This window comes from Canis aureus, chromosome 7 (genome assembly GCF_053574225.1).
Source record: "Canis aureus isolate CA01 chromosome 7, VMU_Caureus_v.1.0, whole genome shotgun sequence".
In the NCBI taxonomy this organism is placed as follows: domain Eukaryota; kingdom Metazoa; phylum Chordata; class Mammalia; order Carnivora; family Canidae; genus Canis; species Canis aureus.
Window position 1 is genome coordinate 77,190,707 of NC_135617.1, and position 72,089 is coordinate 77,262,795.

A 72,089-nucleotide genomic window follows, 5' to 3' on the forward strand; every position below is an offset into this window, starting at 1 on the left:
CATTGAGGAACTGGAAGGACCTCGTTTCAGCTCACCTCCGAGAGGGAAGTTCCCCAGAGAGAGAACTTTCAGCTAGGTAATCGGGTTTGGAAATTAGTATGTAGCTCTCATCTGAGGGAGGAATTCCTCAGAAGTTGTGGATTGAACTAAGACACATTTGACTCTCACAAAACTTGCGTCCCGTATTGAAAGAAATCGTTTGGAAGCAAAGCGTACAGGCGGTCAGCATTTGGAGGTTCAAGTCCTAAGCTCAATCCATGGGAGTGTTCATGCCTTGGAGGCAGCTGTCCTCTAGGCACGAAATTGACAAGGCAGACACTTGGTTCTCACTCCACTACTCTACCGCATACAACGAAATGCTGTAGAAGCGAAACGTACAGGCAGTCAGGATGGAGGAGGTACAGGCCATAAGCTCAACTCTCAGAAGTGTATGCTTTGCAGGTCGATGTCTGCCAGACACTTATGGAGGCGAGGTATACCCGAGTTGCACTCTAATTGAACAAGGACGTTGGCAATCCCTGTATTGAACTCAGAACACGTGAGTACAGTCCTGACACTTTCATTTTCATTTCTCCAACCTCTCCCAGCGCCTCACTTAAGGATGTTAGTAGCTATGACTATGGGCAGGCAGGATGCGGGAGGGTCCTGCCCTGAGCTCAGCTCTCACAAGAGAGCATGCCTAGAAGCCAGCTTTCAACTAGCTGCGTTCTAATGGCCGTGAGACCAAAGCAGTCTTCTAACTCAGGAGGTTCGAAGAACACTCTACTGCACCTGGAGACACCTCCTGGGCCTGCATTATTCCACTTTTGTCTGACAAGCTTCTGACAAACGTCTCTGGTGAAGATGTTCAAAACTCATTCTGCAGGCAGTGTGGAACTGTGAGGGACTGGGTGTGAGCTCAACTCTCGGAAGAGAGATGCTTTTGGACTCGGTGTTCAGCTAGCTTCTCATGTATGTAACTAAGTAGGTAGCACCTTTCTAAGACAGGAATTACTAGGAAATCTATGGATTGAGCTTGGAGGCACTAGTCTTGTGTGCCGGGACTTTCCACTTACTTCTCACATCCCTTCAGTCACGCCTTGAGCCTAGGCCTGTTAGCAGCGAAATGTAGGATGTGAGAAGTACAGGCCATAAGTTCAACTCTCAAAAGTGTGTACGCCTGGGAGGCAGATGTCTGCTACCCACTCATACATGTTAGAAACTAGCTACACTCTTTGAAGAAGGCCGTTTGAAATCGCTGTATTCAACTCAGATGATCGTGAGTACAGGCCTGAGACTTCCACATGCATTTGGCCACCCTCTCCCAGCACCTAACATAAGCATATTAGCAGTTACGTCTACGGGCAGGCAGGATGAGGGAGGGTCCTGCCCTGAGCTTAGCTCTCAAAAGGAAGCATGCCTAGAAGCCACCTATCTACTAGCTCGTTCTTATGGCCTTGTGAACGTAGCAGCATTGTAAGGCTGTACACTTACAATGAATACCGCTCTAATGCACCTGGAGACACAACCATTGAAGCCTGCAGCTGGCCCTTGCGACCCATGAGCTTCCGAAAACATGTCTAGTGAGTACGTTCGTAACTGCATCTGCAGGCAGTGTTGAACTGGGAAGGACCACGTGTCAGCTCATCTCACAGAAGGAAATTCCCCAGAGAGAGAGATATCAGCTAGGTACTCAGGTTTGGAAGTTAGTATGTAGCTCCCATCTGAGGGAGGAATTCCTAGGAAGTCACTGGATTGAACTAAGAGACACTTGCCTCTCGCAAAACTTGCATCCCGTATCGAATGAAATCCTTTGGAAGTGAAGCATACAGCCGGTCAGCATGTGGGAGGTACAGGCCATAAGCTCAACTCTGAGAAGCGTGTATGCTTTGCAGGCAGCTGTCTGCTAGCCACTCTTTTATGGGAGTTAGAACCTAGCTACACTTTAATTGAACAAAGCTGTTGGAAATCGCTAGATTAAACTCAGTTACACGTGACTACAAGCCTGAAACGTCTACATGCTTTTCACAACCTCTTCCAGCACCTAACATAAAGATGTTAGGACTTATGTCTACAGGCAGTCAGGTTGCGGGAGGGTCCTGCCCTCACCTCAACTCTCACAAGGAAGCATGTCTAGAAGCCAGCATTCAACTAGCTGCATTCTTCTGGCCCTGAGAACGCAGCAGTATTCTAACTCAGGAGGTTCCAAGAATACCACTCTATTCCACCTGAAGACACCTTCCAGGCCTGCATTATTCCACTTGCGTCTCACAAGCTTCTGACAAGCATCTCTGGTGAAGACGTTGGAAGGACATTCTGCAGGCAGTGTGGAACTGTGAAGGACTGGGTGTGAGCCCAACTCTCTAATGTAAGTTGCTGTTGGATGCAGGGTTCTATTAGCTAGTATGGAACTTATTAAGTAGCACCAGTCTAAGACAGGAACTACTAGGAAATCGAGGGATTGAGCTTGGAGGCACTACACTTGTGGGCCTCACCTGAACGAGGTGACTGGTTCCCACCTGGGACTCACCTGGACCTGATAACTTTGCTCCACACTTTGGCCTCACCTGGCCCTGATGACTCTGGGCCCCCCACCTAGGCCTCAATCTGGACCTGGTGACTGTGGTCCCCACCTGGATCTCACCTGGACCTGGTGACTCTCGTTCCCACATGAACCACACCTGGACCTGGTGACTGTGGTGTCCTTCTAGCCTCACATTTAGCTGGGGACTCCGGTCCCCACCAGGGCCTCCCCTGAATCTGGTGACTCTGGCCTGAAGGTTGGCCTCACCTGGACCTGGTGAGTGGGGTTGCCACCTGCCCCTCACCCATGCCTGGTGACTCAAGTCCCCACGTGGGCCTCACATGCACCTGGTGAATCTGGTCCTTACCTGGTCCTCGCCCGGACCTGGTGATTTTGGTCACCACCTGGGCCTCACCTGAACCTGGTGAATCTGGTCCCCATCTTAGCCTCACCCAGTCCTGGTGACTTTGTTCTCCACCTGTACATGATTGCTGTGGACTCCTTCTTGGCCTCAACTGGAAGTGGTGACTCTGATCGTATCTGGGCCTCACCCAGATCTGGTGACTCTGGACCTCACCTGGGCATTATTGGGACCTGGTTACTCTGTTCCACACCTGAGCCTCACCTGGACATGATGATCTGGAACCTCTCTGGGCCTCACCCTGACCTGATGACTCTGGTCCCCATGTGGATGTCACCTAACCAGGTGATTCTGGTACCCCCCTAGGCCTCAACCAGTCCTGGAAACTCTGGTACTCAACTGGGCCTCACCTGGATGTAGTGATCATGCTCCCCACCTGGGACTCATATGGACCTGGTGATTCTGGTCTACACCTGAGTCTACTCTGGATCCGGTGAGTGTGGTCCCCACCTGGGCTTCACTTGGATCTGGTTATTCTGATCCCCATCTGGGCCTCACCTGGCCCTGTTGACCATGGTCCTCCACTGGGCATAATTGGGACCCGGTTACTGTGTTCCACAACTGGACCTCACCTGGACCAGGTGACTCTGGTCCCCCTCTGGGTCTCACCCTTCCCTAGTGACTGTGAACCCCACTTTGGCCTGACTTGGACCTGCTGACTCTGGTTGCCATTGTGCCTCACCTCGAACTGTTGACTCTGGTTCTTTCAAGGGCCTCCCCTGTACCTGGTGATCCTGGATCCCATCTGGGTCTCACCTGGAGCTGGTGACTGTTGTCACCACCTGGGACTCACCTGGACCTGGTTACTGTGTTCCACAACTGGGCCTTACATAGAACTGTTGACCATGGTCCCCAGCAGGCCTCACATGGACCTGTTGCCTCTGTTCCCCACCTGGACCTCACGTGTACCTGGTAACTCTGGTCCTCACCTGGGCCTCATCTGGACCTGGTGACTCTGGTCCCCTCCTGGGCTCCACCTGGATCTGGTGACTCTGGCACCCACCTGGACCTCTCCTGGACCTGGTGACTCTCTTTCCAACATGGACCTCACCTGGATCTGGTAACTGGTCCTCAGATTGGCCTCACTGGACTTGGTGACTATCGTCCCCACTTTGACCTAACTCAGACCTGGTGAATCTTGTCCCCACCTAGGCCTCACCCAGACCTGGTGACTCTTGTCCCCCGCTATGCCTCAATTCGACCTGATGAATCTGGTCCTCACGTGGGCCTCACATGGACCTGGGACTCAGCTGGATACACTTGCTCTGGTTCCCACATGGGGCTCACCTGATTCTGGTGACTGTGGTCTCCTTCTATGCCTCACCAGGACCTGGTGATTCTGATCCCCTCTGGGCCTTGCTTGGCCCTAGTGACTCTGGTCCCCACCTAGGCATCATTGCGACATGGATACTCTATTCCACACCTGGGCCTCACTTTGACCGGGGACCTCTGGTCCCACTCTGGGCCTCAATCTAAACTGGTTACTCTGGTTCCCCCTCTGGGCCTCACCCTTACCTGGTGACTCTGGTCCCCCCATGGGCTTCACTTGGACCTGGTGAATCTGGTCCTTACCTGGTCCTCACCTGGACCTGGTGACTCTGGTCACCACCTGGGTCTCACCTGGACTTGGTGAATCTTGTTGCCACCTGGGCCTCACCTGGACCTTGTGACTGTGGTCCCCACCTGGACCTCACCTGGATTTGGTGGCCTTGGTTCCCATATGGGGCTCTCCTGGACCTGGTTCCTGTGGTCTCCTTCTGGCCTCACCTTTAATAATATGACTATGATCCATATTTGGGCCTCACCTGGACCTGGTGACACTCGTCCTTACCTGGGCATCACTGGGACCTGGTTTCTCTCTTCTATACCTGGGCCTCACCTGGACCTGGTGACTCTCGTACCGCTCTGGGCCTCATCCTGACGTGGTGACCCTGGTTCCCACCTGTATATCACCTGGACGGAGAGAGTCTGGTCCCCATCTGGGCCTCACCCGGAGCTGGGGACTCTGGTCCTCAACTGGGCCTCAACAGGACCTGGTGAATCTACTCCTCACTTAGGCCTCGTCTGGACCTTGTGACTCTGGTCCCACCTGGGCATCAATGGGACATGGTTACTCTGTTCCCCACCTGGGACTCACCTGGACCCAATAACTTTGCTCCACACTTTGGCCTCACCTGGCCCTGATGACTCTGGGCCCCCCACTTAGGCCTCAATCTGGACCTGGTGACTGTGGTCCCCACCTGGGTCTCACCTGGACCTGGTGACTCTCGTTCCCACATGAACCACACCTGGACCTGGTGTCTGTGGTGTCCTTCTAGCCTCATATTTACCTGGTGACTCCGGTCCCCACCAGGGCCTCACCTGGATCTGGTGTCCTGGCCTGCAGGTTGGCCTCACCTGGACCTGGTGAGTGGGGTTGCCACCTGCGCCTCACCCATACCTGGTGACTCAGGTCCCCACGTGGGACTCACTTGGACCTGGTGAATCTGGTCCTTACCTGGTCCTCACCCAGACCTGGTACTCTAGTCACCACATAGGCCTCTCGGACCTGGTGAATCTGGTCCCCATCTGGGCCTCACCCAGTCCTGGTGACTTTGTTCCCCACCTGGACCTAATTGCTGTGGACTCCTTCTTGGCCTCACCTGCAACTGGTGACTCTGATCCTACCTGGGCCTCACCCAGATCTGGTGACTCTGGTCCTCACCTGGGCATCATTGGGACCTGGTTACTCTGTCCACACCTAAGCCTCACCTGGACATGATGACTCTTGAACCTGGGCCTCACCCTGACCTGGTGAATCTGGTCCCCATCTGGTTGTCACCTGGACCAGGTGATTCTGGTACCCCTCTAGGCCTCAACCAGACCTGGTGACTCTGGTCCTCAACTGGGCCTCCGCTGGAACTAGTGAATATTCTCCCCAACTGGGCCTTATCTGGACCTAGTGACTCTGGTCCCTACCTGGGCATCATCAGGACATGGTTACTCTATTCCCCACTGGGACTCACCTGGACCTGGTGATTCTGGTCTACACCTGAGTCTACCCTGGATCTGGTGACTGTGGTCCCCACCTGGGCCTCACTTGGACCTGGTGACTCTGATCCCCATCTGGGCCTCACCTGGCCCTGTTGACCATGGTCCTCCACTGGGCATAATTGGGACCCAGTTACTGTGTTCCACAACTGGACCTCACCTGGACCAGGTGACTCTGGTCCCCCTCTGGGTCTCACCCTGACCTGGTGACTGTGAACCCCACTTTGGCCTGACGTGGTCCTCCTGACTCTGGTTGCCACCTGCGCCTCACCTCGAACTGTTGACTCTGGTTCTTTCAAGGGCCTCCCCTGTACCTGGTGATCCTGGTCCCCACCTGGGCCTCACCTGGATGTGGTGACTGTTGTTACCACCTGGGATTCACCTGGACCTGGTTACTGTGTTCCACACCTGCGCCTCATGTACACCTGTTGACCATGGTCCCCAGCTGGCCTCACATGGACCTGTTGCCTCTGCTCCCCACCTGGGCCTCATCTGGACCTGGTGACTCTGGTCCCCACCTGGGCTTCACCTGGATATGGTGACTCTGGTCCCCACCTGGACCTCTCCTGGACCTGGTGACACTCTTTCCAACATGGACCTCACCTGGACCTGGTGACTCTCATCCCCACTTTGACCTAACTCAGACCTGGTGAATCTTGTCCCCACCTAGGCTTCACCCAGACCTGGTGACTCTTGTCCCCAGCTATGCCTCAATTCGACCTGATGAATCTGGTCGTCACGTGGGCCTCACATGGACCTGGGACTCAGCTGGATACACTTGCTCTGGTTCCCACATGGGGCTAAGCTGATACTGGTGACTGTGGTCTCCTTCTAGGCCTTACCAGGACGTGGTGATTCTGATCCCCATCTGGGCCTTGCATGGCCCTAGTGACTCTGGTCCCCACCTAGGCATCATTGGGACCTGGATACTCTATTCCACACCTGGGCCTCACTTTGACCGGGGACCTCTGGTCCCACTCTGGGCCTCAAACTAAACTGGTTACTCTGGTTCCCCCTCTGGGCCTCACCCTTACCTGGTGACTCTGGTCCCCCCGAGGGCTTCACTTGGACCTGGTGAATCTGGTCCTTACCTGGTCCTCACCTGGACCTGGTGACTCTGGTCACCACCTGGGTCTCAACTGGACTTGGTGAATCTTGTTGCCACCTGGGCCTCACCTGAACCTTGTGACTGTGGTCCCCCCCCGGGACCTCACATGGATCTGGTGGCTCTGGTTCCGACATGGGCTCTCTAGGACCTGGTTCCTGTGGTCTCCTTCTGGCCTCACCTGGAACAAAACGACTCTGATCCATATTTGGGCCTCACCTGGACCTGGTGACTCTGATATTTACCTGGGTGTCATTGGGACCTGGTTACTGTCTTCTATACCTGGGCCTCACCTGGACCTGGTGACTCTGGTCACCCTCTGGACCTCACCCTGACCTGGTGACTGTGCTCCCACCTGGGCCTCACCTCAGCAAGGTGACTGGTTCCCACAGGGACCTCACCTGGACCTGGTGAATCTGGTCCACACATGGGCATCATGGGACCTGGTTACTCACTTCCACTTCGGGGCCTCACCTGGACCTAGTGACTCTCGTCCCCTTCCGGGCCTCACCCTTACCTGGTGACTCTGGTCCCTCCCTATGTTTCACTTGGACCTGGTGAATCTGGTCATTACCTGGACCTCACCTGGACCTGGTGACTCTGGTCACCACCTGGGTCTCACTTGGACATGTTGAATCTTTTTTTTTAATAAAATAATTTTTATTGGTGTTCAATTTACCAACATATAGAATAACACCCAGTTCTCATCCCGTCAAGTATCCCCCTCAGTGCCCGTCACCCACTCACCCACACCCCCCGCCCTCCTCCCCTTCCACCACCCCTAGTTTGTTTCCCCGGATTAAGAGTCTTTATGTTCTGTCTCCCTTTCTGATATTTCCCACACATTTCTTCTCCCTTCCCTTATATTCCCTTTCACTTTTATTTATATTCCCCAAATCAGTGAGAACATACACTGTTTGTCCTTCTCCGATTGACTTACTTCACTCAGCATAATACCCTCCAGTTCCATCCACGTTGAAGCAAATGGTGGGTATTTGTCGTTTCTAATGGCTGAGTAATATTCCATTGTATATATAAACCACATCTTCTTTATCCATTCATCTTTCAATGGACACCAAGGCTCCTTCCACAGTTTGGCTATTGTGGACATTGCTGCTATAAACAGCGGGGTGCAGGTGTCCCATGTTCATTGCATCTGAATCGTTGGGGTAAATCTCCAAAAGTGCAATTACTGGGTCGTAGGACAGGACTATTTTTAACTCTTTGAGGAACCTCCACACAGTTTTCCAGAGTGGCTGCACCAGTTCACATTCCCACCAACAGTGTAAGAGGGTTCCCTTTTCTCCGCAGTCTCTCCAACACTTGTGGTTTCCTTCCTTGTTAATTTTCCCCATTCTCACTGGTGTGAGGTGGTATCTCATTGTGGTTTTGATTTGTATTTCGCTGACGGCAAGTGATGCAGAACATTTTCTCATGTGCATGTTGGCCATGTCTATGTCTTCCTCTGTGAGATTTCTGTTCATGTCTTTTGCCCATTTCATGATTGGATTGTTTGTTTCTTTGGTGTTGAGTTTAAGAAGTTCTTTATATATCTTGGAAACTAGCCCTTTATCTAATACGTCATTTGCAAATATCTTCTCCCATTCTGTAGGTTGTCTTTTAGTTTTTTGACTGTATCCTTTGCTGTGCAATAGCTTCTTATCTTGATGAAGTCCCAATAGTTCATTTTTCCTTTTGTTTCTTTTGCCTTCGTGGATGTATCTTGCAAGAAGTTACTGTGGCCAAGTTCATAAAGGGTGTTGCCTGTGTTCTCCTCTAGGATTTTGATGGAATCTTGTCTCACATTTAGATCTTTCATCCATTTTGAGTTTATCTTTGTGTATGGTGAAAGAGAGTGGTCTAGATTCAATCTTCTGCATATGGATGTCCAATTTTCCCAGCACCATTTATTGAAGAGACTGTCTTTCTTCCAAAGGATAGTCTTTCCTCCTTTATCGAATATTAGTTGACCATAAAGTTCAGGGTCCACTTCTGGGTTCTCTATTCTGTTCCATTGATCTATGTGTGTTTTTGTGCCAGTACCACACTGTCTTGATGACCACAGCTTTGTAGTACAAGCTGAAATCTGGCATTGTGATGCCCCCAGATATGGTTTTCTTTTTTAAAATTCAACTGGCTATTCGGGGTCTTTTCTGATTCCACACAAATCTTAAAATAATTTGTTGTAACTCTCTGAAGAAAGTCCATGGTATTTTGATAGAGATTGCATTAAACGTGTATATTGCCCTGGGTAACATTGACATTTTCACAATATTAATTCTGCCAATCCATGAGCATAGAATATTTTTCCATCTCTTTGTGTCTTCCTCAATTTCTTTCAGAAGTGTTCTATAGTTTTTAGGGTATAGATCTTTTACCTCTTTGGTGAGATTTATTCCTAGGTATCTTATGCTTTTGGGTGCAATTGTAAATGGGATTGACTCCTTAATTTCTCTTTCTTCAGCCTCATTGTTAGTGTATAGAAATGCCATTGATTTCTGGGCATTGATTTTGTATCCTGTCATGCTACCAAATTGCTGTATGAGTTCTAGCAATCTTGGGGTGGAGGCTTTTGGGTTTTCTTTTTTTGGGGGGGGGGTTCTATGTAGAGTATCATGTCATCGGCGAAGAGGGAGAGTTTGACTTCTTCTTTGCCAATTTGAATGCCTTTAATGTCTTTCTGTTGTCTGATTGCTGAGGCTAGGACTTACAATACTATGTTGAATAACAGTGGTGAGAGTGGATATCCCTGTCTTGTTCCTGATCTTAGGGGAAAGGCTCCCAGTGCTTCCCCATTGAGAATGATATTTGCTGTGGGCTTTTCGTAGATGGCTTTTAAGATGTCAAGGAAAGTTCCCTCTATCCCTACACTCTGAAGAGTTTTGATCAGGAATGGATGCTCTATTTTGTCAAATGCTTTCTCTGCATCTAATGAAAGGATCATATGGTTCTTGGTTTTTCTCTTGCTGATATGATGAATCACATTGATTGTTTTATGAGTGTTGAACCAGCCTTGTGTCCCGGGGATAAATCCTACTTGGTCGTGGTGAATAATTTTCTTAATGTGCTGTTGGATACTATTGGCTAGTATCTTGTTGAGAATTTTTGCATCCATGTTCATCAGGGATATTGGTCTGTAATTCTCCTTTTTGGTGGGGTCTTTGTCTGGTTTTGGAATTTAGGTGATGCTGGCATCATAAAACGAATTTGGAAGTACTCCATCTCTTTCTATCTTTCCAAACATCTTTAGTAGAATAGGTATGATTTCTTCTTTAAATGTTTGATAGAATTCCCCTGGGAAGCCATCTGGCCCTGGACTCCTGTGTCTTGGGAGGTTTTTGATGACTGCTTCAATTTCCTCCGTGGTTATTGGCCTGTTCAGGTTCTATTGCTTCCTGTTCCAGTTTTGGTAGTTTGTGGCTCTCCAGGAATGCGTCCATTTCTTCTAGATTGCCTAATTTATTGGCATATAGCTGTTCATAATATGTTTTTAAAATCGTTTGTATTTCCTTGGTAGTGATCTCTCCTTTCTCACTTATGATTTTATTAATTTGAGTCTTCTCTCTCTTCTATTTAATAAGGTTGGCTAATGGTTTATTTACCTTATTAATTCTTTCAAAGAACCAACTCCTACTTCTGTTGATCTATTCCACAGTTCTTCTGGTCTCGATTTGCTTGAGTTCTGCTCAAATCTTTATTAACTCCCTTCTTCTCTTGGGTGTCGGATATATTTGCTGTTTTTTCTCTAGCTCCTTTATGTGTAAGGTTAGCTTTTGTACTTGAGTTCTTTCCTGTTTTTGAATGGATGCTTGTATTGCGATGTATTTCCCCCTTAGGACTGCTTTTGCTGCATCCCAAAGATTTTGGATGGTTGTATCTTCATTCTCATTAGTTTCCATGAATCTTTTTAATTCTTCCTTAATTTTCTGGTTGACCCTTTCATCTTTTAGCAGGATGGTCCTTAACCTCCACATGTTTGAGGTCTTTCCATACTTCTTGTGATTTAGTTCTAATTTCAAGGCATTATGTTCTGAGAATATGCAAGGGACGATCCCAATCTTTTGGTATCGATTCAGACCCGATTTGTGACCCAGTATGTGGTCTATTTTGGAGAAAGTTCCATGTGCACTTGAGAAGAATGTGTATTCAGTTGAGTTTGGATGTAAAGTTCTGTAGATATCTGTGAAATCCATCTGGTCCAGTGTATCATTTAAAGCTCTTGTTTCTTTGGAGATGTTGTGCTTAGAAGACCTATCGAGGGTAGATAGAGCTAGATTGAAGTCACCAAGTATGAGTGTATTATTATCTAAGTATTTCTTCACTTTGGTTATTAATTGGTTTAAATATTTGGCAGCTCCCACATTAGGGGCATATATATTCAGGATTGTTAAGTCCTCTTGTTGGATAGATACTTTAAGTATGAGATAGTGTCCCTTTTCATCTCTCACTACAGTCTTCGGGGTAAATTTTAGTTTATCTGATATAAGGATGGCTACCCCTGCTTTCTTTTGAGGACCATTTGAATGGTAAATGGTTCTCCAACCTTTTATTTTCAGGCTGTAGGTGTCCTTCTGTCTAAAATGAGTCTCTTGTAGACAGCAAATAGATGGGTCCTGATTTTTTATCCAGTCTGAACCTGCGCCTTTTGATGGGGTCATTAAGCCCATTCACGTTCAGAGTTACTATCCACAGATATGAGTTTAGTGTCATCATGATATCTATTCAGCCCTTGTTTTTGTGGATTGTTCCACGGAATTTCTTCTTAAAGGGGAATTTTAAGAGTCCCCCTTAAAATTTCTTGCAGAGCTGGTTTGGAGGTCACATATTCTTTCAGTTCCTGCCTGTCTTGGAAGCTCTTTATCTCTCCTTCTATTTTGAATGAGAGCCTTGCTGGATAAAGTATTCTTGGTTGCATGTTCTTCTCATTGAGGACCCTAAATATATCCTGCCAGCCCTTTCTGGCCTGCCAGCTCTCTGTGGAGAGGTCTGCTGTTACCCTAATACTCCTCCCCATAAAAGTCAGGGATTTCTTGTCTCTTGCTGCTTTAAGGATCTTCTCTTTATCTTTGGCATTCGCAAGCTTCACTATTACATGTCGAGGTGTTGAACGGTTTTTATTGATTTTTGGGGGGGATCTCTCTATTTTCTGGATCTGAATGCCTGTTTCCCTTTCCAGATTAGGAAAGTTTTCAGCTATGATTTGTTCAAATACATATTCTGGCCCTCTGTCCATTTTGGCGCCCTCGAGAACCCCAATTACACGTAGGTTTTTCTTCCTCAGGCTGTCGTTTATTTCCCTTAATCTGTCTTCCTGGTCTTTTAATTGTGTGTTTCCTTTTTCCTCAGTTTCCCTCTTTACCATCAACTTGTCTTCTATGTCACTCACTCGTTCTTCTACCTCGTTAACCCTCATCATTAGGACTTCTCTTTTGGATTTAATCTCATTCAATTGATTTTTAATTTCGGCCTGATTGGATCAAAATTCTGCAGTCATGACGTCTCTTGAGTCCTTTATGCTTTTTTCTAGAGCCACCAGTAGCTGTATAATAGTGCTTCTGAATTTGCTTTCTGACATTAAATTGTTATCCAGATTTTGTAACTCTGTGGGAGAGACGACTGTTTCTGATTCTTTCTTTTGAGGTGAGGTTTTCCTTCTAGTCATTTTCCTGAGTGCAGAGTGGCCAAAAAGAAATTGTATTGGGAAAAGGAGAAAAAGAGAGGAGAGAAAGAAGGAAAGAAAAGAGAAAAATGAAAAAGAATAGAGGAAGAAAGAAGGAAATAGAGAATAAAAAGAGAAAGAAAGAGGGATCCCTGGGTGGCGCAGTGGTTTAGCGCCTGCCTTTGGCCCAGGACGCGATTCTGGAGACCCTGGATCGAATCCCACGTCGGGCTTCTGGTGCATGGAGCCTGCTTCTCCCTCTGCCTGTGTCTCTGCCTCTCTCTCTCTCTCTGTGTGTGTGTGACTATCATAGATAAATAAAAAATTTTTTAAAAAAAGAGAAAGAAAAAGAAAGGGGGAATAGGGGAGGGCGAAGCAATCAGAAATAAAAAAAACATGGAGGAGTATCTTCTGATTCTGTATACTTTAAGTCCCTTGACTTCCCCTGGAACTTGTCCTTCTAGCAGTACTTCTGGGGAAGGGGCCTGTTGTGATTTTCAGGTGTTAGCACTTGGGGGAGCTGCTCTGCCCCCTGCCTGGTGCAGGGCTCAGTGGGGGTTGTTTACCCCGTGAGGCCCCTGGAGGAACAACCCCAGTGGCGAGGCCAGTTCTGGAAACCTGGATTCAGCCCCCACAGGAACTCTGAAGCACTCCGCCTGCAGGGCCTGGAGAGCTGCTCAGCTCGGGGCAGGAGCATCCTTCCTGTCCAGGGCCCTCCCGGACTCTGCCTGTAGCGGGGAGGCTGGATCCTGGGCTGTGTCCGCTGCCTGAGCCCCTCCGAGCTGCTCCGGGTCCCGCTGTGTGCGCTGCAGCCCTTAGGGAGCTTGGCACACTCTCCTGTGGGGGCAGGTGTCTGTTAATGTCCCAGGGAGCCCGAGGGCATCCCCGACCTCCTGGGGTCCTGCTCTAATTCCCTGCGGGCGCCTTTCTAACCAGGAAGGTTGGTGCAGCTCCTGCTCCTCCGGGACGGGGCTCTCCTGTCCTGGGGACACTCGCCCGGCCTCAGCCCGGCTCCTCGCGGCCCCTCCCCCTCAGAGGCCTTTTGTTTCTTTATTTCTTTTTCCCCGTCTTCCTACCTTGATAGAAGCATGAACTCTTCTCACTGTAGCGTTCCAGCTGGTCTCTCTTTAAATCTCAGGCCGAATTCGTAGATTTTCATGATGATTTGAAGGTTTTCTAGGTAATTTGGTGGAGACAGGTGATTTGGGGACCCTACTCTTCAGCCATCTTGCCCCTCCTCAGACTTGGTGAATATTGTTGCTACCTGGGCCTCACATGGACCTTGTGACTGTGGTCCCCACCTGGACCTCACGTGGATCTGGAGACTCTGGTTCCCATATGGGGCTCTCCTGGACCTGGTTACTGTGGTCGCCTTCTGGCCTCACCTGGAACAAAACGACTTTGATCCATATTTGGGCCTCACCTGGACCTAGTGACTCTGGTCCTTACCTGGGCATCACTGGGACCTGGTTACTCTCTTCTATACCTGGGCCTTACCTGGACCTGGTGACTCTGGTCCTAACCTGGGCATCATTGGGATCTGGTTACTCTCTTCTATACCGGGGCCTCACCTGGACCTGGTGACTCTGGTTACTCTCTGGAACTCACCCTGACCCGGTGACTGCGGTCCCACCTGGGCCTCACCTCGATGAGATGACAGGTTCCCACAGGGACTTCACCTGGACCTGGTGAATCTGGTCCTCACATGGGCATCATGGGACCTGGTTACTCAGTTCCACATCAGGGCCTCACCTGGATCTAGTGACTCTTGTCCCCCTCTGGGCCTCACCCTGACGTGGTGACTCTGGTCCCCACCTGGATATCACCTGGACCGGGTGACTCTGGTCCCCCTCTGGAACTCACCAGGAGCTGGGGACTCTGGTCCTCAACTGGGCCTCAACAGGACCTGGTGAATCTACTCCTCACTTAGGCCTCATCTAGACTTTGTGACTCTATTCCCACCTGGGCATCAATGGGACATGGTTACTCTGTTCCCCACCAGGGACTCACCTGGACCCGATAACTTTGATCCACACATTGGCCTCACCTGGCCCTGATGACACTGTGCCCCCCACATAGGCCTCAATCAGGACCTGGTGACTGTGGTCTCCACCTGGATCTCAACTGGACCTGGTGACTCTCGTTCCCACATGAACCACACCTGGACCTGGTGACTGTGGTGTCCTTCTAGCCTCATATTTACCTGGTGACTCAGGTCCCCACCAGGGCCTCACCTGGATCTGGTGTCTCTGGCCTGCAGGTTGGCCTCACCTGGACCTGGTGAGTGGGGTTGACACCTGTGCCTCACCCATACCTGGTGACTCAGGTCCCCACATGGGCCTCACCTGGACCTGGTGAATCTGGTCCCCATCTGGGCCTCACCCAGTCCTAGTGACTTTGTTCCCCACCTGGACCTGATTGCTGTGGACTCCTTCTTGGCCTCACCTGAAACTGGTGACTCTGATCCTATCTGCGCCTCACCCAGATCTGGTGACTCTGGTCCTCACCTGGGCATCATTGGTACCCGGTTACTCTGTTCCACACCTGAGCCTCACCTGGACATGATGACTGGAACCCCTATGGGCCTCACCCTGACCTGATGACTCTGGTCCCCATCTGGATGTCACCTGGACCAGGTGATTCTGGTACCCCTCTAGGCCTAAACCAGACCTGATGACTGGCCTTCAACTGGGGCTCACCTGGACCTAGTGAATATGCTCCCCACGTGGGCCTCATCTGGACCTGGTGAATCTGGTCACTACCTGGGAATCATCAGGACAAGGTTACTCTATTCCCCACTGGGACTCACCTGGACCTGGTAACTCTGGTCCTCACTTTGGCCTCTTCTGTACCAGGTGACTCTGGCCCCACCTAGGCCTCACCTGGAACTGGTGATTCTGATCCTCAGCATGGCTTCACCTGACCTGGTGACTGTGGTTCCCACCGGGACCTCACCTGGACCTCATGTCACTGGTCCCCAGCTGGGCCTCATCTGGACCTGGTGTCTCTGGTACCCACCTGGGTAGCATCAGGACATGGTTACACTGTTCTCTACAGGGACCCACCTGGACCTGTTAACTCTGGTCTTCACCTGGGCCACACCTGGATGGTGACTCTGGTTCCCACCTGGGTCTCACCTGGACCGGGTGAGTCTGATCCCCACCTCGGCCTCACCTGTAACTGGTGACTCTCATTACCACATGGACCTCATGTGGACCAGGTGGCTGCAGTGTTTCTAGCTTCTAATGTCCCTGGTGACTCTGGTCCCCACCAGGGCCTCACAGGGACATGGTGAGTGTGGTTGCCACCTGCACCTCATCTGGACCTGGTGATTCTGCTCTGCACCTGAGACTACCCTGGATCTGGTGACTGTGGTCCCCACCTGGGCCTCACTTGGACCTGGTGACTCTGGTCCCCATCTCGGCCTCACCTGGCCCTGTTGACCATGATCCTCCACTGGGCATAATTGGGACCCGGTTACTGTGTTCCACAACTGGACCTCACCTGGACCGGGTGACTCTGGTCCCCCTCTGGGTCTCACCCTGACCTGGTGACTGTGAACCCCACTTTGGCCTGACTTGGACCTGCTGACTCTGGTTGCCACCTGCGCCTCACCTCGAACTGTTGACTCTGGTTCTTTCAAGGGCCTCCCCTGTACCTGGTGATCCTGGTCCCCACCTGGGCCTCACCTGGACCTGGCGACTGTTGTCACCACCTGGGACTCACCTGGACCTGGTTACTGTGTTCCACACCTGGGCCTCACGTACACCTGTTGACCATGTTCCCCAGCCGGTCTCACATGGACCTGTTGCCTCTGATCCCCACCTGGGCCTCACATATACCTGATAGATCTGGTCCTCACCAGGCCCTCATCTCTATCTGGTGACTCTGGTCCCCACCTGGACCTCTCCTGGACCTGGTGACTCTCTTTCCAACATGGACCTCACCTGGATCTGGTAACTCGGGTCCTCAGTTTGGCCTCACCTGGACCTGGTGACTCTCGTCCCCACTGTGACCTAACTCACACCTGGTGAATCTTTCCCCACCTAGGCCTCACCCAGACCTGGTGACCCTTGTCCCCAGTTATGCCTCAATTCGACCTCATGAATCTGGTCCTCACGTGGGACTCACATGGACCTGGGACTCAGCTGGATAGAGTGGCTCTGGTTCCCACATGGGACCCACCTGATACTGGTGACTGTGGTCTCCATCTATGCTTCACCAGGACCTGGTGATTCTGATCCACATCTGGGCCCTGCATGGGCCTAGTGACTCTGGTCCTCACCTAGGCATTATTGGGACCTGGATACTCTATTCCACACCTGGGCCTCACTTTGACCGGGGAACTCTGGTCCAACTCTGGGCCTCAAACTTAACTGGTTACTCGGGTTCCCCCTCTGGACATCACCCTTTCTTGGTGACTCTGGTCTCCCCCTGGGCTTCACTTGTACCTGGTGAATCTGGTCCTTACCTGGACCTCACCTGGACCTGGTGACTCAGGTCACGACCTGGGTCTCACCTGGACTTGGTGAATCTTGTTGCCACCTGGGCCTCACCTGGATCTGGTGGTTCTGGTTCACATATGGGGCTCTCCAGGACCTCGTTCCTGTGGTCTCCTTTGGCCTCACCTGGAACAACACGACCCTGATCCATATTTGGGCCTCACCTGTACCTGGTGACTCTGGTCCTTACCTGGGCATCATTGGGACCTGGTTACTCTCTTCTATCCCTGGGCCTCCCGTGGACCTGGTGACTCTGGTCACCATCTGGACCTCACCCTGACCTGGTGACTGTGGTCCCACAGGGGCCTCACCTGGAAGAGGTGACTGGTTCCCACAGGGAACTCACCTGGACCTGGTGAATCTGCTCCTCACATGGACATCATAGGACCTGGTCACTCAGTTCCACATCGGGGCCTCATCTGGACCTAGTGACTCTCGTCCCCCTCTTGGCCTCACCCTGACGTGGTGACTCTGGTCCCCACCTGGATATCACCGGGACCGGGTGACTCTGGTCCTCCTCTGGTCCTCCGCTGGGCCTCACCTGGAGCTGGGTACTCTGGTCCTCAAGTGGGCCCCAACAGGACCTGGTGATCTACTCCTCACTTAGGCCTCGTCTGGACCTTGTGACTCTGGTCCCACCTGGGCATCAATGGGACATGGTTACTCTGTTCCCCACCAGGGACTCACCTGGACCTGATAACTTTGCTCCACACTTTGGCCTCACCTGGCACTGATGACTTTGGGCCCCCCACCTAGGTCTCAATCTGGACCTGGTGACTGTGGTCCCCACCTGGGTCTCACCTGGACCTGGTGACTCTCGTTCCCACATGAACCACACCTGGACCTGGTGACTGTGGTGTCCTTCTAGCCTCATATTTACCTGGTGACTCCAGTTCCCACCAGGGCCTCACCTGGATCTGGTGACTATGGCCTGCAGGTTGGCCTCACCTGGTCCTGGTGAGTGGAGTTGCCACCTGGGCCTCACCCATACCTGGTGAGTCAGGTCCCCACGTGGGCCTCTTGGACCTGGTGAATCTGGTCCTTACCTGGTCCTCACCCGGACCCGGTGACTCGGGTCACCACCTGAGCCTCACCTGGACCTGGTGAATGTGGTCCCCAACTGGGCCTCACCCTATCCTGGTGACTTTGTTCCCCACCTGGACCTGATTGCTGTGGACTCCTTCTTGGCCTCACATGGAACTGGTGACTCTGATCCTATCTGGGCCTCTCCGAGATCTGGTGACTCTGGTCCTCACCTCGGCATCATTGGTACCCGGTTACTCTGTTCCACACCTGAGCCTCACCTGGACATGATGACTCTGGAATCCCTCTGGGCCTCACCTTGACCTGGTGACTCTGGTCCCCATCTGGATGTCACCTGGACCAGGTGATTCTGGTACCCCTCTAGGCCTCAACGAGACCTGGTGACTCTGGTCCTCAACTGGGCCTCACATGGACCTAGTGAATATGCTCCCCCCACCTGGGCCTCTTCTGGACCTGGTGACTCTGGTCCCTACCTGGACATCATCGGGACATGGCTCCTCTATTCCCCACTGGGCCTCAATTGGAACAGGTGGCTCTGATCCTCAGCAGCATGCCTCGAATGCACCTTTCCACTAGCTGCGTTCTTATGGCTGTGAGAATGTAGCTACATTGTAAGTCAGGACGTTCCATGTATACCGCTCTACTGCACCTAGAGACACAAGCATTGAAGCCTGCAGCTAGCTCCTTTTGTCCTATGAGCTTCTGAACAACACATCTAGTGAGGATGTTCGAAATTTCATCTGAAGGCCGTGTGGAACTGTGAGGGACTGGGGGTGAGCTCAAGTCTCAGAAGAAAGTACCCTTTGGACACTGCATTCCACTAGCTTCTCATGTATGGAATTAGTGTGTAGCACCAACCCTAGAGAGCAGTTCCTCACATATCTCTGGATGGGGCTTGGAGACACTAGTCGTGTGGGCCGGTGCCTTCCACTAACCTCTCACAATCCTTCAGTCACGATTCAAGCCTAGGCCTGATAGGAGCGAAGTGTACCTGCAGTCAGCATGTGGGAGGTACAGGGCATAAGTTCAACTCTCAGAAGTGTGTATGCTTTACAGGCAGATGTCTGTTAGACACTTATTGATGGGAGCTTGAACCGAGGTATACTCTACTTGAACAAGGACGTTGGAAATCGCTGTATTGAACTCAGATACACGTGAGTACAGGCCTGTCACTTCCACATGCTTGTCACACAACCTCTTCCAGCACCTAACATAAAGATGCTAGGACCTATGTCTACATGCAGTCAGGATGCGGGACGGTCCTGCCCTGACCTCAGCTCTTACAAGGAAGCATGCCTAGAAGTCAGCTTTCAACTAGCTGCATTCTTATGGCAGTGAGAATGTAGCAGTATTCTAATTCAGGAGGTTCCAAGATTACCACTCTACTGCACCTGGAGAAAACTTCCAGGTCTGCATTGTTCCACTTGCGTCTCACAACCTTCTGACAAAACTCTATGGTGAAGATGTTTGATACTCATTCTGCAGGCAGTATCAGACCGTGAAGGAAGGAGGGTGAGCTCAACTCTCAAAACTAATTTGCTTTTGGACAAGGCGTTCAGCTACCTTCTCACCTATGGAACTTAACATGTAGCACCAGTCTAACACAGGAATTACTACGAAATCCCTGGATTGACCTTGGTGTCACTAGTCTAGTGTGCTGGGACATTCCACTTACCTCTCACAACACTTCCATAACGCATCGAGACTAGGCCTTTTAGAAGTGAAGTGTACCTGAAGGCAGGATGTCGAGGTACAGATCATAAGCTCAACTCTCAGTAGTGTGTATGCCTGGGAGGCAGATTTCTGCTAACCCCTCATACATGGGATTTAGAACATAGCTATACTCTGATCGAAGAAGACCGTTGGATATTGCTATATTCAACTCAGATACACGTGAGTTCAGGCCTGACGCTTCCACATGCTTTTGTCACAACCTCTCCCAGCACCTAACACAAGGATGTTAGCAGCTACGTCTACAGTCAGGCAGGATGAGGGAGGGTCCTTCCCTGAGCTCAGCTCTCAAAAGGAAGCATGCCTCGAAGCCAGCTTTCTACTAGCTGCATTGTTATGGCCTTGAGAACGTAGCACCACTGTAAGTCAGGATGTTCCATGTATACCGCTCTACTTCACCTTGAGAGACAAGCATTGAAGCCTGCAGATAGCTCCTTGTGTTCTATGAGCTTCTGACAAACATGTCTAGTGAGGATGTTCGAAATTCCATCTGAAGGCCGAGTGGAACTGTGAGGGATTGGAGGTGAGCTCAAGTCTCAGAAGAGAGTACCCTTTGGACACTGTGTTCAACTAGCTTCTCATGTATGGAACTTAGTAAGTAGCACCAATCTAAGAGAGCAGTTCCTCACATATCTCTGGATTGGGCTTGGAGACACTAGTTGTGTGGGCCGGCACCTTCCACTAACCTCTGACAAACTTCTGTCATGAATCTGACAGGAGCCTGATAGGAGCAAAGTGTACCTGCAGTCAGCATGTGCGAGGTACAAGGCATAAATTCAACTCTCAGAAGTGTGTATGCTTTGCAGGTCGATGTCTGCTAGACACTTTTCGAGGCGAGGTATACCCGAGCTACACTCTAATTATACAAGGACGTTGGCAATCACTGTATTGAACTCAGATACACGTGAGTACAGTCCTGACACTTCCACTTGCATTTCTCCAACCTCTCCCAACCTAAAATAAGAATGTTAGCAGCTTCAACTACAGGCAGTCAGAATGCGGGAGGGTCCTGCCCTGAGCTCAGCTTTCAAAAGGAGGCATGCCTCGAAGCCAGCTTTCTACTAACTGCGTTCTGATGGCCATGAGAACGTGGCAGCATTGAATTCAGGATGTTCCATGAATACCGCTTTACTGCACCTGGAGACACAACCTTGAAATCTGCAGCTTCCCTTTGCATCCCATTAGCTTCTGACAAACATGTCTAGTGAAGATGTTTGTAACTGTATCTGTAGGCAGTGTGGAACTGGGAAGGACCACGTTTCAACTCATCTCCGAGAGGGAAGTTCCCCAGAGAGAGAGCTTTCAGCTAGGTACTCAGGTTTGGAAGTTAGTATGTAGCTCCCATCTGAGGGAGGAATTCCTCAGAAGTTGCTGGATTGAACTAAGACACATTTGCCTCTTGCAAAACTTCCGTCCCGCATCGAACGATATCCTTTGGAAGTGAAGCATACAGGTGGTCAGCATGTGGGAGGTTCAAGTCCTAAGATCAATCCAAAGGAGAGTGCATGCCTTGGAGGCAGCTGTCTGCTAGTCACGGAATTGACAAGGCAGACACTTGTTTCTCACTTCGCTACTCTCCCCCATACAACGAAATGCTGTGGAAGCTGTTCGTACACGCAGTCAGGATGGGGGAGGTACAGGCCATAAGCCCAACTCTCAGAAGTGTGTATGCTTTGCAAGCCGATGTCTGCTAGACACTTATCGAGGCGAGATATACATGAGCTACACTCTAATTGAACAAGGACGTTGGCAATCACTGTATTGAACTCAGATACACGTGAGTACAGTCGTGACACTTCCACTCGCATTTATCCAATCTCTTCCAGCACTTCACGTAAGGATGTTAGCAGCTATGCCGATGGGCAGGCAGGATGCGGGAGGGTCCTGCCTTGAGCTCAGCTCTCACAAGAGAGCATGCCTAGAAGCCAGCTTTCAACTAGCTGCGTTCTAATGGCCATCAGAACATAGCAGTTTTCTAACTCAGGAGGTTCGAAGAATACCACTCTACTGCACCTGGAGACACCTTCCAGGCCTGCATTATTCCACTTGCGTCTCACAAGCTTCTGACAAACGTCTCTGGTGAAGATGTTCAAAACTCATTCTGCAGGCAGTGTAGAACTGTGAGGGACTGGGTGTGAGCTCAACTCTCGGAAGAGAGATGCTTTTGGACATGGGTTTCAGCTAGCTTCTCACGTATGGAACTTAGTATGTAGCACCTAAGACAGAAATTACTAGGAAATCGCTGGATTGAGCTTGGAGGCACTAGTCTTGCATGCCGGGACTTTCCACTTACCTCTCACAACACTTCCGTCATGCATCGAGCCTAGGCCTGTTAGCAGCGAAGTGTACCTGCAGGCAGGATGTGGGAAGTACAGGCCATAAGCTCAAGTCTCAAAAGTGTGTATGCATGGGAGGCAGATGTCTGCTACCCACTCGTACATGGGAGTTAGAAACTAGCTACACTCTTTGAAGAAGGCCATTTGAAATCGCTGTATTCAACTCAGATAATCGTGAGTACAGGCCTGACACTTCCACATGCAAATCGAATCGAAACAAAATAATCGCATCGAATAGAATCGAAAGGAACAAAACCGAAACTATTGTATCGAAAAGAAAAAAATCAAATCAAATCGAATCGAAATGTATCGAATCACATCGAATTGAAAAGAATCGAATAGAATCGAATCGAAAATAATTGAATCAAATCAAACAAAAAGGAATCCAATAGAAAACAATCGAATCGAAAAGAAATGAATCGAATCGAATCGAAAAGAATCTAATCGAATCGAATTGAATCAAAAAGAATCGAATCGAAAAGAATTCAATCGAAGGGTTTCGAATCGAATCGAATTGAATCGAAAAGAATCTAATTGAACCGAAAAGATTCGAATGGAATCAAAAAGAAACAAATCAAAAAGAATTGAATCTAATTGAATCGAAAAGAGTCGAATCTAATCGAATCGAAAAGAATCGGATCCAAATGAATCTAATCGAAAAGAGTGGAATCGAAAAGAATCGAATTTTTTCAAAAAAACGAATCGAATTGAATCGAATCAAAAAGAATTGAATCGATTCTAAAAGAAAGGAATTCAAATCGAAATGACTCGAATCGAAAGATTCGAATCAAATCGTATTGAAAAAAAAGAATAGAATCAAATAGAATCTAAAAGAAAGTAATCGAAAAATATATCGAAAAGAAAAAAATCGTATCGAATCAAAAAAATCGAACGAATCGAATCGAAATGGATCGTATCAATTCGAAATGAATCAAAAAGAATCGAATCGAATCGAAAAGAATCGAATCGAATCAAATTGAAAATAATTGAAACATATCGAATAGAAAAAAAATCGAATTGAAAAGAATCGAATCGAATCGAAAAGAATTGAATCGAATCAAATCTAAAACAATCAAATCGAATCCAATCGAATCGAATCAAAAAGAATTGAATCGAAGAGTTTCGAATCGAATCAAATTGAATCAAAAAGAATCTGATCGAACCGAAAAGATTTGAATGGAATAAAAAATTAACGAATTAAAAAGAATCAAATCGAATCAAATAAAAAAGAATCGAATCTAATCAAATCGAAAAGAATCGAATCCAAATGAATCAAGTCGAAAGGAGTGGAATCGAAAAGAACCAAATCATTTAGAAAAAAACGAATCGAATTGAATCGAATCGAATAGAAAATAATCGAATCGAATAGAAAATAATAGAAAAGAATAGAAAAGAACCGAATCGAATCGAATCGTAAAGAATCAAATCGAATCGAAAAGAATCGGATCGAATTAAAGCGAATAGAATCGAATCGAATCGAAAAGAATCGAATCCAAAATAACCGAATCGAAGAGTCTAATCAAAAAGAATCGAATCGATTCGAAAAAACCGAATCGAAGAGACTCGAAAATAATCGAATTGAATCAAAAAGAATCGAAAAAGGGGATCCCTGGGTGGCGCAGCGGTTTGGCGCCTGCCTTTGGCCCAGGGCGCGATCCTGGAGACCCGGGATCGAATCCCACGTCGGGCTCCCGGTGCATGGAGCCTGCTTCTCCCTCTGCCTGTGTCTCTGCCTCTCTCTCTCTCTCTCTGTATGACTATCATAAATAAATAAAAATTTAAAAAAAAGTGTATTAAAAAAAAAGAAAAGGATCGAATTGATTCGAAATGAATAAAAAGAATCGAATCAAATCAAAAAGAATCGAATCAAATCGAAAAAATCGAATTGAAAAGAATCTAAAAGAATTGAATTGAAAAAAATTGATTCGAATGGAATCAAAAAGAATCGAATCAAATCGATTCGAAAAGAAAGCAATTCGAATCGAAAAGACTCGAATCGAAAAGAATCGAATCTAATAGAAAAAAATTGAATCGGGGATCCCTGGGTGGCACAGTGGTTTGGCGCCTGCCTTTGGCCCAGGGCGTGATCCTGGAGACTCGGGATCGAATCCCACATCGGGCTCCCAGTGCGTGGGGCCTGCTTCTCCTTCTGCCTGTGTCTCTGCCTCTCTCTCTCTCTCTGTGACTATCATAATAAATAAATAAATAAATAAATAAATAAATAAATATTTTTTAAAAAAAGAAAAAAATTGAATCGAATCGCACCGAATCCAAAGAATCGAATTGAATGGAAGAGAAAAGAATTGAAAAGAATCGATTCGAAAAGAATCGTATCAAATCAAATTGAAAAGAATCGAATCAAATTGAATTGAAAAGAATCGAATCGATTCGGAAAGAATCGAATCGAATCGAAAAGAATCAAATCGAATCGAAAAAACTGAATCGAATCTAATCGAAAAGAATCGAATCGAATCAAAAAAATAGAATCAAAACGCACCGAATCTAAAGAATTAAATCAAATGGACGTGAAAAGAATCGAATCGAATCGAATCAAATCAAATCGAAAAGAATCGAATCGAATCAATTCTAAAAGAAAGGAATTCGAATTGAAAAGACTCGAATCAAAAGATTCGAATCAAATCGAACCGAAACAAAAAGAATTGGATCGAATAGAATCGAAAAGAAACGAATCGAAAACTATCATATCGAAATGAAAAAAATCGAATCGAATCGAAAAAAATCGAATCGAATAGAATCGAAAAGGATCGAATCGATTCGAAATGAATCAAATAGAATCGAATCGAATAGAAAAGAATCGAAACAAATCAAATAAAAAATCGAATTGAAAAAAACAAAAGGAATCGAAAAGAATTGAATCGAATTGAAAAGAATTGAATTGAATCGAATTGAAAACAATCGAATCGAATCGAATCAAAAAAATTGAATCGAAGAGTTTTGAATCGAATCGAATTGAATCGAAAAGAATCTAATCGAATCGAAAAGATTCGAATAGAATCAAAAAGAAACGAATCAAAAAGAATTGAATTGAATCGAAAAGAATAGAATCTAATCGAATCAAAAAGAATCGAATCAAATGGAGTCGAAAGGAGTGGAATCAAAAAGAATGAATCGATTCAAAAAAACGAATCGAACTGAATCGAATCGAAAATAATCGAATCGAATTGAATTGAAAAGAATAGAAAAGAATCGAATCGAACCAAAAAGTATCGAACTGAATCGAAAAGGATCGAATCAAAAGAATTGAATCAAATCGAAAAGAATCGAATCGAAGAGTCAAATCGAAAAAATCGAATCGATTTGAAAAAAACCGAATTGATTTGAATCGAATCGACTCAAAAAGAATCGAATCGAATCGAAAAGAATCAAATTGAATCGAATCAAATTGAAAAGAATGGAATCAAATCGATTCGAAAAGAAAGAAATTCGAATCGAAGAGACTGGAATTGAAAAGAATCAAATCGAATTGAATTGAAAAGAATCAGATCAAATCGAAAAGAATCGAATCGAATCAAAAAGAATTGAATCAAATCAAATCGAAAAGAATAGAATCAAATTGATTCAAAAAGAAAGAAATTCGAATCGAAGAGACTTGAATCGAAAAGAATCGAATTGAATCGAAAAAAATCGAATCGAATCGCACCGAATCAAAAGAATCTAATCGAATGGAAGTGAAAATAATTGAATCGAATCAAAAGAATCGAATTGAATCGATTCGAAAAGAAAGGAATTCAAATAAAAAACACTCGAATAGAAAGATTCGAATCGAATTGAATTGAATCGAAAAGAATCAAATCAAATCGAATCGAATAGAAAAGAAATGAATAGAAAACTATCGAATGGAAACGAAAAAAATCAAATCGAATCGAATCAAAGAGAATCAAATCGAATCAAAAAGATCTAATCAAATTGAATGTAAGAATCGAACAAAAAAAATTAAAAAAAATAATCGAATCGAATCGAATTGAAAAGAATCGAATCAAATCGAAAAGGATCGAATCGAATTGTATTGAATAGGAAAAAATCAAATCAAATCGAAAAGAATCGAATCGAATCGAAAAGGATCGAATCGAATCAAATCGAATAGAAAAGAATCGGATCGAATCGAAAAGAATTGAATCGAATTCAATCGAAAAGAATCAAATTGAATTGGGATCCCTGGGTGGCGCAGCGGTTTAGTGCCTGCCTTTGGCTCAGGGCGCGATTCTGGAGACCAGGGATCAAATCCCACGTCGGGCTCCAGGTGCATGGAGCCTGCTTCTCCCTCTGCCTATGTCTCTGCCTCTCTCTCTCTCTCACTGTGTGCATATCATAAATAAATAAAATTAAAAAAAAATTAAAAAAAAGAATCGAATCAAATCGAAAAGGATCGAATCGAAAATAATCCAATCCAAATGAATCGAATCGAAAAGAGTCAGGGGATCCCTGGGTGGCGCAGCGGTTTGGCGCCTGCCTTTGGCCCAGGGCGCGATCCTGGAGACCCGGGATCGAATCCCACATCGGGCTCCCGGTGCATGGAGCCTGCTTCTCCCTCTGCCTGTGTCTCTGCGCCTCTCTCTCTCTCTGTGACTATCATAAATAAATAAAAATTAAAAAAAATTAAAGAAAATTGTCAAATCGAAAAAATCGAATCGATTCGAAAAAAAAAGAATCGAATCGAATTGAAAAGAATTGAATCCAAATGAATCGAATCAAAAAGAATAGATTCGAAAAACGAACGAATCAAATGGAATCGAATCAAACATAATCGAATCGAATTGAAAAGAATAGAAAAGTATCGATTCTAAAAGAAAGGAACTCGAATCGAAAAGACTCGAATTGAAAGATTCAAATCAAATCGAATTGAAACAAAAAGAATCGAATTGAATAGAATCGAAAAGAAACGAATTGAAAACTATCATATCAAAACGAAAAAATCGTACCGATTCGAAAAAAATCGAATTGAATCGAATCAAAAAGAAACGAATCAAAAAAGACGAATTGAAACAAAAAAATGGAATCGAATCGAATCAAAAAGAATCGAATCGAATCAAAAAGGATCGAATCAAAAAGAATTGAATCCAAAATAATCGAATCGAAGAGTCGAATCGAAAGAATCGAATCGATTCGAAAAAAAACCCAATTGATTCGAATCGACTCGAAAAGAATCGAATCGAATCGAATAAAAAAAGAATCGAATCGAATCGAAAAGAATCGAATTGAATCAGAAAAGATCGAATCCAATTGAATCGAATCGAAAAGAATCAAATCGAATCGAAAAGAATCGAATCAAATCTATTCGAAAAGAATCGATACAAATCAAATAAAGAAGAATCGAATCGAAAAAATCGAATCATATTGAAAAGAATCAAATCCAATCGAATTGAAAAGAATCGAATTGAATGGAAAAGAATCGAATCGAAAAGAATCGAATCGAATCGAAAAGCATCGGATTGAAAAGGATCGAATCGAAAAGGATCGAATCGAATCAATCGAAATGAATCGATCGAAATGAATCAAAACGTGTCGATCGAAAAGAATCTAATCAAATCGAACAGAATCGAATCGAAAAAAATTGAATCGAATCGAAATGAATCGAATCAAAAATAATTGAATCAAATTGAATCGACACGAATTGAATCGAAAATACTCGAATCGAATCACATCGAAACGATTCGAATCGAAAATAAACGAATCGAAATGAATTGAATCGAAAATAATCGAATCGAATCTAATCGAAACGAATAGAACTGAAAATAATCGAATCGAATCAACTCGAAAATAATCGAATCAAATCGAATCAAAACTAATCGAATCAAAAATAATCGAATCGAAACGAATCGAATAGAAAATAATCGAATCGAATCGAATCAAAAATAATCGAATTGAAACGAATGGAACCGAATCGAAACGAATTGAATCGAAAATAATCTAATCGAATCTAATCGAAATGAATAGAACGGAAAATAATCGAATCGAATCGACTCGAAACGAATTGAATCAAAAGTAATCGAATGGGGATCCCTGGGTGGCGCAGCGGTTTGGTGCCTGCCTTTGGCCCAGGGCGTGATCCTGGAGACCCGGGATCGAATCCCACATCGGGCTCCCGGTGCATGGAGCCTGCTTCTCCCTCTGCCTGTGTCTCTGCCTCTCTCTCTCTCTGTGTGACTATCATAAATAAAAAAAAAAAAAAGTAATCGAATGGAGTCGAATCGAATCGAAAATAACCAAATCGAAAGGAATTGAATCGAAAATAATCGAATTGAATAGAATCGAAACAATTTGAATAAAAAATAATCGAATGGAATCGAAACGAATAAAAAATAATCGAATCGAATCGAAATGATTCGAATAGAAAATAATCGAATCGAAATGAATTGAATAAAAAATCAAATCGAATCGAATCAAAACAAATCTAAAATAATCGAATTGAATTGAATCAAAACGAATAGAATCGAAATGATCGAATCAAAAATAATCGAATCAGGGATCCCTGGGTGGCGCAGCGGTTTGACGCCTGCCTTTGGCCCAGGGCGCAATCCTGGAGACCCGTATTGAGTCCCACATCGGGCTCCTGGTGCATGGAGCCTGCTTCTCCCTCTGCCTATGTCTCTGCCTCTCTCTCTCTCTCTCTGTGACTATCATAAATAAATTAAAAAAACATATATCTTTAAAAAAATAATCGAATCGAATCAAATCGAAAATAATCGATTCGAATTGAAAATAATCGAATCGAATCGAATTGAAACGAATCGAATCGAAAATAATCCAATCAAAACGAATCGAAATGAATCGAATCAAAAATAATTGAATCGATTCAAATCGAAACGAATTTAATCGAAAATACTCGAATCGAATCGAATCGATACGAATCAAGTCGAAAATAAACGAATCGAAACGAGTCGAATCGAAAATAATAGACTCGAATCGAATAAAAAATAATCGAGTCGAATCGAATTGAAACGATTCGAATCAAAAAAAAAAAGAAAAAAAAAAGAAACGATTCGAATCGAAACGAATAGAACCAAAAATAATCGAATCGAATCAACTTGAATATAATCGAATCGAATCGAATCGAAACGAATCGAATAAAAAATATTCGAATCGAAACGAATCGAATAGAAAATAATCGAATCTAATTGAAAATAATCGATTCGAATAGACTACAATCGAAAATAATGGAATTGAATTGAATTGAATCGAAAATAATTGAATCGAATCGAATCAAATCGAAGAGAATCGAATCGAATCGGAAAAGATCAAATCGAATTGAATCGAAAAGAATCGAATCAAATCGAAAAGGATCGAATCGAATCATATCGAATGGAAAGAATCAAATCAAATAGAAAAGAATTGAATCGAATCGAAAAGAATCGTAAAAAATCTAATAAAAAAGAATTGAATCGAATCGAAAATATCGAATCGAATGGAAAAGAATCGGAAAGAATTGAATGGAAAAGAATCGAATCGAAAAGAATTGAATCGAATCGAAAAGGATCGAATCGAATCAAATTGAATAGAAATGAATCGAATCGAAAAGAATCGAATCGAATTGAATCGAAAAGAAATCAAATCGAATCGAAAATAATTGAATCCAAATGAATCGAATCGATTTGAATTGAATCGAAAAGAATCAAATCGAATTGAATCAAAAAGAATCGAATTGAATCAGAAAGAATCGAATCGAAAAGAGTCAAATCGAATCAAATCGAAGAGAACTGAATCGAATCAAATCGAAAAGAATCGAATTGAAAAGAATCGAATAGAATAGATTCAAATCGAATCGAAAAGAATCGAATCAAAAATAATCAAATCAAAATGAATCGAAAAGAACTGAATCGAACCAAATCGAAAAGAATCGAATTGAAAATAATCGAATAGAATAGATTCAAATCAAACTGAATCGAATCAAAAAGAATTGAATCGAATCGAATCAAATCGAATTGAAAAGAATCTATTCGAATCAAAAAGAATCAAATCGAAAGAATAGAATAGAATCGAAAAGAATCGAATCAAAAAAATCAAATCAAATCAAATCTAAAGAAACGAATTGAATCGAAAAGAATCAAATCGAATCGAAAAGAATCGAACTGAATCGAATCGAATTGAAAAGAATCGAATTGAATCGATTCGAATCGAATCAGATCCAAAAAAATCGAATCGAATCACACCGAATCCAAAGAATCGAATTGAATGGAAGTGAAAAGAATCGAATCGAATCAAATCGAATTGAATCGAAAAGAATCGAATCGAATCGAATCGATACTAAAAGAAAGGAAATTGAATCGAAAAGACTCGAATTGAAAGATTTGAATCAAATCGAATCGAAACAAAAAGAATCGCATTGAATAGAATCGAAAAGAACGATTCGAAAACTATCGTTTTGAAACCAAAAAAATCGAATCGAATCGAAAATAATTAAATCAAATAAAAAAGAATCGAATAGAAAAAAATGAAATTGAAAAGAAATGAATCAAATCGAAAAGAATCGAATCAAAAAGAATTGAATCGAGAAGAATTCAATCGAAGAGTTTCGAATCGAATCGAATTAAATCAAAAAGAATCTAATCGAACCGAAAAGATTCGAATGGAATCAAAAAGAATTGACTCGACTTGAATCGAAAAGAATCAAATCTATTCGAATCGAAAAGAATCGAATCCAAATGAATCTAATCGAAAAGAGTGGCATCAAAAAGAATCAAATTGTTTCAAAAAAAAGAATTGAATGGAATGGAACTGAAAAGAATTGAATCGAATCGATTCTAAAAGAAAGGAATTTGAATCGAAAAGGCTCGAATCGAAAGATTCGAATCAAATTGAATCGAAACAAAAAGAATCGAATCGAATAGAATCGAAAAGAAACGAATTGAAAACTATCATATCGAAACGAAAAAAATCGTATCGAATGAAAAAAAATCAAATCGAATCGAAACAAAAAGGATCGAATCAATTCAAAATGAATAAAAAATAATCTAATCGAATCGAAAATAATCGAATCGAAAAGAATTGAATCGAATAGATTCGAATTGAATCGAATCGAAAGAAAATAATCGAATTGAGTCGAAAAGAATCAAATCGAAAAGAATCGAATTGAATCGAAAAGAATGGAATCGGATCGAAAAGAATCGAATCGAAAAGGATCGAATCAACGAATCGAAAAAAATCGAATCGAAAAGAATCGAATTGAATTGAATCGATTTTAAAAGAATCGAATCAAATCGAAAAGAATCGAATCGAAAGGAATCGAATCGAATCCAAACGAAACAAATCGAATCCAAATGAATCGAATCGAAAAGAGTCGATCAAAAACAATCAATTTGAAAAAAACGAATCAAATTGTATTGAAAAGAATAAAAAGAATCGAATCAAATTGAAAGGAATCGAATCGAATAAAAAAGAATCGAATCAAATCGAATCAAAAAGAATCGACTCGAATCGCACCGAATCAAAAGAATCAAATCGAAAGGAAGTGAAAAGAATCGAATCGAATTCAATCGAATCGAAAAGAATTGAACCGAATCGATTCTAAAAGAAAGGAATTCGAATCGAAAAGACTCGAATCAAAAGATTCGAATCAAATCGAATCAAAACAAAAAGAATCGAATCGAATAGAATCAAAAAGAAACGAATCGAAAACTATCATATCAAAACGAAAAGAATCGTATCGAATCGAATCGAATCAAAAAGGATCGAATCGATCCAAAACGAATCAAAACGAATCAAATCGAATCGAAAATAATCGAAACAAATCAAATAAAAAAGAATCGAATAGAAAAAAATCGAATCGAATCGAAAACAATCGAATCAAATCGAAAAGAATTGAATCAATTTGAATCAAAAACAATCGAATTGAATTGAAAAGAATTGAAGAGTTTCGGATCGAATCAAATTGAATCGAAAAGAATCTAATCGAATCGAAAAGATTCGAATAGAATCGAAAAGAGACGAATCAAAAAGAATCGAATCGAATCGAATCAAAAAGAATCGAATCGAATTGAATCGAAAAGAATCGAATCCAAATGAATCGAGTTGAAAGGAATGGAATCAAAAAGAATCGAATCGTTTAGAAAAAAACGAATCGAATTGAATCGAATCGAATTGAAAATAATCGAATCGAATCGAATTGAAAAGAATCGAATCGAATTGTAAAGAATCGAATCGAATTGAATCGAAAAGAATCAAATCTAATCGGAAAGAATCGAATCGAAAAGAATCGAATCGAATCCAAAAGTATGAATCCAAAAGAATTGAATCGAAGAGTAGAATCGAAAAGAATCGAATTGATTCAAAAAAAACCGAATCGAATCGACCTGAAAAGAATCAAATCAAAAAGAATCGAATCGAATCAAAAAGAATCGAATCGAATCAAAAAGAATCGAATCGAATCAAAAAGAATCGAATTAAATCGATTTGAAAAGAAAGAAATTCGAATCGAAAAGACTCAAATCGAAAAGAATCTAATCGAATTGAATCGAAAAAAATCGAATCGAATCGCACCGAATCAAAAGAATCGAATCGAAGTGAAAATAATCGAATCAAATCGAATCAAATCAAAAAGAATTGAATCGAATCGAAAAGAATCGAATTGAATCGATTCGAAAAGAAAGGAATTCAAATCAAAAAGACTCGAATAGAAAGATTCGAATCGAATTGAATCAAATCGAAAAGAATCTAATCGAATCGAATAGAAAAGAAAGGAATAGAAAACTATCGAATCGAAACGAAAAAAATCTAATCGAATCGAATCAAGAAGAATCGAATCGAAAAGAATCTAATTGAATCGAATCGAAAAGAATCGAATCCAAATGAATCGAATCGAAAAGAGTCGAATCGAAAAGAATCGAATTGATTCAAAAAAAGAACGAATCAAATGGTATCGAATCGAAAATAATCGAATCGTATCAAATCGAAAAGAGTAGAAAAGTATCGATTCGAATCAAAAAGAATCGACTCAAATTGAATCGAAAAGAATCGAATCGAATCAAATTGAATCGAAAAGAACTGAATCGAATCGAAAAGAATCTAATTGAATCGAAAAGAATCGAATCCAAATGAATTGAATCGAAAAGAGTCGAATCTAAAAGAATTGAATCCAAAAAATCGATTCGAATGGAATCAAAAAGAATCGAATCGAATCAAATCAATTTGAAAAGAAAGGAATTTGAATCGAATTGAATCGAAAAGAATCAAATAGATTTGAATTGAATTGAATTGAAAAATTTCGAAACGAATCTAATAAGATCGAATGGAAAAGAATCGAATCAAATTGAAAAGAATTGAATCGAATCGAACCGAATAGAAAATAATTGAATAGATCAAATCAAAAAGAATCGAATCGATTTGAAATGAATAGAGTAGAATCGAATTGAAGCAAAGTGAAAAGATTCGAATCGCATCAAGAATCGAAATGAATCAAATAGAATCCAAAAGAATTGAATCGAATCGAACAGTATCGAATCGAATCCAAAGAATCGAATCAAATCAAAAAGAATCGAATCAAAAGAATCAAATCGAAACGAAAAGAATCCAATTGTATCGAATCAAATCGTAAACAATCAAATCGAATCGAATAGAAAAGAATCAAATTGAATTGAATCGAAAAGAATCGAATGGTATTGAATTGAATTGAAAAGAATCAAATCATATCTAATTGAATTGAAAAGAATCAAATCAAATCGAATCGAATCGAATCGAAAAGAATCGAATCGTATCGAAAAGAATAGAATCGAATAGCATCGAAAAGAATCGAATCGAAAAGAATTGAATTGAAAAGAATCGAATCGAACCAAAAAGAATCGAATCGAATGCAATTGAATCAAATTGAATTGAATCGAAAAGAATTGAATTGAATCGAAAAGAATCGAATAGATTCGAATCAAATCGAATCGAAAAAATTCAAAACGAATCTAATCAGATCGAATGGAAAAGAATCGAATCGAATCGAAAAGAATTGAATCGAATCTAACCGAATCGAAAATAATCGAATAGATCGAATCAAATAGAATCGAATCGAATTGATTCGCATCAAAAAGAATTGAATTGAATGGAATTGAATCGAATCGAATTGAATCTAAAAGAATCGAATTGAATCGAATTGAATCGAAAAGAATCGAATAGATTCGAATTGAAACGAATTGAAAAAAATCAAAACGAATCGAATCAGAGTGGAAAAGAATTGAATCAAATCGAAAAGAATCGAATCGAATCGAACTGAATCGAAAAGAATCAAATAGATCGAATCAAAAAGAATCGAATCGATTCGAAATGAATCGAGTAGAATCGAATCGAAGCGAAAAGAATCAAATCGAAAAGAATCAAATTGAATCAAATTGAAAAGAATCTAATCAAATCGAAAAGAATCGAATCGAAACGAAAAGAATCGTATCGAATTGAAAAGAATCGAATTGAATCGAATCAAATCGAAAAGAATCAAATCAAATCATATCGAATCAAAACGAATCAAATCGAATCGAAAAGAATCTAATCGAATTGAATCGAAAAGAATCGAATCGAATCAAAACGAATCAAATCGAATCGAAAAGTATCGAATTGAATCGAAAACAATCGAATCGATTCGAAACGAATCGAATTGAATAGCATCGAAATGAATTGAATCAAAATGAAAAGAATAAAATCGAATCGTATCGAATGGAATCGAAAAGAATCGAATCATATCGAATTGAATCGAACAGAATCGAATCGAATAGAACCGAAAAGAATCATATCGAATCGAATCGAATCGAAAAGAATCGAATCGAATCTTACGTACTCGAATCAAAAAGAATCGAGTTGATTCGAATCGAAAATATCAAACCGAATCGAAAAGAATCGCATCGAAAAGAATTGATTCAAATCGAAAATAATCAAATTGAATCAAAACGATTCGAATCAATACGAAACGAATCGAATCGAAAATAATAGAATTGAATTGAACCGAATCAAAATGAAAATAATCAAATTGAATCGAATTGAAAATAATCAAATCAAATCAAATCAAAAATAATTGAATCGAATCTAATCGAAAATAATCGATTCGCATTGAATCGAATCGAAAATAATCTAATTGAATTGAATTGAAAATAATGAAATCGAATCGAAAATAATCGAATCAAAAGTAATCTTATCGAATCGAAAATAATCGAATCAAATCGAAAATAATTGAGCCGAATTGATTGAATTGAGTTGAAAATAATCAAACCGAATCGATCGAATTGAATCGAAAATAATCGAATCGAATCGAAAAGAATCGATCGAATCAAAAATAATTGGATCGAATCGAAAATAATCAAAACGAATCCAATCAAATTGAATCGAAAATAATCAAATTGAATTGAAATGAATCAAAAAATATTGAATCGAATTGAAATTATTCGAATCGGGGATCCCTGGGTGGCACAGCGGTTTGGCGCCTGCCTTTGGCCCAGGGCGCGATCCTGGAGACCCGGGATCAAATCCCACATCGGGCTCCCGGTGCATGGAGCCTGCCTCTCCCTCTGCCTGTGTCTCTGCGCCTCTCTCTCTCTCTCTGTGACTATCATAAATAATAAATAAAAATTAATAAACATTATTTGAATCGAATCAAATCGAATCGAATCGAAAATAATCAAATCGAATCGAAATTAATTGCATCAAATCGAATTAAATCGAAAAGAATCGATTTGCATCAAATCGAATAAAAAATAATCCAATCGAATTGAATCAAAAATAATCTAATCAAATCTAAAATAATCCAATCGAATCGAAAATAATCTAATCGATTTGAATCGAATATAATCGAATTTAATCGAAAATAATCGAATCGAATCTAAAATAATCGAATCGAAAAGAATCGAATAGAAAAGAAATGAATCCAATCGAATCGAATCAAAAACAATCGAGGGCAGCCCCGGTGGCGCAGCGGTTTAGCGCTGCCTGCAGCCCGGGGCATGATCCTGGAGACCTGGGATCGAGTCCCACATCGGGCTTCTGCATGGAGCCTGCTTCTCCTTCCTCCTGTGTCTCTGCCTCTATGTCTATCATAAATAAATTAAAAAATCTTTAAAAAAATAAAAAAAAAGAATTGATTCGAATCAAATCCCTAACCCTAACCCCTAACCCCTAACACTAAACCTATCCTAACCCTAACCCTTAACCCTAACCCTTAACCCTAATCGTAATACTAACCCTAACCCTAAACCCTAAACCCTAACCCTAACCCGAACACTAACCCTAACTTAAGCTGTACCGTAACCCTAATCAGTACCCTAACCCTAACAGGTACCCTAACACTAAACTGTACCCCAACCCTAACCCGTACCCTAACACTTACCCTAACCCGTACACTAACCTGTCCCCTAACCCTAACCCTAACCAGTACTCTAACACTAACCCATACCCTAACCTGTACCCTAAGCCATATCCTAACCCTAACCCTAACACATACCTAACCATAACCATAACCCTAACCTCTAACCTCTAACCCTAACCCTAACACCTAACCCTAACCTTAAACCCTAACCCATAAACCTAACCCTAAAACAAAACCTAACCCTAACCCCAAACCAAAACCTAACCCTAACCCCTAACCCAAACCTTAACCCCTACCCCTACCCCTAAACTGAACCCCTAACCACTAACCCTAAACCTAACCCTAAGCCTTAACCCTAACCCTAAACCCTAACTCTAACCCTAATCCTAACACTAACCCAAACCCTAACCCTAACCCTAACATTAAGCCCTAACCTTAACCCTAACACTAACACTAACCCTAACCCCTAACCCTAACCCTTAACACTAACCCTTAACCCTAACCCTACCCCTAACCCCGAACCCTAACCCTAACACTATCCCTAACCCTTAAACCTAACACTTAACCCTAACCCTAACCCTAAACCTAACACTAACCCTAACCCCTAACTCTAAAACTAACCCTAAACCTAACCTGAAACCTAACCCATACACTAACCCGTACCCTAACCCTAACACTCACCCGTAACCTAAACCTAACCCTAACCTATACCCTAACTCTAACCCGTACCCTAAACCTAACCCTAACCCGTACCCTAACCCTATCCTGTACAGTAATCCTACCCCTAACCCTTACACTAACCATAACCTGTACCCTAACCCTAACCCGTACCCTAAACTGTACCCTAATCCTAAACCATACCCTAACCCTAACCCGTACCCTAACCCTAACCGTAACCCGTACTCTAACCGTAACCCGTACCCTAACCCTAACCCTAACACTAACCCTAACCCCTCACCCTAACCTTAACCCTAAACCTAACCCTAACACTAACCCTAACCTTAACCCTAAACCTAACCTGAAACCTAACCCATACACTAACCCGTAACCTAACCCTAACCCTAACCCGTACCCTAACCAGTACCCTAACCCCTAACCATGACCCCTAACGCTATCTGTAACCCTTAACCTCAACACTTAACCCTAAACCTAACCCTAACCCTTACCCTAACCCGTAACCTAACCCTAACCGTAACCCGTACTCTAACCCTAACCCATACCCTAACCCTAAACCATACCTTAACCCCAACCCTAACCCGTACATTAACCCTAACCCGTATCCTAACCCTAACCCGTACCCTAACACATAACCTAAATCTAACCCTGACCCTAACCCAAACAATACCCTAACCCTAATCCTAACCCGTGCCCTAACCCTTACGCTAACCCCAACCCTAACGCTAACCCGTACACTAACCCTAAATGGTACCTAACACTAACCCTAACCCGTACCCTAATACTAACCCTAAAACTAACCCTAACCCGTACCCTAACCCTATACCGTACCCTACCCTAACCCTAACCATAACCCGTACCCTAACACTAAAACTACCCCTAAACCTAACCCTAACTCTAATCATAACCCTAACCCTATCTCTAAACCAAACCCTAACCCTAACCCTAACCTAAACCTAACCCTCACCCTAACCGTATCCCTGACACGTAAACTAAACCTAACCCTGATCCTAACACTAACCCATAAACTAAACCTAACCCTAACACTAAAAAGTACCCTAACCCTAACCCAAACGTGTACCTTAACCCTAACACTAACCCTAAACCTAACCCTAAGCCGTACCCTAACCATAACCCTAACCCTAACCCAAAACCTAACCCTAACTCCTAACCCTAACCATAACCCTAACCCCTAACCCTAACCCCTAACCCTTAACCCTAACCCGAACCCCTAACCCCTAACCCTAATCCTAAACCCTAATCCTTAACCATAACTATAACCCTAACCCTAACCCCTAACCCTAACACTAACCCTAACCCGTACACTAACCCTAACCCGTACACTAACCCTAAACCGTACCCTACCCTAACCCTAACCATAACCCGTACCCTCACACTAAAACTACACCTAACCTAACCCTAGCACTAATCATAACCCTAACCCTATCTCTAAACCTAACCCTAACCCTAACCTAACGCTAAACCTCACCCAAACCCTATCCCTAACACGTAAACTAACCTTAACCCTAACCCTAACCCGTAAACTAAACCTAACCCTAAACAGTACCCTAACCCTAACGTGTACCTTAACCTAACCCTAACACTAAACCTAACCCTAAGCCGTACCCTAACCCTAACTCTAACCCAAACCCGTACCCTAACTCTAACACTAACTCTCCCGTACCCTAATCCTAACCCGTACCCTAACCCTAACCCTAATGCGTACGCTAACCAGTACCGTAACCCTAAACCTAACCCTACCCTAAACCTAACCCTAACACCAACCCTAACCTGAACCCTAACTCTAACCCGTACCCTAACCCTAAACCGTAACCTAACCTGTACCCTAACCCATACCCAAACCCTAAACCTATCCTGTTCCCTAACCCAAACCCTAACACTAACCTGTACACTAACCCATAACCGTACCCGTACCCTAACCCATAAACAAACCCATACCCCACCCCTAACCCTAACCTGAACCCATAACCTAAGCCTAACCCCAACCCTAACCCTAACCCATTCCCTAACCCTACCCCTAAACGTATCCCATATCCTAACCCGAACCCTAACCCATAACCTAACCCTAACCCTAACCCTAACCTATAAACTAAACCTAACACTATACCTAACCCTAAACAGTACCCTAACCCTAACCCTAAACCCTAACCCTACCCCTAACCCTAACCGAAACCTAACCCTAACACTAACCCTAACCCGTAACCTACACTAACCCTAAACCATAACCTAACCCTAACCCTAACCCTAAACAGTACCCTAAACCTAACCCTAACCCGTACCCTAACCCAAACCCTAACACTAACCCTAAACCTAACCCTATCCTGTACCCTAACCCTAACCCTAAACCTAACCCTAACCCGTACCCTAAACCTAACCCAAACCCTAACTGTTACCAGTACCCTAACCCATACCTTAACCCATACCATAATCCATACCATATCTCTAAACTGTACCCAAACCCTAACCCTAACCCGTACTCTAACCCTAATCTGCACCCTAAACCTAAGCCTAAACCGAACCCTAATCATAAACCTAACACTAACCCTAACACGTAGCCTAACCCTAACCCTAAATATAACCCGAACTCTAACTCTAACCCTAACCCGTACTCTAACCCTAACCGTAACCCTAACCTGTAACCTAACCCTAACCCTAACCCTAACACTAAACAGTACCCTAAACCTAACCCTATCCCATACCCTAACCCTAAACCTAACCCTAAACCTAACCTTAAACCGTACCCTAATCCTAACCCGTGCCCTAACGCTTACCCTAACGCTTACCCTAACCCTCACCCGTACCCTAACCCAAACTCTAACCCGTACCCTAACCCTAACCTTACCCCAACCCTAAACCTAATGAAACCCAATCCCTAATCCTAACCCTAACCCTAACCTAATCCTAACCTTAACCCTTACCCTATCCCTAACCCTAACCCGTAACCTAACCCTAACCCTAAACAGTACCCTAACTTTAACCCTAACCCGTACCCTAACCCTAACCATAAACCTAAACCGAACCCTAAGCCGTACCCTAAACCTAACCCTAACCCGTACCCTAACCCTAACCCTAACACTAACCCATACCCTAATCCATAACCTAACCCGTACCCTAACCCATAACCTAACCCATAACCTAACTCTAACCCTAACCCGTAGCCTACCCCTAACCCTGAACCTACCCCTAACCTAACCTGAACCCTAACCCTAACCCTAAGCTTAAACAGGACCCTAACCCTAACCCTAACCCGTAACCTAACCCACACTTTACAGCATTGGAAGTCAGGTCGTTCCATGAATAAAACTCTACTGCACCTGGAGACACAACCGTTGAAGCCTGCAGCTTGCCCCTAGCGTCCCATGAGCTTCTGACAAACATGTCTAGTGAGGATGTTCGTAACTCCATCTGTAGGCAGTGTGGAACTGGGAAGGACCGCGTGTCAGCTCATCTTGCAGAAGGAAGTTCCCCAGAGAGACAGCTTTCAACTAGGTACTCAGGTTTGGAAGTTAGTATGTAGCTACCTTCTGAGGGAGGAATTACTCAGAAGTCGTTGGATTGAGCTGGGAGACACTTGCCTCTCACAAAACTTGTGTCCCGTATCGAACGACATCCTTTCGAAGTGAAAGGTACAGGCGGTCAGCACGTGGGAGGAACAAGCCATAAGCTCATTCAAAGGAGTGTGCATCACTTGGAGGCAGGTGTCCGGTAGTCGCGAAATTGACAATGCAGACACTTGGTTCTCACTCCGCTACTGTCCCGCATAGAAGGGAATGCTGTGGAAGCGATCCGTACAGGCCGTCAGATTGTGGGAGGTACAGCCCATAAGCTCAACTCTCAGAAGCGTGTATGCTTTGCAGGCAGATGTCTGCTAGCCACTCTTTTATGGGAGTTAGAACCTAGCTACACTTTAATTGAACAAGGCTGTTGGAAATCGCTGTATTGAACTCAGTTACACGTGACTACAAGCCTGAAACGTCTACATGCTTTTCACAACCTTTTCCAGCACCTAACATAAGGATGTTAGGACCTATGTCTACAGGCAGTTAGGTTGCGGGAGGGTCCTGCCCTCACCTCAACTCTCACAAGGAAGCATGTCTAGAAGCCAGCTTTCAACTAGCTGCATTCTTCTGGCCCTGAGAACGCAGCAGTATTCTAACTCAGGAGGTTCCAAGAATACCACTCTACTCCACCTGGAGACACCTTCCAGGCCTGCATTATTCCACTTGCGTCTCACAAGCTTTTGACAAGCACCTCCGGTGAAGACGTTGGAAAGACATTCTGCAGGCAGTGTGGAACTGTGAAGGACTGCGTGTGAGCCCAACTCTCGAATGTAAGTTGCCGTTGGATGCAGGGTTCTATTAGCTAGTATGGAACTTAGTATGTAGTACCAGTCTAAGACAAGAACTACTAGGAAATCGAGGGATTGAGCTTGGAGGCACTACACTTGTGGGCCTCACCTGGACGAGGTGACTGGTTCCCACCTGGGACTCACCTGGACCTGATAACTTTGCTCCACACTTTGGCCTCACCTGGCCCTGATGACTCTGGGCCCCCCACCTAGGCCTCAATCTGGACCTGGTGACTGTGGTCCCCACCTGGGTTTCACCTGGACCTGGTGACTCTCGTTCCCACATGAACCACACCTGGACCTGGTGACTGTGGTGTCCTTCTAGCCTCACATTTATCTGTGGACTCTGGTCCCCACCAGGGCCTCACCTGGATCTGGTGACTATGGCCTGCAGGTTGGCTTCACCTGGACCTGGTGAGTGGGGTTGCCACCTGGGCCTCACCCATACCTGGTGATTCAGGTCCCCACGTGGGCCTCTTGGACCTGGTGAATCTGGTCCTTACCTGGTCCTCACCCGGACCCGGTGACTCTGGTCACCACCTGGGCCTCACCTGGACCTGGTGAATCTAGTCCCCATCTGGGCCTCACCCACTCCTGGTGACCTTGTTCCCCACCTGGACCTGATTGCTGTGGACTCCTTCTTGACCTCAACTGGAACTGGTGACTCTGATCCTATCTAGGCGTCACCCAGATCTGGTGACTCTGGTCCTCACCTTGGCATCATTGGGACCTGGTTACTCTGTTCCACACCTGAGCCTCGCCTTGACATGATGACTCTTGAACCCCTCTGGGCCTCACCCTGACCTGGTGACTCTGGTCCCCATCTGGATGTCACCTGGACCAGGTGATTCTGGTACCCCTCTAGGCCTCAACGAGACCTGGTGACTGTGGTCCTCAACTGGGCCTCACCTGAACCTAGTGAATATGCTCCCCACCTGGGCCTCATCTGGACCTGGTGACTCTGGTCCCTACCTGGGCATCATCGGGACATGGTTCCTCTATTCCACACCGGGACTCACCTGGACCTGAAAACTCTGGTCCTCACTTTGGCCTCTTCTGTACCAGTGACTCTGGCCCCACCTGTCCCTCACCTGGAACTGGTGACTCTGATCCTCAGCAGCATGCCTCGAATGCACCTTTCCACTAGCTGCGTTCTTATGGCCATGAGAATGTAGCTAATTTGTAAGTCAGGAGTTTCCATGTATACTGCTCTATTGCACCTAGAGACACAAGCATTGAAGCCTGCAGCTAGCTCCTTTTGTCCTATGAGCTTCTGACCAACACGTCTAGTGAGGATGTTCAAAATTTCATCTGAAGGCCGTGTGGAACTGTGAGGGACTGGAGGTGAGCTCAAGTCTCAGAAGCAAGTACCCTTTGGACACTGTGTTCAACTAGATTCTCATGTATGGAACTTAGTGTGTAGCACCAATCCTAGAGAGCAGTTCCTCACATATCTCTGGATTGGGCTTGGAGACTAATTGTGTGGGCCAGCACCTTCCACTAACCTCTGACAAAACTTCTGTCACGCATCGAGCCTAGGCCTTATAGGAGTGAAGTGTACCTGCAGTCAGCATGTGCGAGGTACAAGGCATAAATTCAACTCTCAGAAGTGTGTATGCTTTGCAGGCCGATGTCTGCTAGACACTTATCGAGGCAAGGTATACCCAAGCTACACTCTAATTAAACAAGGATGCTGGTAATCACTGTACTGAACTGAGATACACGTGAGTACAGTCCTGACACTTCCACTTGCATTTCTCCAACCTCTCCCAACACTTAAAATAAGGATGTTAGCAGCTATGACTATGGGAGGTCAGGATGCGGGAGGGTCCTGCCCTGAGCTCAGCTTTCAAAAGGAGGCATGCCTCGAAGCCAGCTTTCTACTAACTGCGTTCTGTTGGCCATGAGAACGTGGCAGCATTGATATTCAGGATGTTCCATGAATACCGCTTTACTGCACCTGGAGACACAACCTTGAAGTCTGCAGCTTGCCCTTTGCATCCCATGAGCTTCTGACAAACATGTCTAGTGAGTATGTTTGTAACTGTATCTGCAGGCAGTGTGGAACTGGGAAGGACCACGTTTCAACTCATCTCCGAGAGGGAAGTTCCCCAGAGAGAGAGCTTTCAGCTAGTAACTCAGGTTTGGAAGTTAGTATGTAGCTCCCATCTAAGGGAGGAATTCCTCAGAAGTTGCTGGATTGAACTAAGAAACATTTATTTCTCAAAACTTGTGTCCCGTATCAAATGAAATCATTTGGAAGCGAAGCGTACAGGCGGTCAGCATGTGGGAGGTTCAAGTCCTAAGATCAATCCAAAGGAGTGTGCATGCCTTGGAGGCAGCTGTCCGCTAGGCGCGAAATTGACAAGGCAGACACTTGGTTCTCACTCCGCTACTCTCACGCATACAACGAAATGCTGTGGAAGCAGAACGTACAGGCAGTCAGGATGGGGGAGGTACAGGCTATAAGCTCAAATCTCCGAAGTGTGTATGCTTTGCAAGCCGATGTCTGCTAGACACTTATCGAGGTGAGGCATACCCGAGCTACACTCTAATTGAACAAGGATGTTGGCAATCGATGATCGAACTCAGATACACGTGAGTATAGTCCTGACACTTCCAGTCGCATTTCTCTAACATCTCCTAGCACTCCACGTAAAGATGTTAGCAGCTATGACTATGGGCAGGCAAGATGTGGGAGGGTCCTGCCCTGAGCTCAGCTCTCACAACAGAGCATGCCTAGAAGCCAGCTTTATACTAGCTCGTTCTGATGGCCGTGAGAATGTAGCAGAATTGTAGGCGGTACGAATACAATGAATACCACTCTACTGCACCTGGAGACACAACCATTGAAGCCTGCAGCTGGCCCTTGCACCGCATAAGCTTCTGACAAACATGTCTAGTGAGGATGTTCGTAACTGCATCTGCATGCAGTGTGGAACAGGAAAGAACTGTGTGTCAGCTCATCTCGCAGAAGGAAATTCCCCAGAGAGAGAGCTTTCAGCTAGGCACTCAGGTTTGGAAGTAAGTATGTAGCTCCCATCTGAGGGAGGAATTCCTCAGAAGTCACTGGATTGAACTAAGAGACACTTGCCTCTCGCAAAACTTGCATCCCATATCGAACGAAATCCTTTGGAAGTGAAGCGTACAGGCGGTCAGCATATGGGAGGTACAAGCCATAAGCTCAAGCCAAAGGAGTGTGCATGCCTTGCAGGCAGCTGTCCACTAGGCACGAAATTGACAAGGCAGATATGGTTTTCACTCTGCTACTATCCCGCATACAATGAAATGCTGTGGAAGTGGAACGTACAGGCAGTCAGGAGGGGGGAGGTACAGACCAGAAGCTCAACTCTCAAAAGTGTGTATGCTTTGAAGGCCGATGTCTGCTAGACACTTATCGAGGAGAGGTATACCTGAGCTACACTCTAATTGAACAAGGACGTTGGCAATCCTGTATTGAACTCAGATACACGTGAGTAGAGTCCTGACACTTCCACTTGCATTTCTCCAACCTCTGCCAACACCTAACATAAGGATGTTAGTAGCTACGACTACAGGAAGCCAGGATGCGGGACGGTCCTGCCCTGAGCTCAGCTCTCAAAAGGAGGCATGCCTAGAAGCCAGTATTCTACTAGCTCTTTCTGATGGCCGTGAGAACGTAACAGCATTATAAGATGGGACATTCCATGAATACCGCTCTACTGCACCTGGAGACACAACCATTGAAGCCTGCAGCTGGCCCTTGCGTCCTATGAGCTTCTGACAAACATGTCTAGTGAGGATGTTCGTAACTGCACCTGCAGGCAGCGTGGAACTGGGAAGGACCACAATTCAGCTCATCTCCGAGAGGGAAGTTCCCCAGAGAGAGAGCTTTCAGCTAGTAACTCAGGTTTGGAAGTTAGTATGTAGCTCCCACCTGAGGGAGGAATTCCCCAGAAGTCGCTGGATTGAACTAAGCGACACTTGCCTCTCGCAAAACTTGCGACCCATATCGAAGGAAATCCTTTGAAAGTGAAATATACAGGCGGTAATCATGTGGGAGGTACAAGCCATAAGCTCAATCCAAAGGAGTGTGCATGCCTGGGAGGCACCTGTCTGCTAGGTGCGAAATTGACAAGGCAGACACTTGGTTTTCACTCGGCTACTCTCCCGCATACATCAAAATGCTGTGGAAGAGGAACGTACAGGCAGTCATGATGCGGAGGTACAGGCCATAAGCTCAGCTCTCAGAAGTCTGTATGATTTGCAGGCCGATGTCTGCTAGACACTCATCGAGGTGAGGTATACACGAGCAACACTCTAATTGATTAAGGACGTTGGCAATCGCTGTATTGAACTCAGGTACACGTGAGTACAGTCCTGACACTTCCACTCGCATTTCTCCAATCTCTTCCAGCACTTCACGTAAGGATGTTAGCAGCTATGACAATGGGCAGGCAAGATGCGGGAGGGTCCTGCCCTGAGCTCAGCTCTCACAAGAGAGCATGCCTAGAAGCCAGCATTCAAATAGCTGCGTTCTAATGGCCATGAGACCATAGCAGTCTTCTACCTCAGGAGGTTTGAAGAATACCACTCTACTGCACTTGGAGACACCTTCCAGGCCTGCATTATTCCACTTGCATCTCACAAGCTTCTGAAAAACGTCTCTGGTGAAGATGTTCAAAACTCATTCTGCGGGCAGTGTGGAACTGTGAGGGACTGGGTGGGAGCTCAAATCTCAGAAGAGAGATGCTTTTGGACTCGGGGTTCAGCTAGATTCTCACGTATGGAACTTAGTATGTAGCATGTGTCTAAGACAGGAATTACTAGGAAATCGCTGGATTGAGCTTGGAGGCACTAGTCTTGTGTGCCGGGACTTTCCACTTACCCCTCACAACACTTCAGTCACGCATCGAGCCTATGCCTGTTAGCTGCAAAATGTACCTGCAGGCAGGATGTCGGAAGCACAGGCCATAAGCTCAACTCTCAAAAGTGTGTATGCCTGGAAGGCAGATGTCTGCTACCCACTCATACATGGGAGTTAGAAACTAGCTACACTCTTTGAAGAAGGCCGTTTCAAATCGCTGTATTCAACTCAGATAATCGTGAGTACAGGCCTGACACTTCCACATGCATTTCGCCGCCCTCACCCAGCACCTAACATAAGGATATTAGCAGTTATGTCTACGGGCGGGAAGGATATGGGAGGGTCCGGCACTGAGCTCAGCTCTCAAAAGAAAGCATGCCTAGAAGCCAGCTTTCTACTAGCTCGTTCTGATGGCCGTGAGAATGTAGCAGAATTGTAAAGCGCTACCTTCCATGAATACTGCTCTACTGCACCTGGAGGCACAACCATTGAAGCCTACAGCTGGCCCTTGCATCCCAAGAGCTTCTGACAAACATGTCTAGTGAGGATGTTCGTAACAGCATCTGCAGGCAGTGTGGAACTGGGAAGGACCGCGTGTCAGCTCATCTCGCAGAAGGAAATTCCCCAGAGAGAGGTTTCAGCTAGGTACTCAGGATTGGAAGTTAGTATGTAGCTCCCATCTGAGGGAGGAATTCCTCAGAAGTCGCAGGATTGAACTAAGACACATTTGCCTCTCGCAAAACTTGCGTCCCATATTGAAAGAAATCCTTTGGAACTGAAGTGTGCGGATGGTCAGCATGTGGGAGGCATAAGCCATAAGCTCAATCCAAAGGAGTGTGCATGCCTTGCAGGCAGCTGTACGTTAGGCGCGAAATTGACAAGGCAGACACTTGGTTTTCACTCCGCTACTGTCCTGCATACAATGAAATGCTGTGGAAGTGGAACATACAGCCAGTCAGGATGGAGAAGTTAGAGGACATAAGCTGAACTCTCAGAAGTGTGTATGCTTTGCAGGCCGATGTCTGCTAGACACTTATCGAGGCGAGGTATACCGGAGCTACACTCTAATTGAATAAGGACGTTGGCAATCGCTGTATTGATCTCAGATACACGTGAGGACAGTCCTGACACTTCCACTTGCTTTTCTCCAACCTCTCTCAACACCTAACATAAGGATGTTAGCAGCTAGGACTATGGGCAGGCAGGATGCGGGAGGGTCCTGCCCTGAGCTCAACTTTCAAAAGGAGGCATGCCTGAAGCCAGCTTTCTACTAACTGCATTCTAATGGCCATGAGAATGTGGCAGCATTGTAATTCAGGATGTTCCATGAATACCGCTTTACTACACCTGGAGACACAATGTTGAAGCCTGCAGCTTGCCCCTTGCGTCCCATGAGCTTCTGACAAACATGTCTATTCAGGATGCTCGTAACTGTATCTGCAGGCAGTGTGGAACATGGCAGGACCACGTTTCAGCTCATCTCTGAAAGAGAATTTCCCCAGAGAGAGAGCTTTCAGCTAGGTACTCTGGTTTGGATGTTAGTATGTAGCTCCCATCTGAGGGAGGAATTCCTAAGAAGTTGCTGGCTTGAGAAGAAAGAGAGAAAGAAAGAAAGAAAGAAAGAAAGAAAGAAAGAAAGAAAGAAAGAAAGAAAGAAAGAAAGAAAGAAAAAAGGAAGGAAGGAAGGAAGGAAGGAAGGAAGGAAGGAAGGAGGAAGGAAGGAAAGAAAGAAAGAAAGAAAGAAAGAAAGAAAGAAAGAAAGAAAGAAAGAAAGAAAGAAGAAGAAAGAAAGAAAGAAAGAAAGAAAGAAAGAAAGAAAGAAAGAAAGAAAGAAAAAAGAAAGAAAGAAAGAAAGAAAGAAAGAAAGAAAGAAAGAAAGAAAGAAAGAAAGAAAGAAAGAAAGAAAGAAAGAAAGAGTGGCACCTGTGTGGCTCTGTCAGTTAAGCTTCTACCTTAGGCTCAGATCATGATCCAGGTCCCAAGGCAGGCTCCCTGTTCAGCAGGGAACCTGCTTCTCCCTCTCCCTCTGCCTCTCTCGCTCATGCTTTATCTCTCCTCACTCTCTCAAATAAATAAAAAACATCTTTGAAAAAGAAGCAAACAAGCAAACCCACAAGGAAGAGAAATCGCCCATGTAGAAGAATTTCAAACAATTTGTGAAGACATTCCACCCTCAAGTTCATGAGCATAGCTTCCCACTCTTCTATGTGGAATACACATAGTAACTTCCTCTACAAAATATAATATGAAAAACTTAAAATAATATTGATAATATAATAATAATAATTAATAATAATAAAGAATGAGTTTACTACTGAGAAAGCTGACAAACACTACCTCAGCAAGATGATCAGATCGATACCAAGACTGATGAATCATGTTGATAGTATCTATCCTTTATATGATATAATGAAAATGGCAGTATGTCTCTGTATATAATCCACAAAAACAGTTCAGTCATGAGATAAACAACAGACATGTCCCAACTGAGGGAAATTTTACAAAATACTCTACTTCTCAAAGTGTTCCAGTTCAACAACAACAAGGAAAGGCAGAAAGACTGTCACAATCCAGATGAGCCTAAGGAAAGAGGAGGACAAATGGAATGTGATATGAGGGATTGTAACTTAGCAAAAACTAAGGAAATCTGAATAAACTATGGCCTTTGTTTTTCTTTTTTTTTTTTTTTTGGTCTTTTTTGAAAAATTTTTTTAAGGTATTTATTTATTTATTTGTGATAGTCACAGAGAGAGAGAGAGGCAGAGACACAGGCAGAGGGAGAAGCAGGCTCCATGCACTGGGAGCCCGAGGTGGGATTCGATCCCGGGTCTTTTTTTGGTCTTTTTTGGATGCAAAGTTTTTAATATTGATTCATTAGCTAATATTTGTACCGTACTAATATAAGGTATCAATAATTGGAGAAATTGAGTGCGAGTGCATGCGAATGCTCATCTCAATTTCCCTATAAATCTTTGTTTTTTTCCTAATAAATAAGATTTATTTTGAAAATTGACTTAAGTGAATCAGGCTCCAAGTGTGAAGACATTTTAAGAATAGTTGAATTAACTTTTGCCTTATTCTTAAAGAGTTCCTTTGATGGAAACAAAGTAAGAATTTTAGATCAGAAGGAAAGAAAAACACTTATGAACATGCATAATGCCTCCTCAACCTGAAAAGCAGGAACAGATAATAAATAGCAAAAATCAGATAAAAATAATTCTAGTATAATAGACACGATATTGCAAGTGCATTTAAAATTAGCAATGCATAACATTTATTTCCTTGACATTTGTCTTCCAAAGAGTTCAAAGTGTTTCAGTGTCACTTGAAACAGGGGAAGAATCTCAGGGAAGGATCCTTCACATAAATAATAGGACCAATAATGTCTCTCAGTTCTTTCTAAATCCATAAAGATGCATTTCCTGATGAGTGACTGAGCTGTGAAGAAAGAGATGAGAAGCCCTCATCCCTCTGAATTACTTGTGTCAGAATATTTTAACCATAGTACCACGGATAGTAAATTATCCTTATTAACAGGAAATATGTCTCAGATTGGAATCTGAGCAATTAGATGCGCAGAGAAAAAAAGCTTTGACTCGCTCCTCATCTTTTAAAGATAAAGGAGAGCTTTTCTATGTACAAAGTCAGTTGTCAAGATAGCCTTATGGAATAAGAGTCTGCAGCATGGAATCCTGCTGCACAGCTGGGAAGCCCACGCCCCAGGTCTTCCTGATCCCAAATCCCTGGACCTGTCCCCCAACAAAGGCTGCCAAGCTGAGGTCATTTGCAATTGCTCTCTTAGGAGCTCTGGGGAAGGCGGAAGGAGCTAGATAGGATGGGATGGGAAGCGTGGAGGCCAAGAAAATTAAGGCCATTCCAATTTAAATTCAGCTTTAGCACAAGTCCACCCATCCCAGGTCCCTGTGAAGAAGAGCTGAAACTTACATTACTTCAGTTACAGGAAAAAAAACAAAAGTTTACAGCTTAATGACCTAGAAAGCCCCACAATAGAATCAAAACTGAGCCCAGGCCAAGGACAGGAAGCCTCTATTAGAATGAGAACAGAGCTCAATGCCCTTGAATGTCCCATATCAAAATGTAAACAGAACTTGAGGAATTGCTCCAGCCCTTCTGGAGGTCCCCAAGACCAGCCCTTAAAACTAAGCTAAAACCCTTCTCCAAGTCCCTGCTTCACTCTGTTGGGTATACTTGGACACAAGCTCGAGCTTGTAAATAAACCCTCCTGTGTTTGCATCAGTGTCAGCTTCTCTGAGATAAAAAAACAAAACCAAAAGAAGCTCGGACACAGGTAGAGTAAACGCAGGGTTCTGAGAGAATCGGCGGAGACCCGGGGACTTGGGAGCTCTTCTGTGGAAGCCCATGCAGACTGGGGGGGAAGGATGCTCAGTCCCAGATCCAGAGGAACCAGAGACCCCACCCGCATCCTGCCCACCAGGGGGGTCTCAGGGAGCAGCACTGCACCGCCCACTGGAGGCCAGAGGTGCTGATGCCCACCCTGCCTCTGATCCCGCAGTTGCATCTACCAAGCAGATGTGCACCTGATAAACAGCGCCAGAGCCCATCCCCAGACCCTGCACAGACCACTCACTGCCACCAAGTTGTCGGACCACAGAAGATGCAGAGATTCAGCTCTGCCTGGAAAGAAGGATCTAGCTTCCTTTGTACTTTGTGTTTTATTTTCATTTATTTTTTTTTATTTTTTTATTAATTGCCTTATTTTAATTTTTATGTATGTACCTTATATATTTCTTATTTTTATTTTCATGGTACTTTAATTGTGTTTCATATTTTGGGATTTAGAGTCTTTGAAAATGCAGGCCAAAATAATCTGGTGTGTTTTTGTTTTTTTTTTTTGGAGGGCAGTTGTTATTGTTTTCCATGGTTTTTCTTTTTCTTCCCTCTTTCTTTTCTGGAAAAGGTAATGAGATGGAGAAATTCACCTCTATAAAATAATATGAGGTAGTACTCACAGCCAGGAAGTCCATCAATACACATATATGATGTCTAACTACAGTTTATTTTTTTTTATTTTTTTTTATTTTATTTTATGATAGTCACAGAGAGAGAGAGAGAGAGAGAGAGAGAGAGAGAGGCAGACACATAGGCAGAGGGAGAAGCAGGCTCCATGCACCGGGAGCCCGACGTGGGATTCGATCCCGGGTCTCCAGGATCGCGCCCTGGGCCAAAGGCAGGCGCCAAACCGCTGCGCCACCCAGGGATCCATAACTACAGTTTAAAACAATTATTATAAAGATAGCAGCTGGGCTGGAAAAAGAGCACAGAAGAAAACTAGAGAATCCCTTACAGTAGAAATAAAAGAACTAAAATCTAGTCAGGCCAACGTTAAAAATGCTATAACTGAGATGCAGTCCCACGTAGAAGCCATAAAAACAAGAAAGGTTACGGACCACAGAAACAGACGTAGGGAAGTCAGCCACTTATTAAAACAATAACATTCATATTTTAGGAGACTCAGAAGATGAAGAGAGAGAACAGGTGGGCCTTGCTCAGCCATTAGAAATGACAAATACCCACCATTTGCTTCAACGTGAATGGAACTGGAAGGTATTATGCTGAGTGAAGTAACTCAATCGGAGAAGGACAAACATTGTATGTTCTCATTCATTTGGGGAATATAGATAATAGTGAAAGGGAATATAAGGGAACGGAGAAGAAATATGTGGGAAATATCAGAAAGGGAGACAGAATATAAAGACTCCTAACTCAGGGAAATGAACTAGGGGTGATGGATGGGGAGGAGGGCGGGCGGTGGGGGTGAATGGGTGATGGGCACTGAGGGGGGCACTTGCCGGGATGAGCACTGGGTGTTATTCTGTATGCTGGCAAATTGAACACCAATAAAAAATAAAATTATTATTAAAATAAAAGAAAGAAAGAGGGATCCCTGGGTGGCGCAATGGTTTAGCGCCTGCCTTTGGCCCAGGGTGCGATCCTGGAGACCCGGGATAGAATCCCACGTCAGGCTCCCAGTGCATGGAGCCTGCTTCTCCCTCTGCCTGTGTCTCTGCCTCTCTCTCTCTCTCTGTGACTATCATAAATAAATAAAAATTAAAAAAAATAAACAAACATTAAAAAAAAGAAAGAAATGAAAGAAAAAGAAAGAAAGAAAGAAAGAAAGAAAGAAAGAAAGAAAGAAAGAAAAAAAGATAGATTGGCACCTGGTTGGCTCAGTCAGTTAAGCTTCTGCCTTAGGCTCAGATCATGATCCAGGTCCCAAGGCAGACTCCCTGTTTAGCAGGGAACCTGCTTCTCCCTCTCCCTCTGCCCCTCTCGCTCATGCTTTTTCTACTCTCTCTCTCTCTCTCATATAAATAAATAACATCTTTGAAAAAGAAACAAACAAAGAAACCCACAAGAAAGAGAAATCTCCCATGTAGAAGAATTTCAAACAATTCGTGCAGACATACCACACTCAAGTTCATGAGCATATCTTCACACTTTTATGTGTGCAATACACATAGTAACTTCCTTCTGCAAAATGTATTATGAAAAACCTAAAATAAGAATGATAATATAATAATAATAATAATAATAATAAATCACTTTACTACGGAGAAAGCTGACAAACACTACCTCAGCAAGATGATCAGATCGATACCAAGACTGAAAAATCATGTTGATAGTATCTATCCTTTATATGATATAATAAAAATAGCAGTATATCTCTGTATATAATCCACAAAAACAGTTCAATCATGAGATAAACAACAGACATGTCCCAACTGAGGGAAATTTTACAAAATACTCTACTTCTCAAAGTGTTCCATTCAACAACAACAAGGAAAGGCTGAAAGACTGTTACAATCCAGAGGAGGCTAAGAAAACAGGAGCACAAATGGAATGTGATATGAGGGATGGTAACTTAGCAAAAGCTAAGGAAATCTGAATAAAGTATGGACTTTGGTTAATGCGAATATTTTAATATTGATTCATTAGCTCCTATTTGTACCGTACTAATATAAGATATCAATAATTGGAGAAATTGAGTGCCAGTGCATGCGAATGCTCTGTACTATCTTTTCAATTTCCCTCTAAATCTTTGTTTTTTTCCTAATAAATAAGATTTATTTTGAAAATTGACTTAAATGAATCAGGCTCCAAGTTTGAAGACATTTTAAGAATTGTTGAATTAACTTTTCCCTTATTCTTATAGAGTTCCTTCGGTGTGAACAAAGAAATAATTTTATATCAGAAGGAAAGAACAACACTTATGAACGTATAATGCCTCCTCAACCTGAAAAGCAGGAACGGATAATAAATAGCAAAAATCAGATAAAAATAATTCTATTATAATAGACACCATATTGCAAGTGCATTTAAAATTAGCAATGCATAACATTTATTTCCTTGACATTTGTCTTCCAAAGAGTTCACAGTGTTTAAGTGTCAGTTGAAATAGGGGAAGAATCTCAGGGAAGAATCCTTCACATAATAATAGGACCATTGTAATAATATCTCTCAGTTCTTTCCAAATCCATAAAGATGCATTTCCTGATGAGTGACTGAGCTGTGAAGAAAGAGATGAGAAACCCTCATCCCTCTGAATTACTTGTGTCAGAATATTTTAACCATAGTACTACGGATAGTAAATTATCCTTATTAACAGGAAATATGTCTCAGATTGGAATCTGAGCAATTAGATGGGCAGAGAAAAAAAAACTTTGACTCGCTCCTCATCTTTTAAAGATAAAGGAGAGCTTTTCTATGTACAAAGTCAGTTGTCAAGATAGCCTTAGGGAATAAGAGTCTGCAGCATGGAATCCTGCTGCACAGCTGGGACGCCCACAACCCAGGTCTTCCTGATCCCAAATCCCTGGGCCTTTCTCCCAACACATGCTGCCAAGCTGAGGTCATTTGCAATTGCTCTCTTAGGAGCTCCAGGGAAGGGGAAAGAGCTAGATAGGATGGTACTGGATGCAAGGAGGCCGAGAAAATGAAGGCCTTTCTACTTTAAGTTCAGTGTTCGAACAAGTCCAGCCATCCCAGGCCCCTGTGAAGAAGACCTGAAATTTACATTACTTCAGTTACAGGAAAAAAAAAACAAAAGTTTACAGCTTAATGTCCTAGAATTCCCCACAATAGAATGAAACTGAGCCCATGCCAACGGCTGGAAGCGCCTACTAGAATGAGAGCAGAGCTCAATACCCTTGAAGGCCCCATATCAAAATGTAAACAGACCTTGAGGAATTGCTCCACCCCTTCTGGAGGACCCTGAGACAAGCCCTTAAAACTAAGCTAAAACCCACCTCGGGGTCCAAGTCCCTACTCCGCTGTGTTGGGTGTACTTGGACGCAAGCTCAAGTTTGGAAATCAACCCTTGTGTGTTTGCATTGGTGTCAGCTCCTTAGTGGTTTCTCAGATTCGCAATCTTGAGCACAACACCCCCATGTCCCCTCCCACCTTGGCTGAACCTCTATCCCCTGCCACCCAGGGTGACAGTTACCTCCCTGCCTACAACACCTGGGCACAGGCCGTCACACAGGTCCCATGGGCATGGTGGGCACTCCTGCCATCCCTGGCCTCCCAGAGGAAGGAAGGAGGTTTTGGCAGTACACACTCCCATGGTGACCCCAGGGCTCCCTGCCCAGGACAGACAGGTTGGGGTCTGTGTCCCTGACGTCAGCTCCTCCTCCCCGGTTTTCCCACAGGAAATGAAGGAGGAAGCCCTGGTCTCCTCTAGGGACATCACGCTGGGGGACCTGGATGTCAAAAGGATGTTCAGCAGTCACGTCATGTTTTGGGACTACTATGGGGTAGGGTGAGGCTGAGGGGCCAGGGGGATCGGGACCCAGAAGGACCGGGGGTTTCTGGGTAGGGAACACCGGGCTTCAGAGCCCGGGGGAAGAACAGTAGCCAACAACACACAGCTGCATTGTAGGTTGTTTGGGATGAACACCGTGCCCCCACCCTCGGGGTCTCACGGATGAGGAGGCCACTAGGACGGGGCCTCCAGGGATTGCCATGTGAGCTGAACCCCAAAGGGGTGAGGGACAGCCCCTGAAAAGCAGGGGGCTGGGGTGGAGGCCATGGGGCAAGTAAGGGGACCTGGGGGCAGGGTGCATGGCCGTGACTGGAGGAGGACACACATCGATCTGATGAGGGTCGGAAGGGTCAGGGTGATATCCACCATCAGCACTTTTTATATTTCTAAATTCTATGCATTCAATTTGAGACAATTTGCAATTTATAAACATACACAGTATGATGACCCCCAGATAATGCCCCTGGTCCAGCCAGGGCCCTGCACTCACCACACGGGGCCCCAGGGGAAGGTGACACAGCATACCCCAGACTGGGGTCGCCTTTATCTGTAGATGTCTCCGTGTGCATCTTAGAGAAAGGGGATGCCCTGTGTTCACCAGCCCCCCACACCATCCTCCCATCCCCCAGACCCACACCATCCCCTAACATCATCATCCCCCGTGGCATAGCCCCTACACCATCTCCCTTACACACACACAGCCTCACACAATCCCCACCCACACTATACCCCAACACCATCCCCCTTACACCATCCCCCACACCCCACCACCGTCATACCCATGCCCACACACCATCCACCCCCACACCATTGGCCCCTAACAAGGACCCAGTGCAGCTGCACCCTGTGGGACATGCTCAAACTCCCTGGGGTTCTCTGGATACCCTGCTCCCATCAGAAGCCCGGGTGTCCCATTGAGTACCCAGGGGTTGCAGGGAGGAGGGAAGGCAGGGAGCCCCAGACAGTTTGTGTACAGGAGAGCACACACTGTACCCTGCCTCCATCCACGGTCCCTCCTGGAGGGTGGGACACCCTGCACAGGACAGCAGCTCCTAACCCAGAGGGACCTGGGCTGACTTGGGCCCATGCTCTGTGGGGGCTGGGTTGATTTGAGGCCCCAACAGTCCCAGCTCAAAGACTAATGGAATCAGGCCCCCATAGCCCTGGCCAACCCTGGATTCTGGCCCCAGGCTGAGTGAGCCCTCTCAAAGCTGGATGTGGCCTCCTGGGCCCTGGGCATGCCCCACAGATACAGGTCGCTTATCTAGGGCAGCCCTGGGGATCCCGGGTCACACCAGTGTGGGGAGTGGAGGGGTAAGCCGGTGGGCCACACCCACACCCACACGATAAGGCAGGCTCCTCCAGGTGCTGGGGCTCCAGAGGGCCCGAGGCCAGGGTCCAGCTGCCCTGCAGGGACCCAGCACAGGAGCCCATGAGCTGCAGGTCCAGGTCAGCTCTGCTGTCCTCAGAATCGTCACTCAGGCTGAAACCTCAGGACACACGCCCCCACCCGGATCAACACATGCTCCCAGGTGGGAACTCCAGCACCAGCCCACCCACCCCGTTTGATTCTTGCCCCCACTTAAAGGACAGGAAGTTCTCCTTCCCCAGGGGAAGGCACGCACCCACGGCTCTGGGCCCGATTGCTGTAGAAAGTCAATAAAGTGATGTGGTGCGAAAATGCACAGCCAGCCCATTTCTGCGTCTCCCAGAACTCTTTGCATGGGGCATGGAGAGACCCCCAGACAGGAGGAGCGGGCACCACCTAGGCCCCAACCAGCCCCTGCAGGGGCGCCGCCAGGCAAACACAGCTGACGTCCCCACGTGCCTTCCAGGGGAGGCCGGACCCACTGCTGGATATGGGAATGTGGCCAAGCCGGAACTTCCAGCTCAGCTGACCCTCCAGCTGAAAGTCCTGCACGAGTGAGCCCCGGCGTAGCCAGGAGAGCCCAGCTAGCCGCCCAGCGCCAGCACCAGAAATGATATTCTGCCAACGATTTTGGGGTTTTGGATGACCCAGCCAGAGGATCCGACAGCTGCACGGGATAGCTGCATGTGATAGACACACACGCACCTCAAAACCAACAAAAGTCAGAATCCCCCCAATGTTGTCAAACAGCAGCCAGATGGTTACATACACTACGCTGTGGTCCCCAATAGGATACATGGAAAACGCTATAAGCCATGACTGCAGAGGTGCTGGAGGCATGGAGATGTGCCTGCTGTGTTCCAACAAAGAGGGCAGAGGGGCAGGAAGCATCCTTCGGAGGGGGGCCCTCCTAGGAAAGGATACCAGGTCCCTGTGAAGGCTACGGAGAGTGAAATCTGTCCTCCTATCTTTCTGCTTCTGGTTTTCCTCCTAAATGCCATTTTCCTCAATCATTTTAGCAAGAATTTATTTTTTGTTTTTAAATTTCTTTTTATTGGAGTCCAATTTGTATGAATTCTTTCTTCAGCAAGGGTGTCATTCAGGAGAGAAAGAGAGATAAAGATTTTCCCAGACAGGCAACATATAAAGGAGTTCAGGACCACTTAACCAGTCCAGTAAGGAATTTTAAGAGGGACTCTTCTAGTGGGGGAAAAAAAGAGATCAAAAGCAACAAAGACTAGAAAGGCCCAGAGAACGTCACCAGAAAAACCAACTCTTCCGGTAACACAAATGCACAAAGTTCATATCTTTGAATAATCACTCTGAATGCTGATAGACTAAATTCTTCAATCAAAACATATAAGGTATCAGAGTGGCTTAAAAAGCAGTATCCGGGATGCCTGGGTGACTCAGGGGTTGAGCTTCTGCCTTTGACTCAGGGTGTGATCCTGGAGTCTGGGATCGAGTCCCATATTGGGCTCCTGGTGGGGAGCCTGTTTCTCTCTCTGCTTAATTTTCTGCCTCTCTCTCTCTCTCTCTCTCTCTCTCTCTCTCTCACTCTCACTATCATAAATAATATTATTATTAAAAAACAACATCCATCTGTACGCTGCCTAAAGGATGCTCACCTTACACCTATAGACACCAACAGATTGAAAGTCAGGGGATGGAAAATCATATATCACGCTAATGGATATCAAAAGAAAGCTGGAGGACCCATACTTATATCAGACAAACGAGATTTGAAACCAAACCCTGGGGGACACATGGTGGCTCAGTTGTTGAGCATCTGCCTTCGGCTCAGGGTGTGATCCTGCGATCCCAGGATCGAGTCCCACATCAGCCTCCCTTTGGGGAGCCTGCCTCTCACTCTGCTATGTTCCTTCCTCTGCTTCTCTGTGTATCTCTCATGAATATATAAATAAGTAATTAAAATTTCAAAAAGAAAGAACAAATACTGTAAGAAGAAATGAAGAAGGGCAATATTTCATAATTAAAAAGACTCTCTATCAAGATCAAACAACTAAATATTTATGCTGCCAACATGGGAGTACCTAAATATAGAAACCACTGTTGGTGGGAATGTGAACTGGTGCAGCCACTCTGGAAAACTCTGTGGAGGTTCCACAATGAGATAAAAATAGACCTGTACAACGACCCAGAAATTGCACTGTTGGGGATTAACCTCAAAGATTCAGATGCAATGAAACGCCGGGACACCTGCACCCTGAGGTTTATTTATTTATTTTTTTAAATTTTTATTTATTTATGATAGTCACAGAGAGAGAGAGAGAGGCAGAGACACAGGCAGAGGGAGAAGCAGGCTCCATGCACCGGGAGCCTGATGTGGGATTCGATCCCGGGTCTCCAGGATCGCGCCCTGGGCCAAAGGCAGGCGCCAAACCGCTGCGCCACCCAGGGATCCCTCACCCTGAGGTTTATATTAGGAATGTCCACAATAGCCAAACTGTGGAAGGAGCCTCCCTGTCCATCAAAGTTGAATGGATAAAGAAGATGTGGTTTATATATACAATGGAATAATACTCAGTCATTAAAAATGACAGATACCCACCATTTGCTTCAACGTGAATGGAACTGGAAGGTATTATGCTGAGTGAAGTAAGTCAAACGGAGAAGGACAAACAGTGTATGTTCTCATTCATTTGTGGAATATAAATAATACTGAAAGAGAATATAAGGGAATGGAGAAGAATTGTATAGGAAATATCAGAAAGGGAGACAGAACATAAAGACTCCTAACTCTGCGAAATGAACTAGGGGTGCTGGGAGGGGAGGAGGGCAGAAGTGTGTGTGAATGGGTGATGGGCACTGAGAGGGAACTTGATGGGATGAGCACTGGGTGTTATTCGGAATGTTGGTCAATTCAACACCAATACAAAATAAATTTATTTAAAAAAAAAGATCCAACAACTAAATATTTATGCTGCAACATGGGAGTACCTAAATATAGAAACGAATTAACAACAAACGTACAGGAACTCACTGATAATAATACAATGACAGGGGATTTTAACACCCACTTATGACAATGGACCGATTGTCTATGCAGAAAATCAACAGGGGAACAATAGCCTTGACACACTGGACCACAGGGACTCAACAGATATAGTCTGAATATTTCTTCCTAAAGCAGAATACACATTCCTTTCAAGTGCACATGGGATATTCTCCAGAACAGATCATATCATGGGCCACAAATCAGCCCTCAACAGGTACAACAGGTACAAGAAGGTTGATATCACACACTGTACATTTTTGGAACTCGATGCTATGAAACTCGAAGTCGACAGTAAGAAAAAAGAATTGGACAGGCAAAAAACACGTGGAGATTATGATCATCCTACTAGAGAATGAATGGATCAACCAGGAAATTAAAGAGGAAATTTAAAACAAATGAAAATGAAAATATGTTTCTCCAAAACTCTGGAATGTAGCAAAGGCAGTCCTAAGAGGGAAGTACATAGCAATACAGGCCTACCTCAAGAAACAAGAAGTCTCCAATACACAACCTAACCCTACACCTAAAGGAACTGGAAAAGAAATAGCAAACAAAGCCTAAAGCCTACAGAAGAAGGGAAAAAATAAAGATGAGAGCAGAGATAAAAAATACAGAAACAACAAAACAGTAGAATGGAATAACGAAACTAAGAGCTGGATCTTCAAAATAATAAATAAAACGGATCAAGCCATAGCCAGCTTTATCAATGAGAAAAGAGAAAAGACCTATATAAATAAAATCACAAATGAGAGAAGAGAGATCACAATCAACACCAGAAAAATAAGACAATTATAAGGGAATACTATGAAATTATATGCTAACAAACTGGGAGAACTGGAAGAAATGGACAAATCCCTAGAAATGTGCAAACGAGCAAACCTGAAATAGGAAGAAATAGAAAATGTGAACAGACCCATAACTAGCAAAAGTATTGAATCAGCAAGGAACCTGGGTACCTCAGTGGTTGAGCATCTGCTTTGGCTCAGGTCATGATCCCGGGGACCTGGGGGATCAAAGGTCCCCGCATGGAGCCTCATTTTCCCTCTGCCTATCCCTCTCTCTCCCTATGTCTCGCATGAATCCATAAATAAAATCTTTAAAAAAGAAAAAAGATAAAAAGATGAGAAAGGACCCAAATAAAATCACAAATGAGAAAAGAGAAATAACAACCAACACTACAGAAATACAAAGGATTATAAGAGAACATTATGAAAAATTATATGCCAGCAACCTAGAACCTGGAAGAAATAGATCAATTCCTGGAAACATATAACATAACAAAAATGATAAAGGAAGAAATAAGAAACTTGAACAGACAGATAACCAGCAAAGAAATTGAATCAGCAATCAAGAACCTCCCAACAGGAGATGCTTAGATCAATAGAACAAAATGGAAATCCAAAACAAGGTACAAACCTGTAACTCTATGATCCATTAATCGACAACAAGGCAGCAAGGAATATCCAAAGGCACAAAGATAGTCTCTTCAACAAACCCTAACCATGACCCCAGGATAAGAACAAATGATGTTGGGAAAACCAGGCAGCCACATACAGAAGAATTTAACTGGACCACTTTCTTATACCATATATATAAAAAATAAATTCAATATGGATGAAACACCTAAATGTGAGACCTGAAACAATACAAAGAAGAAAAGATAGGCAGCAAAGTCTTTGACATTGTCCATTGGATCTTCTTTCTAGATATGCCTCTGAGGTGAGGGAAACAAAACCAAAATTACTATTGGGACTTCATCAAATTGAAAAGCTTCCGCAAAATGAAGAAAACAACCAAAGCTAAAATGCAACATACAGGAGGAGGGGCAAGATGGCGGAAGTGTAGGGTCCCCAAATCACCTGTCCCCACGAAATTACCTAGATAACCTTCAAATCATCCTGAAAATCTATTAATTCGGCCTGAGATTTAAACAGAGACCAGACCGAATGCTACAGTGGAAAAGTTCGTGATTCTATCAAGGTAGGAAGACGGGAAAAAGAAATAAAGAAAAAAAGGGCATCCAAGGGTGAGGGGCCCTGTGAGGAGCCTGGCTAAGGCCGGGAAGTACCCACAGGACAGAAGAGCTCTGTCCTGGGAGAAGGAGGAGCTTCACCAATCTTCCAGGGCAGAATGGCAACTTCAAGGAGTCAGAGCAGGACCCAGGAGGGCGGGGATGCCCTAGGGATCCCTGGGACACTAATAGACACCTGCACTCCCGGGAGAGTGCTGCGAGCTCCCTAAGGGCCGCAGGGCACATGCATTGACCGGGGAGCAGCTCTGTCAGGATCGGGTGGCAGCTCTGCACAAAGGGGTTTTCACGGCCCTAGGAGCAGCTTGGCAGCAGCGCCTCCTGCAGAGGAAGAGGCTCCATTCAGAGGGGGATGCGGAGCTCCAGGAGCAACTCAGAGGGGCTCGGGCGGTGGCTCTGCAGTGAGGTGGCTATGCGGCCGGGAGCGAGAATCCAACAGCACAGGCCCCGGAGCACAGGGCGCCGGGGCACAGCCCAGGATTCGGCCTCCCCAGGGACAAGCAGAGGCCCGCAAGGCCCAGGACAGCAAGGACGCTCCTGTCCAGAGCTGAGCAGATCAGCGGACCCGCCTCAGAGCCTCCAGGACCTGCAGAAGGACTGCTCCTGAGTTACTGCGGGGGCTGAATACAGGTTTCCAGAGCTGGCCGCTACCACTGGAGTTGTTCCTCCTGGGGACTCATGGGGGAAACTAATCCCACTGAGCCCTGCACGAGGCAGGGGACATAGCGGCTCCCCCAAGTACTAACACCTGAAAATCAGCACAACAGGCCCCTCCCCCAGAAGACCGGCTAGACAGGCAAGTTCCAGGGGAAGTCAAGGGACTTAAAGTATACAGAATCAGAAGATACTCCTCCATGTTTTTTTTTATTTCTGATTGCTTCGCCCTCCCCTTTTCCCCCCTTTCTTTCTTTCTCTTTTTCATTTTAATTTTTTAAGGTATTTATTTATTTATTTATTTATGATAGTCACAGAGAGAGAGAGAGGCAGAGACACAGGCAGAGGGAGAAGCAGGCTCCATGCACCAGGAGCCCGATGTGGGATTCGATCCCGGGTCTCCAGGATCGCGCCCTGGACCAAAGGCAGGTGCCAAACCGCTGCACCATCCAGGGATCCCTTTCTTTCTCTTTTTATTCCCTATTTCCTTCTTTCTTCCTTTATTCTTTTTCGTTTTTCTCTTTTCTTTCCTTCTTTCTCTCCTCTCTTTTTCTCCTTTTCCCAATACAATTTCTTTTTTTTTTTTAATTTTTTTTAAGGTATTTATTTATTTATGATAGTCACAGAGAGAGAGGCAGAGACACAGGCAGAGGGAGAAGCAGGCTCCATGCACCGGGAGCCCGATGTGGGATTCGATCCCGGGTCTCCAGGATCGCGCCCTGGGTCAAAGGCAGGCGCCAAACCGCTGCGCCATCCAGGGATCCCTTCCCAATACAATTTCTTTTTGGCCACTCTGCACTCAGGAAAATGACTAGAAGGAAAACCTCACCTCAAAAGAAAGAATCAGAAACAGTCGTCTCTCCCACAGAGTTACAAAATCTGGATAACAATTTAATGTCAGAAAGCAAATTCAGAAGCACTATTATACAGCTACTGGTGGCTCTAGAAAAAGCATAAAGGACTCAAGAGACTTCATGACTGCAGAATTTTGATCCAATCAGGCCGAAATTAAAAATCAATTGAATGAGATGCAATCCAAACTAGAAGTCCTAACGATGAGGGTTAACGAGGTAGAAGAACGAGTGAGTGACATAGAAGACAAGTTGATGGTAAAGAGGGAAACTGAGGGAGGAGCAAGATGGCGGAAGAGCAGGGTCTCCAAATCACCTGTCTCCACCAAACTACCTAGAAAACCTTCAAATTATCCTGAAAATCTATGAATTCGACCTGAGATTTAAAGAGAGACCAGCTGGAATGCAACAGTGAGAAGAGTTCGCGCTTCTATCAAGGTAGAAACAAAGGCCTCCAAGGGGGAGGGGCCCCGCGAGGAGCCGGGCTGAGGCCGGGGCGAGTGTTCCCAGGACAGGAGAGCCCCGTCCCGGAGGAGCAGGAGCTGCACCGACCTTCCCGGGCGGAAAGGGGCTCGCGGGGAGTTGGAGCAGGACCCAGGAGGGAGGGGATGCCCTCGGGCTCCCCGGGACAGTAACAGCAACTCCGCGCCCAGGAGAGTGCGCCGGACTCCCTAAGGGCTGCAGCGCGCACGGCGGGACCCGGAGCAGCTGGGGGGGGGCTCGGGCGGCGGCTCCACGGAGGAGGCTGCGCGGAGGGGGCTGCGCGGCCCCGGGAGCAGCTCGGCCGGGCTCGGGCAGAGGAAGAGGCTCCGTGCAGAGGGGCCTGCGCGGTTCCAGGAGCAGCTCGGAGGGGCTCGGGCGGTGGCTCCGCGGAGGGGGTTGCGCGGCCCGGGAGCGCGAATCCACCAGCGCAGGCTCCGGAGCACAGGGCGCCGGGACACAGCCCAGGATCCGGCCTCCCCCGGGACAGGCAGAGGACGGGAGGGCCCAGGACAGCAAGGACGCTCCTGCCCCAGCTGAGCAGATCAGCGGCCCCGCCCCGGAGCCTCCAGGCCCTGCAGACGGAGTTCCTGCCGGAGCTGAATCCAGGTTTCCAGAGCTGCCCCCACTGAGCCCTGCACCAGGCAGGGGCACAGCAGCTCCCCCAACTGCTAACACCTGAAAATCAGCACAACAGGCCCCTCCCCCAGAACACCAGCTAGACTGACAACTTCCAGGAGAAGCCAAGGGACTTAAAGAACACAGAATCAGAAGATACTCCCCTGTGGTTCTTTTTTTGTTTGTTTGTTTGTTTTGTTGTTTTTTTTTTTGTTTGTTTGTTTTTGTTTTATTTTTTTTTTGCTTTTTGATTTGTTTCCTTCCCCCACCCCCCTTTTTTTTCTCCTTTCTTTTTCTTTCTCTTTTTCTTCTTCTTTTTTTCTTTCGTTTTTTTTTCTCTTCCCTTTTTTTTCTCTTTCACTTTTCTTTCCTTCTTTCTCTCCTCACTTTTTCTCTTTTTCCCAATACAACTTGCTTTTGGCCACTCTGCAATGAGCAAAATGACTAGAAGGAAAACCTCACCTCAAAAGAAAGAATCAGAAACAGTCCTCTCTCCCACAGAGTTACAAAATCTGGATTACAATTCAATGTCAGAAAGCCAATTCAGAAGCACTATTATACAGCTACTGGTGGCTCTAGAAAAAAGTATAAAGGACTCAAGAGACTTCATGACTGCAGAATTTAGAGCTAATCAGGCAGAAATTAAAAATCAATTGAATGAGATGCAATCCAAACTAGAAGTCCTAACGACGAGGGTTAACGAGGTGGAAGAACGAGTGAGTGACATAGAAGACAAGTTGATAGCAAAGAGGGAAACTGAGGAAAAAAGAGACAAACAATTAAAAGACCATGAAGACAGATTAAGGGAAATAAACGACAGTCTGAGGAAGAAAAACCTACGTTTAATTGGGGTTCCCGAGGGCGCCGAAAGGGACAGAGGGCCAGAATATGTATTTGAACAAATTCTAGCTGAAAACTTTCCTAATCTGGGAAGGGAAACAGGCATTCAGATCCAGGAAATAGAGAGACCCCCCCCCCCTAAAATCAATAAAAACCGTTCAACACCTCGACATTTAATTGTGAAGCTTGCAAATTCCAAAGATAAGGAGAAGATCCTTAAAGCAGCAAGAGACAAGAAATCCCTGACTTTTATGGGGAGGAGTATTAGGGTAACAGCAGACCTCTCCACAGAGACCTGGCAGGCCAGAAAGGGCTGGCAGGATATATTCAGGGTCCTAAATGAGAAGAACATGCAACCAAGAATACTTTATCCAGCAAGGCTCTCATTCAAAATGGAAGGAGAGATAAAGAGCTTCCAAGACAGGCAGCAACTAAAAGAATATGTGACCTCCAAACCAGCTCTGCAAGAAATTTTAAGGGGGACTCTTAAAATTCCCCTTTAAGAAGAAGTTCAGTGGAACAGTCCACAAAAACAAAGACTGAATAGATATCATGATGACACTAAACTCATATCTCTCAATAGTAACTCTGAATGTGAACGGGCTTAATGACCCCATCAAAAGGCGCAGGGTTTCAGACTGGATAAAAAAGCAGGACCCATCTATTTGCTGTCTACAAGAGACTCATTTTAGACAGAAGGACACCTACAGCCTGAAAATAAAAGGTTGGAGAACAATTTACCATTCGAATGGTCCTCAAAAGAAAGCAGGGGTAGCCATCCTTATATCAGATAAACGAAAATTTACCCCAAAGACTGTAGTGAGAGATGAAGAGGGACACTATATCATACTTAAAGGATCTATTCAACAAGAGGACTTAACAATCCTCAATATATATGCTCCGAATGTGGGAGCTGCCAAATATATAAATCAATTATTAACCAAAGTGAAGAAATACTTAGATAATAATACACTTATACTTGGTGACTTCAATCTAGCTCTTTCTATACTCGATAGGTCTTCTAAGCACAACATCTCCAAAGAAACGAGAGCTTTAAATGATACACTGGACCAGATGGATTTCACAGATATCTACAGAACTTTACATCCAAACTCAACTGAATACACATTCTTCTCAAGTGCACATGGAACTTTCTCCAGAATAGACCACATATTGGGACACAAATCGGGTCTGAACCGATACCAAAAGATTGGGATTGTCCCCTGCATATTCTCGGACCATAATGCCTTGAAATTAGAACTAAATCACAACAAGAAGTTTGGAAGGACCTCAAACACGTGGAGGTTAAGGACCATCCTGCTAAAAGATAAAAGGGTCAACCAGGAAATTAAGGAAGAATTAAAAAGATTCATGGAAACTAATGAGAATGAAGATACAACCATTCAAAATCTTTGGGATGCAGCAAAAGCAGTCCTAAGGGGGAAATACATCGCAATACAAGCATCCATTCAAAAACTGGAAAGAACTCAAATACAAAAGCTAACCTTACACATAAAGGAGCTAGAGAAAAAACAGCAAATAGATCCTACACCCAAGAGAAGAAGGGAGTTAATAAAGATTCGAGCAGAACTCAACGAAATCGAGACCAGAAGAACTGTGGAACATATCAACAGAACCAGGAGTTGGTTCTTTGAAAGAATTAATAAGATAGATAAACCATTAGCCAGCCTTATTAAAAAGAAGAGAGAGAAGACTCAAATTAATAAAATCATGAATGAGAAAGGAGAGATCACTACCAACACCAAGGAAATACAAACGATTTTAAAAACATATTATGAACAGCTATACGCCAATAAATTAGGCAATCTAGAAGAAATGGACGCATTCCTGGAAAGCCACAAACTACCAAAACTGGAACAGGAAGAAATAGAAAACCTGAACAGGCCAATAACCAGGGAGGAAATTGAAGCAGTCATCAAAAACCTCCCAAGACACAAGAGTCCAGGGCCAGATGGCTTCCCAGGAGAATTTTATCAAACGTTTAAAGAAGAAATCATACCTATTCTCCTAAAGCTGTTTGGAAAGATAGAAAGAGATGGAGTACTTCCAAATTCGTTCTATGAAGCCAGCATCACCTTAATTCCAAAGCCAGACAAAGACCCCACCAAAAAGGAGAATTACAGACCAATATCCCTGATGAACATGGATGCAAAAATTCTCAACAAGATACTGGCCTATAGGATCCAACAGTACATTAAGAAAATTATTCACCATGACCAAGTAGGATTTATCCCTGGGACACAAGGCTGGTTCAACACCCGTAAAACAATCAATGTGATTCATCATATCAGCAAGAGAAAAACCAAGAACCATATGATCCTCTCATTGGATGCAGAGAAAGCATTTGACAAAATACAGCATCCATTCCTGATCAAAACTCTTCAGAGTGTAGGGATAGAGGGAACATTCCTCGACATCTTAAAAGCCATCTATGAAAAGCCCACAGCAAATATCATTCTCAATGGGGAAGCACTAGGAGCCTTTCCCCTAAGATCAGGAACAAGACAGGGATGTCCACTCTCACCACTGCTGTTCAACATAGTACTGGAAGTCCTAGCCTCAGCAATCAGACAACAAAAAGACATTAAAGGCATTCAAATTGGCAAAGAAGGAGTCAAACTCTCCCTCTTCGCCGATGACATGATACTCTACATAGAAAACCCAAAAGTCTCCACCCCAAGATTGCTAGAACTCATACAGCAATTCGGTAGTGTGGCAGGATACAAAATCAATGCCCAGAAGTCAGTGGCATTTCTATACACTAACAATGAGACTGAAGAAAGAGAAATTAAGGAGTCAATCCCATTTACAATTGCACCCAAAAGCATAAGATACCTAGGAATCAACCTCACCAAAGATGTAAAGGATCTATACCCTCAAAACTATAGAACACTTCTGAAAGAAATTGAGGAACACACAAAGAGATGGAAAAATATTCCATGCTCATGGATTGGCAGAATTAATATTGTGAAAATGTCAATGTTACCCAGGGCAATATACACGTTTAATGCAATCCCTATCAAAATACCATGGACTTTCTTCAGAGAGTTAGAACAAATTATTTTAAGATTTGTGTGGAATCAGAAAAGACCCCGAATAGCCAGGGGAATTTTAAAAAAGAAAACCATATCTGGGGGCATCACAATGCCAGATTTCAGGTTGTACTACAAAGCTGTGGTCATCAAGACAGTGTGGTACTGGCACAAAAACAGACACATAGATCAGTGGAACAGAATAGAGAATCCAGAAGTGGACCCTGAACTTTATGGGCAACTAATATTCGATAAATGAGGAAAGACTATCCATTGGAAGAAAAACAGTCTCTTCAATAAATGGTGCTGGGAAAATTGGACATCCACATGCAGAAGAATGAAACTAGACCACTCTCTTTCACCATACACAAAGATAAACTCAAAATGGATGAAAAATCTAAATGTGAGACAAGATTCCATCAAAATCCTAGAGAAGAACACAGGCAACACCCTTTTTGAACTCGGCCATAGTAACTTCTTGCAAGATACATCCACAAAGGCAAAAGAAACAAAAGCAAAAATGAACTATTGGGACTTCATCAAGATAAGAAGCTTTTGCACAGCAAAGGATACAGTCAACAGAACTCAAAGACAACCTACAGAATGGGAGAAGATATTTGCAAATGACATATCAGACAAAGGGCTAGTTTCCAAGATCTATAAAGAACTTATTAAACTCAACACCAAAGAAACAAACAATCCAATCATGAAATGGGCAAAAGACATGAACAGAAATCTCACAGAGGAAGACATAGACATGGCCAACATGCATATGAGAAAATGTTCTGCATCACTTGCCATCAGGGAAATACAAATCAAAACTACAATGAGATACCACCTCACACCAGTGAGAATGGGGAAAATTAACAAGGCAGGAAACAACAAATGTTGGAGAGGATGCGGAGAAAAGGGAACCCTCCTACACTGTTGGTGGGAATGTGAACTGGTGCAGCCACTCTGGAAAACTGTGTGGAGGTTCCTCAAACAGTTAAAAATATACCTGCCCTACGACCCAGCAATTGCACTGTTGGGGATTTACCCCAAAGATACAAATGCAATGAAACGCCGGGACACCTGCACCCCGATGTTTATAGCAGCAATGGCCACGATAGCCAAACTGTGGAAGGAGCCTTGGTGTCCAACGAAAGATGAATGGATAAAGAAGATGTGGTTTATGTATACACTGGAATATTACTCAGCTATTAGAAATGACAAATACCCACCATTTGCTTCAACGTGGATGGAACTGGAGGGTATTATGCTGAGTGAAGTAAGTCAGTCGGAGAAGGACAAACATTATATGTTCTCATTCATTTGGGGAATATAAATAATAGTGAAAGGGAATATAAGGGAAGGGGGAAGAAATGTGTGGGAAATATCAGAAAGGGAGACAGAACGTAAAGACTGCTAACTCTGGGAAACGAACTAGGGGTGGTAGAAGGGGAGGAGGGCGGGGGGTGGGAGTGAATGGGTGACGGGCACTGGGTGTTATTCTGTATGTTAGTAAATTGAACACCAATAAAAAATAAATTTAAAAAAAAAAGAGGGAAACTGAGGAAAAAGGAGACACACAATTAAAGACCAGGAAGACAGATTAAGGGAAATAAACGACACCCTGAGGAAGAAAAACCTACGTGTAATTGGGGTTCCCGAGGGCGCCAAAATGGACAGAGGGCCAGAATATGTATTTGAACAAATCATAGCTGAAAACAATCCTAATCTGGGAAGGGAAACAGGCATTCAGATCCAGGAAATAGAGAGATCCCCCCCTAAAATCAATAATAACCATCCAACACCTCGACATTTAATAGTGAAGCTTGCAAATTCTAAAGATAAAGAGAAGATCCTTAAAGCAGCAAGAAACAAGAAATCCCTGACATTTATGGGGAGGAGCATTAGGGTAACAGCAGACCTCTCCACATTGACATGGCAGGCCAGAAAGGGCTGGCAGGATATATTCAGGGTCCTCCATGAGAAGAACATGCAACCAAGAATACTTTATCCAGCAAGGCTCTCATTCAAAATGGAAGGAGAGATAAAGAGCTTCCAAGACAGGCAGGAACTGAAAGAATATGTGACCTCCAAACCAGGTCTGCAAGAAATTTTAAGGGGGACTCTTAAAATTCCCCTTTAAGAAGAAGTTCAGTGGAACAATCCACAAAAGCAAGGACTGAATAGATGTCATGATGACACTAAACTCATATCTGTGGATAGTAACTCTGAACGTGAATGGGCTTATTGACCCCATCAAAAGGCGCAGGGTTTCGGACTAGATAAAAAAGCAGGACCCATCTATTTGCTGTCTACAAGAGACTCATATTAGACAGAAGGACACCTACAACCTGAAAATAAAATATTGGAGAACCATTTACCATTCAAATGGTGCTCAAAAGAAAGCAGGGGTAGCCATCCGTATATCAGATAATCTAAAATTTACCCCGAACTGTATTGAGAGATGAAGAGGGACACTAAATCATACTTAAGGGATCTATCCACAAGAGGACTTAACAATCCTCTACATATATGCCCCGAATGTGGGAGTTGCCAAATATTTAAACCAATTAATAACCAAAGTGAAGAAATACTTAGATAATAATACACTTATACTTGGTGACTTCAATCTAGCTCTTTCTACACTCTATAGGTTTTCTAGGCAAAACATCTCCAAAGAAACGAGAGCTTTAAATCATACACTGGAGCAGATGGATTTCACAGAAATCTACAGAACTTTACATCCAAACTCAACTGAATACACATTCTTCTCAAGTGCACATGGAACTTTCTCCAGAATAGACCACATACTGGGTCACAAATCCGGTCTGAATAGATACCAAATGATTGGGATCGTCCCCTGCATAGTCTCAGACCATAATGCCTTGAAATTAGAACAAAGGTATCCCTGGGTGGCGCAGCAGTTTGGCGCCTGTCTTTGGCCCAGGGTGCGATCCTGGAGACCCGGGATCGAATCCCATGTCGGGCTCCCAGTGCATGGAGTCTATTTCTGCCTATGTCTCTGCCTCCCTCTCTATCTATCTATCTCTCTATATCAGTGTGGCTATCATAAATAAATTTTAAAAAGAAAAAAAAGAAAAAAAAATAGACCTTCTCTACAATCCAGCAATTGCACTGGTGGGGATTTACCCAAAGATTCAGATGCAATGAAATGCCGGGTCACCTGCACCCCGATGTTTATAGCAGGAATGTCCACAATAGCCAAACCGTGGAAGGAGCCTGGTGTCCATTGAAACATGAATGGATAAAGAAGATGTGGTTTATGTATACAATGGAATATTACTCAGCCATTAGAAAAGACAAATACCCACTATTTGCTTCAACGTGGATGGAACTGGAGGGTATTATGCTGAGTGAAGTAAGTCAATCGGAGAAGGACAAACAGTGTATGTTCTCATTCATTTGGGGAATATAAATAATAGTGAAAGGGAATATAAGGGAATGGAGAAGAAACGTGTGGGAAATATCAGAAAGGGAGATAGAACATAAAGACTCCTAACTCTGGGAAATGAACAAGGTGTGCTGGAAGGGGAGGAGGGCAGGAAGAGAGGGTGAATGGGTGACGGGCACTGAGTGGGACAGTTGACGGGAACAGCACTAGGTGTTATTCTGTATGTTGGTCAATTGAACACCAATAAAAAATAAATTTATTTAAAAAAAAAGTTAAACAACTAAATATTTATGCTGCCAACATGGTAGTATCTAAATATACAAACCAATTAACAACAAACATACAGGACCTCACTGATAATAATACAATAACAGGGGATTTTAACACCCACTTATGGAAATGGACCGATCATATATGCATTAAGTCAACAAGGGAACAATAGCCTTGACACACTGGACCACAGGG